The 70,537-nt window shown below is 53.9% G+C and overlaps 1 protein-coding gene across 4 annotated transcripts; it reads right to left on the reverse strand.

Annotated features, from left to right (window-relative positions):
- Positions 1-260: 260 nt before the first annotated feature.
- Positions 261-44,870, reverse strand: LOC105464290 (KIAA0930 ortholog). 4 transcript variants are annotated; one of them, XM_011712031.2, is made up of 10 exons: positions 44,546-44,870; positions 15,377-15,528; positions 9,287-9,406; positions 9,125-9,202; positions 8,691-8,792; positions 7,318-7,458; positions 6,457-6,651; positions 3,329-3,491; positions 1,290-1,448; positions 261-738 (listed from the first exon to the last, which is right to left on the reverse strand). In XM_011712031.2, the coding sequence occupies exons 1-10, from the start codon at positions 44,745-44,747 to the stop codon at positions 698-700; spliced, it is 1,353 nt and encodes a 450-aa protein (XP_011710333.2). In that variant the 5' UTR covers positions 44,748-44,870; the 3' UTR covers positions 261-697. The 4 variants fall into 4 exon arrangements, with proteins under 4 accessions (XP_011710333.2, XP_070936834.1, XP_011710332.1 ...); XM_071080733.1 differs by lacking the exon at positions 44,546-44,870 and adding an exon at positions 17,953-17,980; XM_011712030.2 differs by lacking the exon at positions 44,546-44,870 and adding an exon at positions 16,201-16,354.
- Between the last annotated feature and the right edge of the window lie 25,667 nt (positions 44,871-70,537).

A 70,537-nucleotide genomic window follows, 5' to 3' on the forward strand; every position in this document is an offset into this window, starting at 1 on the left:
ATGTCCCAGGTTGGAGGTGTGTGTGTTGGCGGTGTTCTTTGGCTGGAAGCAAAAGGCCGTTCTGGCGGGATCGGGGCCGTCTGCTCAGCTGGAGGCCTTTCTGGAACTGGGCGTGGGTGAGGTATTCCCAGCCCAGGGCAAAGCCATCAAACTTCTTGTATTCCCATCTCCTGTTAGAACAAAGTGGTAAACTGGGAAGGATGAGCTGGGACTGACGCGGGTGCTGAAGTTCATCCGCATGGCATTCCAGAATCTTCAACTGGCGTTCCTCAAGAAGGTGTGGACAGTCTGATGCGCTGAGTGCCCTGGCTGGGTGGTTCCGCCTGCTGCTGGGGGCATGAGAACATAGATGCGCCGGTCCGGCCCCGCTCTGGGCATCAGCTGCTCCTCCCGCTCTCTCTCATGGCCGCTCGGCAGCTCTAGTCCTGTTTGGGTGCAGAGGGCTCTCCAGAGATGGGTGGGGGGCGACGGGCGGGGGCACAGGGCGGAGCAGAGCCAGCAGGGGAGGGAAGAGGCACTTCAGTTTGGGCTGGTGTTCGTGGAGTCGGCCCTGGCCCCGGGAGTCGAGTGGCCTCGCCTGGCTGCGGCTCCAGCACTGGCGGGTCACAGGAGGCCCCGGTGGCGGTGGACAGGTAGGCACTTGGCAGCACTCCCAGGGCTGGGCCCGGCCGGGGCTCTGCACAGGCTCCGCACGTGGCTAGGTCATCAGGATGGGCTTCTGCCGAACTTCCAGGATGTCTAGGGCCGGCAGGAGGGAAGCAGGTGAAACAGTAACCCTCAACAGCAGTGAGTGCTAAGCAGTGCCACTTCTGAAGGAAGCCCGCCTCGGCCACTCACGCATCTCCTCTCCAGGCCTCACAGACTGCAGAGGAGACGTGTCTCCACCATCCCCACCCTGCAGACTGGGAAACGGGCCCGCAGCAACGGCACACCCTGCAGGGGCTCAGGTACAAGCTGGTGTGGGGGCCAGAGCCACGGCCTGTCACAGCTGCTGCAGGCCTGGGTCGGCGAGGTGGCCCAAGAGCCTCCAATCGCCTGTGAATCACACACACCCGGGCATGTGGCCACTCGAGGGGACAGCAGGTGTGCCAGAAAGGTGAGCAAAGGGAGGATTCTGGGAAAGCTACGGCTCCACCCAAAGTCTGAGACAAGGAGGCCAAGAGCCCTGCAAAGAAACCCACCGACAGGACGGGGCGGGACGACTCCGGGTGGCTCGCAAGCACCAAGGCCCTGGAGGTAGAGCTGGCTGTGAGGGCGGCAGCTTCCCTGTTAAAATCAGCCAGCGTTACCTGTTAAAATCCGATGCAGCGGCAAAGTGACGTAGGTTAAGTGTGCATAGAGAAGGAAGTTTCCATCTGCTCTGTTCAGCTTCAGCCAGGACCCAACCAGGGACCGTCCCGTGCCCGACAGGGACCGAGACCGCAGGTTGGTTGCATTGTGCAGATCGGCTGGAGGAGAGAAAGCCAGGTCAAGGCCCACAGCACGGGCTGCGGGGGGAAGAGCAGGACGCCAGCTCCCAGGCCAGGCTGAGGCCACGCTCTGCTGAGGCCGGGACGCTCCTTACCAACACCCCCACACCAGCACCCACGCACTCCAGAGCGGCCGCCTCCTCGCCCGTGACACCCCTCCCCCCTCCTCCAGCCAGACCCACGCCTCCACCTCCAGGAAGGCTTCTTTGGCCACCCCTCATCTCTCCCTTCTCTGTCTCGAGCTCAGTCTCCTCCAGGGGGGCTGGTACACAGAGCGTGTAATTCTCTGCTTCCGCGGGCCCTGTCCCTGGAACTAGGCACTGCCACCTGCAGAGCATGGGAGGGGCAAGCCTGGGCCGACCTGCACCGTTACCCAGTCCTGCGGTCCCGGCTGGGGGAACCTGCCCCAGAGAGGTAGACTAGGGCAGTGATCAATACTTCTCACTGACTCGGGAACGGGCCCAGGTGGGGAAGGGGCTGGCTCAAGTTCACACAAGAGCAGGTCGAGGCCAGTGCTGGAGTCCCTGACCCGGGCCTTGCATAGGCGGGGCCCCTGCCTCTTGGTTCCAGCAGTCAGGACAAAGGCTGCCACCTCTTCTGACCAATGCTGCAGCCCCAGCTCCCCGCTGGGGGAGGTGCTCAGTGGGAGTTATCAGCGAATCCTTCACTTCCTTATTTTTTTTTTTTTGGAGATAGTCTCACTCTTGTTGCCCAGCCTGGAGTGCAATGGTGCAATCTCGGCTCACTGCAACCTCTGCCTCCCGGGTTCAAGCAATTCTCCTGCCTCAGCCTCCAGAGTAGCTGGGATTACAGGCTCCTGCCACCATGCGGGGCTAATTTTTTGTGTTTTTAGTAGAGACGGGGTTTCACCATGCTGGCCAGGCTGGTCTCGAACTCCTGACCTTAAGTGATCCACCCACCTCGGCCTTGCTAAATGCTGGGATTACAGGTGTGAGCCACTGCGCCTGGCCAATCCTTCACTTCCATACACTCAACAGACAGGCACACAGTGCAGAGCCAGGTGCCCACTGGGTCCTGAGGATGACGGTGAGGAAGGCACGTGGTCCACGCCAGCAGAGCGTGGCAGAACCTCCCAACCTGTCTGTGATGGCCACCCCTGTCCTCAGGAGCCATTTCCCACAGGGTCTGCTGAGTGGCATTTTAAATATGCTAATCTGATTGTGTCACTCCCTTGCTTAAAACCCCCCCATGGCCTCCCTGGGGGCTCTGGGAACGACTCCTGGATTCTGGACAGTCACTGAGCGTGGACAGGGAGCAGGTGCAGGCGCTCAGGAGAGAGTGCAGACTGCCTGGGCAGGACTGCGGGGCACAGGAACACCCAGATACAGACACCCAGAGTCTGGGGGACAGGGGCACAGGAGGCTGGGGGGAGGCTGCACGAGGTGGCGACTCTCACCAAAGAGCACACGGTCCTGGGAGGCTGCACAGAGCTAGCAAGGCCGGGCCTCCCCCTGAGGGTGAGCTGACCCAAGGGAGGGGAGCCCTCCTCTCTCCCTCCACAGCCGGTGTGTGTGGAGCCATCAGATCACCCATCGGCCTTCTTAAGCAGGCTGAAAGGTCTTAGAAAGGTGGGGAATCCCCTGAAACTGACATACTGCTGCACATCTGGGCTCCAAGCACTCTGCCAAGGAGATGCCTGGGCCCACCAGGACGGGACCCCCGGAGGCAGCCATTTCTGTCCGTCCCCGGCTCTACCCTCAGCTCCTGGAGGCGTGGCTGGCACATGGCACCCACTCTCTAAGTGTTGCTGAATGAACAAATGAATGAATAAATAAATGGTCTGGATCAAGAGGAGACTGAAGGGTGCAGGGGCCCTAGGGCACGGAGTAGGGGGTCACCTCCGCCGTCGTCCTCCCGGAAGAACTCCTCGCTGTCGTTGGCCGAGTGAGACTTCTTCATCTCGGCGATCCGGTTCCGGGGCACCTTCCTCTTGAGGGATGGGGAGAAGAAGGCAGGCCGGTTGTTCCGCTCTGGGGTGGGGGGCGTGCTGAAGGAGGTCACCTGGGAACAAGGATCCAAAGTCACCAGAGCAGAATAGCCCCATACCCGGGGGTCCCAACGCCCCTCCTCTCCCGTCCTCAAACAACCTGACACAGCTCCCAGGGAAGAGGCCGCTCGGCCAAGAGGATCCAGCCCCAACTGGCCCGTGCTAGGTGGGGCCTAGAGACTGGAAGATGCGTTCCAGCCCAGGGGCCAGCAGGCCACCTGGCCACCAGTGCTGCCTGAGGAGCGACCAGGCTGCTGCCGCAAATGGCAGAAAGACCCCGTCCTCTGGGCCTCAGACACTGGTTAGGGGGATGTTCAAGCACAAATGAACAACAGTTGCTGACGCTGAGTGAGCACTGGCCCCACAGAGACCCACCGAGCCTCCCAGCTCCATGAGACAGGGGCTAGCGTCAGCCCATCTGACGGATGGGGAAACTAAGGCAGGGACTGAGACCTTGGCTTGCCTGTGGTCACCAAGCAGGACGGCAGCAGCCCTGTCTTCTGTCCTCCAGGGGACACGCTCCTTATCCTACTTCTCAGGGCTGAAGTGGCCCCATCCCTCTTGTTCCCAGCACCCCTCACAGGAGATGCTGTGCTAAGTGTCTCTAGGCCTCTGTCTCCTCCCCACTTCTAATCACGTTTGGTTCTGGTCACCAAACATTCACACCCACTCAGGGCCAGGCAGCCACAGCACTAAGGACAGATAGGCACATCGCAGGTCCCTGCCCTCAAGGAGCTCACAGTCTGCTGGGGTGACAGACTCAGAGAGTGACAACCATAGACAGCATGCTGGCTGTGGAGACAGAGAAAGAGAAGCACAGGATACATGAAGCACAGAGGCAAAAAGGATCCACAGCCTGGGAAATCAGGGAAGGCTTCCTGGAGGAGACGCCGCTGGAGCTGGGTCTTGAAGGACGAGTAGGAGTTCGCCAGGTGAAGAAGGGGGGGAAGGGCGTTCCAGCCAGAGGGAACTTGGCCCATCTCCTCCCTCCTCCCCATGCCAACAAGAATCTGAGGAGCAGGATGAGCTGGGACCGAGACTTCGGGAGCCCCGTCAGCCTCCTCGTCAAGGCTCCGACATCCACCAAAGTCCTGGCAGCTGCTGGGCTCCAGACGGTGTTCCCACAAGCCGGGGAAGGTTTTCAAAAGATAAAAGAAACAAACAGCACCAACCACAATACACAGAGTCAGCATGTGTCACGCACTGGCTCCAGACGACCCCGCAGGAGAAGGAGACAGGTAATAGCAGGCGCACAGGTGGCAGTCCCCAGGGGCCAGCCCCGCTGCTGACCCTGTGTGACCCTAGCACGTCCCTCCCCCTGAATCCCACGGCTGCCCAGTTGCTAAGGCACCAGGGACTTTCACACCCCTCACAACCACTCCCACTGGACAGATGGGAAAACCAAGGCTCAGGCAGGTCTAGTGAGCTATGGTCACTCAGCCCTCACGCTGTGGCTGGAGACGGCACCCACATTTGTCCAGCACAGAGATCGGGCCACATCTTCATAAGGACTTTCACACACACATTTTGTCAGAGTCCCAGGGGATAATTAAGGACCAGGAAGAAGAACCAGGCCCTTTATCTCAGAAAGGAACTCAGAAATATAAACCACCTCATTCCAAAGATGAGAGAGGCCGCTGCCTGCCGTTCTCACCCATCTTTGCAAAACATAGCACTTGCTGTCTTTGGATTGTAAAACACATTCATTACAGAAGATACTCCCCCCACCCCAACAAAAAAAGGTATACAGAAGAGAAAGAAAACCAACATCTGACCGCCTGGAGATAAGTATGGTTAAGATCTTTCTCGAATTAAAAGTATAACAAACACACACTCCCTCATCGCAGGCATGTCTGCAGTAAAGCATTGATTACATTCCCATGCGTCTGCTTTCCAAGTAGGTCAACAGCAACTACAGCGGCTGCCACCTGGGAATCCTCCTGAGGGCCAAGTCCCAGACTCCTCAGAGCCTCCCAAATACTGAAGGGGCAGGTATCCTCGTGCCCTGTTTCTAGATGAGAAAACTGAGGCTTGGAGAGCAAGAGACACACCCAAGGTTGTGAGAGCAGCAGAGCAGGATTCCGGCTGTGGGCGGCATCTCTCCTGGACAACGGCTGGGCAGGACTGCCCCGGACCTGTGCCACGGGCACCCCCCGCCCAGCACACCTGTCCTCTTCCAAGACCTACGGCTCTGGGCAGCCCCTCTGCAAGAACCAGGCAGAGCAAAGCAGCCAGTGGGCTGGAGGCCTTCTCCTGTCTGTGCCCCACTACAGGCTGCTGGGAGCAAAGCTGCTGCTGACCTCAGCCTCCCGCCCTGGGGAAGGAGGGTGGCCTCGAGACAGAGCAGGGGCCCAAGCCCAGTGCTATCCCAAGACAGCGTGCGACCTGGGGCAAGCTGGCAAGTCTGGTTTCCAGGTGTGCGAGGCAGGAACGCCTCTCCCGCAGCAGTGCTTCGTACAAACCGCGGGGCAGAGCTGGGTGGTCTAGGCCTCTGCATGCTCTGGCTGGCCCTCAGCCACCATCATTCCCATCTGACTCACCGGGGAAGGCTGGCCATGTACCCACGCTCACCCAGCAGGTCCACCCAGCAGGTTCACCCAGGCAGGCGCCAGGGCCGGGCCTGGGTCCCCAGCCAGTCTTTTCTGCCCACTGGCCCTGTGGACTCAGCCTGGCTTTGCGGCATCTCAGGGAGGCAGAAAGAGGCCTGGCCCAGCACCAGCCTGCGGTGTGACCTTGGCCAGGCACAGCCCTCCAGGTCTGCAAGGCAGGAACACCTCCCCCGCAGCAGCGCCTCCTACAAACCACTGAGCAAAGAGAAGGGCTGGGGGTCCAGCCTCCGCACGCTCGGCACCTCGGCCTGCACACTGGTGGGTGGGGATGATGACACCTTTGTCCCCGGGGGGCCGTGAGCACGGGGGAAGACAGTGGAAAGTGAACCCGAGGGACGGGAGCCCCAGCCCCCAGCCATGCAGCCCTTACCCGCTCGTGCATGGGCGAAGCTGGGCTGGAGTCCTCTTCAGTCCCACAGGGGGACGTGTCACCTGTGGACACTCGGCTGACCGCCATCTCGGCGTGGCCCTTGCCCTGGGGGCCCTTCATGCGCACAAACTCCATGTTGTTGTACTTGTAGAAGCCAAACGACATCTTCTGTGCCATGCGGGCGGCCACGCTCACCTGGGGGCCGGCGGGGCAGCCTGAGTCAGGGAGGTGGCGATGGCTCCATGGGGCCCCTCCCCGGGACATGAACAGCCAGGGTGACCATCCCTCAAGGAGCGGGGGCTGCCCAGGAGGGAGGGTCTGAGCCAGCAGGCGGGGCAGCTGGAATGGAACCACATCCCTGCCTGGTGCCCCTCCTGGCGCCCCTCCCACCGCCCCATGAACCACACGCCAAGCTGAGGACAGGGCGCCAGGCTGAGGACAGGGCGCCAGGCTGAGGACAGGGCGCCAGGCTGGCAGCAAGGCTGGCTGTAGATGGTGCCTGCTGGGGGACAGCAGCCTGCCCACATCTGCTTGCTTAGCTGGGGGCGACTCGGAGCGCTTCCAGGGCCAGTCGCAGGAAGCGAGTGACACTATCAGCCATCACTTCCCAGGGAACTAGAGACTGAGGAAGTCCCGCTCATTTCAGATGAAGGCAAGCGGCCCGCGTGGGCTGAGGCCGACCATGAAGAATGATGTGAAGAGGGCCAGGGAGCGCCTAGAAGGAGCCCGGGGGCTGCGGGTGCCCCTGGTGGCCGCTACCACGCAGAAGCAGGCTGGGAGGCCTCGTGGTGTGGACCAAGGTGGGCTGTAGAGCCGCCAACCCCGGGCCCGGGAGCGCCTGTGAGGCCACCCCGCACTCACCCGGTTGTCATACACCTTCTTGAGCGCCTCATAGCGGATGGAGCCCTGAAAGATGACCCCCTGGAACGTGTTGGTTTTGTCACTGGCCACCAGCTCCACACAGACCATCTCTCCTTCTCCCACAGTCATGTCGCTGAACACCTGGGGCAGGGCACAAAGAGACAAGGACATGACCATCGGCTCCCACCGCCCACACCACAGCCTGGCCCAACCGGCAGGGAGGGCTGCTCGGAAAACCCATTGTTCAGGGGACAGCTGGCTCTCTGTCACACACTCCTGTGGTCCCATGCCCTCCAAGGCCCATGGGACAGGAACAGCCTCACATTGGGGCAGGGGCTGAGCAGCAGAGGAGGACAGGGACCCTTACGGAGACGCTGGGACTGGCGGAAGACGCACGCCCTCATGACGGTTCACCAGGACCGTCAGCCACTGTCTGGGCCCCTCCACACCGCCTGGGGTGCCCAGCCCTGCCCGCCACATCTTTGAGGCTCCTGTGTAGCCAAAGGCTCAGTGGTGGTGGCAGGGTGACTGCCCACCTGGGGTGACAATATCAGACTAAGGTGCCACAGGCCCTATCCTGCCGCCTTAACGAGTCGTTGCTCCCAGGGTCTGGCGCACAGACTGAGCTCCGAGGACACAAAGACTTAGATGCAAATCTCAGCTCTGCCACGCAGGAGCTGCGTGTGCCTGGGGAGGGGACACGACCTCCCCGAGCCTGGGATCTTCCTGCGGACGCGCATGCCTTCCTTCTCAGTCCTCAGGACCCTAAGGGCCTCGGATGCGCACAAGGACCCCGACCAGGGCCTCAACAGAGGAGAGACACAGGTGGGCAGAGCAGGGAGTGAGGCGCGACCGGCTCCCTCCCCACCCTCCCAGCGCCCTGTGTTTCTCAGTGAGTCTCATTCTGCCCAGGCCCGTTTCCCAAACCTTAAAACAAAGGCTTGGCCCAGATAACTCCGGAAACCCCATCCCTCTTTGACATCCTAGGATTCCAAGTCAGTGCAGGCGTGGAGGTGCTTCTTTATAGTTTACTGGCACTAATAATGGCTCCTCCTGCCCGGGCAGCGCTGCTTGCGAGAGTTTATGAGGCATCCTCCCACTCAGGAGCCTTTTGGTCTTCAGCCCTGACAGTAAGTAGGACAGATGATCATGACACTGCTTTTACAGAGGAGGAAGCGGAGGCTGCGCCAGGGGAATTCACCTGCCCACAAGCAAACACCAGGAAGAGAGCGAGCCACGTCTGCCTCAGCTGGACTCTTCCCGGCTCCAAGCCACCCACGCCTTTCTGCAAGGCTAAGGCGGGGGGGAGAAGCGCCTGACACCCATATCCCGAGGAGGGGAAGCTAAGGAGAGGGGCCCTGCGTGGAGCTCACCTCCTCGAAGCTGTCAATCATGAAGAAGATGTTGGGGTAGCTGATCTTGGACTCTTCCCCTTTGCTGTCCATGGGGTGTTTACTCGGGGACGCGAACACTTGCTGGAAGAAAGCAGATGTGGAGGACAAGTGAGGCCCTGCCCCGCACACAGGCCCCGAGTCAGTCCAAGCCAGTAGAGAGAGGCCACCTGGCCCAGAGCCGGTCCAAAGCCATAGACCTCCCCGGAGATGTGAGGGATAAGCTGATTCTGTGCTCCTCGAATGGGATACAGGATCCCAGGAGCTCAGCGGATTTCTGGAGTCAGACCCCTCACCTCAGGGGCAGAGAAGTAAGCGGGAGGACTTGTCTCTCTCAAATGCTGGGCAGCCAGAGGTCTACCACGCGGGGGCTGAACTGGCAGTTGGGAGGCGGGGGCTCCCGCGCCAGGGCTCACCTGAGATTTCTTCTTATGGATGTGAATGTCCCCGCCATCGGCACGTGTGCACACCGCACAGGTCACCATGTAGTCCAGCTAGGAGAGAGCATGGTTCAGCATGCAGGGAGGGGTCAGCCACCCCTCGGGGCCAATCCGCAGCCCCAGCCATCCACCCCATACCTTCTGCAGGATGAGATTCAGGCAAACGCTCTCCTCCCAGTCGATGTCAGGGTCTCCCAGGCCTGGTAGCTTCTTGGAGTCCCGCCGGTACACCTCCACCTCCACCTCGGGCTCAGTCGCCTGCGAGGCCCACAGCAGAAGTGAGTGTCCAGGGCCCACTGTGGTCCAGGCGCTCTTCTTCGCCCTGACTACTATGCTGGGCAGGTATTACAACGGACAAGGACTCCACTTCTTTTTTGTCATTATTTTTTGTGACAGGGTCTCACACTGTTGCCCAGGCTGGAGGTGCAATCACAGCTCACTGTAGCCTCAACCTCTTGGGCTCAAATAATCCTCTCACCTCAGCCTCCCAAGCATCGGGGACCACAGGCACATGCTACCACACCCGGCTAATTTTTAAGATTTTTTTGTAGACATGGGGTTTCGCCATGTTGTCCAGGCTGGTCTCGAACCCCGGGGCTCAGGTGAGCCTCCTGCCTCGACCTCCCAAAGTGCAGGGATTACAGGTGTGAGCCACTGTGCCCGGCCAGAACTCCAATTCTTGTTCCCCAGTTCTCTAGTGATGGGAGATGGGACACGGGGGCCATCCATTCTCCTCGCTGAGCCTCAGTTTCTTCATCTGTACAATGGACTAAGGGCATCTTCCCCTCAAAGTTGTCACAATGATTTGAAGAGCTAATATTTGCTAAGTGGCACCAATGATAATAGTGATCCCTATTGAGCTCTTAGTGGATGGCGGGATCTGGGCCACACATTTCACAAATTATTAATCCTTTCACAGCAACCCTGCAAGGCAGGTATTAGCCCAGTTTTAACAGATCAGAGTCAAGTTTACTGAAGATCAAATAATAAACACAAATCAGAGAGAAAGCAAAGCATGTCTATACCTCTCCTAAGAGACTGGCTTTCAATTTCTTTTTTTTTTTTGAGACAGAATCTCGCTCTGTCACCCAGGCTAGAGTGCAGCACGATCTCGGCTCACCGCCTCCTGGATTCAAGTGATTCTCCTGCCTCAGCCTCCTGAGTAGCTGAGACTACAGGCACGCGCCACCACACCTGTCTAATTTTTGTATTTTTAGTAGAGATGGGGTTTCGCCATGTTGGTCAGGCTGGTCTCGAACTCCTGACCTCAGGTGATCCGCCTGCCTTGGCCTCCCAAAGTGCTGGGATTACAAGCATGAGCCACTGCACCCGGCCTCAATTACTTTTTTTTTTTTTTTTTTGAGACGGAGTCTTGCTCTGTGGTCCAGGCTGGAGTGCTGGAGTGCAGTGGTACAATCTCAGCTCACTGCAAGCTCCACCTCCAGGTTTCATGCCATTCTCCTGCCTCAGCCTCCCGAGTAGCTGGGGCTACAGGCGCCCGCCACCTCGCCCGGCTAAATTTTTTTTTTGTATTTTTAGTGGAGACGGGGTTTCACCATGTTAGCCAGGATGGTCTCGATCTCCTGACCTTGTGATCTGCCCGCCTCGGCCTCCCAAAGAGCTGGGATTACAGGTGTGAGCCACCACACCCGGCCTCTTTTAGTTTTTGAGATGGAGTCTCGCTCTGTCACCCAGGCTGGAGTACAGTGGAACGGTCTCAACTCACTGCAACCTCCACCTTCTGGGTTTGCGTGATTCTCCTGCCTCAGCCTAACAAGTAGCTGAGATTACAGGCATCTGCCACCACACCTGGCTGATTTTTTTTTTCTTGTATTTTTAGTAGAGACAGGGTTTCACCATGGTGGCCAGGCTGATCTCAAACTCCTGACCTCAAGTGATCTACCCGCCTCAGCCTCCCAAAGCGCAGGGATTACAGGCGTGAGCCACCATGCCCGGCCTGGCTTTCAATTTTGATGCAGCTGTGCTGACTGGGGGCCTCTGGTCCTGGTCGCTCTCACAGACTCGGGCTCCGAGGGGCTGGGCATTGCTGGGCTCCCTTGCGGGTGCACAGGCCTGCGCCCCCCGGGGCAGAGCTGGGATCTATGGAAAGAGATGCAGGAGGCCAGCCTTGCCTAGGAGTGAGAAAGAGACGTCTCCGGGTGGGGGGCCTCCCACTTCCACCGCCTGTGCGGCTCTGCAGTCACCCCGAGCCCCTGAGCTGAGGGTCCTAGGGCTCACAAGACTCTGCTGCTCCTCCTGGTCTCGCTTCATTGATCCGTTCATTTGATTTTGCTCAGCAAAGCATTATGGACTCAGTGAATGAAAGGCTCGTGGGCACGACTGTGGGCACAGCTGTTCAGGGCAGCCCACCGCACAGGCAGGCAAAAGAGCAGATTCCCCATCAGAAAGGTGCCCGTGTGTGCACCAAAGCCAGGCCTGAGAGAACACTGGGAGCTGCCTGGTACCCACTGACAGGAGGGTGGCCAGGCCACCACGGTACACTCCACAGGCATTATACTGCAGTGAGACCAGACAGAGTGCAACCACCTGTGTCAACAGGCATGCCTCACAAACATGACACAGAAAGAAAGAAGCCTGAAACAAAATATACTACTATACTGCCCGGTTCCAATGTACGAGCTGTGAGAACAGGCAGAACCCACCGAGGCCACACACATGAGCTGTGAGAACAGACAAAACCCACTGACTCCACACACACGAGCTGTGAGGACAGAACCTGCCCGACTCCACACACATGAGCTGTGAGAACAGACAGAACCCGCCAACTCCACACACATGAACTGTGAGGACAGACAAAACCCACTGACTCCACACACACGAGCTGTGAGGACAAAACCCACTGACTCCACACACACGGGCTGTGAGGACACAGAACCCACTGACTGCACAGGAGGGTGAGCCCTGGGGTGGGGTGAAGGGGCCTCAGTGTTCTGGTCACTCTGTATCTCGGGGCTGGTGAAACCAGGTGTTCAGTCTAAAAAATCAAGCTGTGTACACCTTTGTTTTTCCGTATAGATGTTATATTGAAAACAATCTACCAAAAAGGAAAAGGTGACACTGGGGTCAGGGCTTCACTGCTGGCAAGCTGTGTGACCCGGGGGAGCTTCCTCCCTGTCTCTGAGCTTTGGTTTTCTGAGTGGGTGTGAAGATGATCTGCACCTTAGGGTCCTGAGGTGTCCCGGGACCATGACACAGGGCTCGGGCCACCAGCGCAGAGCCAGCAGCACACAGTTAGGTCCCCCTCCTGCCAAAGGCACAATGGGCTGCCCAGGAACATGGAGCGTTTTGTTCAGGGCTGGAGCAAACAGAGGGCAGGAAATCCAGGACATCCCTCCCTAGGAAAGGCTGGACTGGGGATGTCCCTCGTGCCCTGGAGCACTGCGGGGTTCCCGGCATTCTGTCCCCCTGATACTGCAGCTCCTGCCAATCCACCCTCCCCTGCTAGGTGCAGGAGGCCCGGCCGGTTGCTATGGCGACCGGGTACCAGCGGGATGGGCATGGGGAGGGGGCGGGAAGCAGCCAGGCTGCCGCAGAGGACTTGCAGTGCGCAGGCGCCTCTGCAGGGCCCCCACCTCCATCCAGGGCTCAGGGCTTTTGCCAGGAGGGTCTCCCCGTTTCCCCATCAGCGCCTCCAGCCCGCCCCCTGCAGGCCACCCTCAGCACTGCAGCCCGGCAAGCTGGGAAAAATGCCAAGTTGGGGCAGCCCCAGGACTCCACCCCCCACCAGGCCCCGCAATCTCCATCGGCCAAGTCTGGCAGGTCCCATGTGGCACCCATCACACACCCTCCCACTCTGCACTCGCTGGTCCCTCCACGGGGCGTGTCAGCCCACTGCTGCCCGCTCTCTCTGTCCTACAATCTGCCCACCAGATGTCACCTTCTGCACTCTCCCCACCGCCCCGCTCCTCTTCCCACCATCACAGCACTGATGGCTCCGTACCACTGGCTACACTGTCTGTCTGTCCCAACAGACTGAGGCCAGATATGAGTCATTTCTGTGCTCCCAGCACTGAGTGTGGGGGGGCATCTGCACATGGTTCACAGTGGGTGTTACAACGGAATATTCTAGCATGTGAATAGCTGGACTGCCACCTGCTCCCGTGGGACTCAGGCTTCCCTGACCTCGACACCCCCAAATTTTCAGCAGAGCTTGGATGTGGTCCCATCCCCACTGCTCCAAATTCCTCAGGCCTGGATCTAGGGCTGTGCTTTCTCAGTGGAGGGCTCTCACCTTTAACTTCTCCTCCACCCAAGACGGACCCCTCATCTGATGTTCCTTTCTCCTCCCCCTACCCCAGCCTATCTGGGGTGCACACAACCCATCCTCCCACCTCCCTGTCTGCCCTCTTGACCAGAGTCGTGACCTCTCTGGAATCAAAATTCAAAGTACAGCTGACAGTATCTCAAATGCGCCAAGTCCTCGTTAGAGCCCCTGCTTGCAGCAGACTCTGCCTTGGGGAAAAGACCAACATTTGGGGGTGGGGGAAAGGTTCTCTGCAACCTGAACTCCAGCAGAAGCTGAGAGGCCGGAGTGGACGGAGACAGGGGCAGGGTCCACAGCCCTGGGACGACAGAGGGCCTGAGCCTCTGAGTTCCAGCTCCCATGGGTGAGAGCAGTGCCTCCCCCCAGAGCTGTGCTGAGGTTAGAGGAGCCTGTGCCCGCCATGAGGGTCACGGGCAGTGAGGATCCCGAGGCACCAGCCACCTCCCTGCCAAGGGCACTCATGTGGTCACGCCAACCCCAAACATCCCAGCCTCCCAGGTGTCCACAATGGGAGGGCCCTCACCTTTCAGGGCACCTGCCCTGATCCCCCTTTACCCCAGAGGAGATGACCTGGCAATGTCATATGGTAAACCAGGGGGAAGCAAGACTGGCCATGAAAGCTGGTCTCTCGACTGCACACCCAGACAGGGCGGGCGTGGCAGCAGGTTCTGAGGGGCCGTGAGCCAGCTCCAGAAGGTTCTTACTCAGGGATCCCATCACCAGTCAGTCCGTCCTCCTCTTCATCCCTCCCAGAAAGCATCCCCTGCCTGCCTGAGTGGCTCCAGTCCCTGCCCACCTGCCACTGAAACTGCTGTGCTAAGGCCGCCACCCCTCCCTGGTACCAAATCCAATGGGCCCTTCAGACACTGCACCCCACTGGCTGCCCCCACTTCTCCAGACTTCCCCTCCTGGGCTGCCCTCCCCTCCTGGGCTGCCCTCCCCTCTCCTGGCTCTTCCCCCACCTCTCTGGCCAGTTGCTCATGGTCTCTTGCTGGTCCCTCCAAAGTGGGGCTAGCTCAGGGCTCAGGGCCAGCATGAAGGCACCCAGGCCTGCCCACTTGCAGAAAATCCATCCCGCATGTGTTCAGGCTCAGAAAATGGGCCCAAGGCAAGGCCAGGCTCCAGGTAATCCCTACATTAGCCTCTGCCCGCAAACATGGCCCCAGAGTCACAGAGCCGGGCAGGCTGCAAGTTCCAGACCTGGCTCCACGGCCCTCTCATTTCTTGTTTTTAAAGGAAAACAAAAGCATGTCCATGTCTGGCATATGGGGTTGCTTAAACATTTTACAAACTGCAAAAGCCTGTGAAAAACAGAGAAGGAAGCATGCAAAATGTATTTTATTAGCTCCTCCCACACTTAGATTTAGTGGATGAAATATGTTAGGTGAATCACTTCGTCTCCGAGCCCTCCGTTTCCTCATCTGTGACAGGGATAAGAACACCCACCTTGTCGAGCTGTTGGGACTTCACAATGAGGCTGAGAAGAAGAGAGCTCAGCACTGTGTCCAGATGATGGCGAGGGCTCAATAAGTAGAAGGCACCGTCATCATCACCACCACTGAGCCACGTCACCCTGCCATGGCTGAGGGAGGGCTCTGGGCTCTGGAGCCCGACCTTTGCTCTACCATCTACTGACTAATTATAAGAGGCCAGCCGATCAGCTGTCTCTGAACCTGTTTCCTGAAAGCTACGATGGTGACAGCAATCACTGCCCTTCAGGGTCACAGTGAAGATGAATGACAATGTGCACAGACACTCAGCACATCCAGATTTGCACATGAGACTGTCTACACAGTTCCTGGAATACAGTAGGTGCTCAATAAATATCACTCACCCTCTTTGCTATGCATGAGCACTGAGGAAAGTCCACATGCACGCCGAGAGCAGACACCACAGGGATGCTTGGGGCACGGACGCAGGGGCAGGGGCCAGGGGTCACTCACCTTCCTCCCGTCTGCACCGCTTTCGCTGCCAGAGTACGCCAGCTTCCGGCGCACATAGAAAAGCATGTCGTCCTGCCGGGGAGCCCATTTCTCCATGAAGTAGGTGGAGAACATCCAAGTCCAGAAGACAATGCGGTCATCCTTGAAGCACCCTGCAGAGGGAGGCCAGACAGGAGTGAGGAAGGACGGCCACCCTGGCCCTTGCAGCATGGCCTTGGCCAAGCTGTGCCCATACCCCCACATTTCTGGCCAGAAATTTGCCAGGGCTCTGAGATGCGCTGCCCCTCCCTCACCACTCCCGACCCCCACCCATGGGGCATCCAGAGAGGCTGGAGGACACCCCCCGGAGGCCCAGTTCCTCCGCCCAGCAGCAGCCTGAGAGCCCGTGCTCCCAGCCCCACAGTTGAGCCCGACTCCAGCCTGGGGATGAATCAGCAGCTTCAGTGGAAAAGGAAAATCCCGAGGAGCCAGAAACGCCACTGGCTGGCGGCTGTCTGGGCTGGAAGCCGGGAAGGCTTGGCTGGGGGGGGCCTTTGGAGAGGCAGGGCTCTCACCAACATCTCTCACCCCCACCCACTCCCCGATGGCTGCGGCAATCCCAACGGGAACCCGACTTAAAGGGACAGCCGCCCTCCGAGGCTGCAGGCGGAACCGCGGGGAGACAGCACCTGCCCCACCCCTGCCCCGCGTCTGCACTGCTGGCCCTGAATGCTCGCCAGCTTCGTGCTCATCTGATGCTCATGGGGACGTCTCCTTGTATTACAGATGGTATTTCTTTATGATAAATATTTGCAATATTTTCTTGCAAAAGAGAAAAAGCCCACCGGCTTTGGTAGGGAAGACCTGGGTTTCCGTTCCAGTGCGGCTGCTGGTGACGGGACAATGGGCGGGGGCTCTGAGCCACAGGTTCCTTGGGGCACCTGCAGACAAACCGAGACCACGGGCACACAGTAGGATCAACATAGGTGGGTTTGTCCCCTCTCTAGATGGATTCAACACTTCGAAATATGCTGCCAAGCTCCCTCTTATCAACTCAGTAGATTAAACCAGGGCTGCTTTTGTTGTGTGTCTTCCTCACTGACCGGTGCGATCTAGCGCTGGTACTAGACGGCACTAGTCCAGCTGGAAGGAACTAATCCTGACACTTGGAGATGGGGAACCTGAGGGCCGGTGGTGCTGGGACCCTCTCTCGCCCTCACAGACAGACCAGTGGGCCGACCAGGACTCGGCCATCAGCCAAGTCAAACGCAGAACACCCCAGCCTTGGCTGATGTCAGCCACACCACGAACCAGAGAACCAGAGAACCAGAGAACCAGAGAACCAGAGAACCAGGACTCGAAGCCAGCCCCGGCCCCCGGCCCTCAGCCCAACAGTGTGTTACCCACCCACGCCCATGCCCTGCCTGGCTCTTGGGCTCTAGGGCAGTGAGGAGGAGGAAAAGAGAAGGAGGCTTCATTGGTGAGGGTCTGGGTCAGCAAGCCTTGTCAGCCTCCAGGGGTGAGGGTCAGGAGAGCCCACAGGACTGGCAAGACCTCCCAGGCTCACAGGACCTGGGGAACCACACATGCATGCTGTCTGCAGAGTCGCTTTGAAATTCCTGCCGCGTTTTTGCAACAGGCAATGCCCAACTCACCCTACTACAGACCCTTGCAAAATTAAGCAAAGGGCTATGATTATTCCTGGATAAAATTCAATTCTTTGTTACCTCCTCTTAACATTGTTTCACTTTTGGTTCCCTCTTAGAGCCCAACAGAATAAGAGAATAAATTTGGTCTTTAAGGCTCACGCCTATCATCCCAGTACTTTGGGAGGCTGGGGCAGGGGGGCGCGGATCACCTGAGGTCAGGAGTTCAAGGCCAGCCTGGCCAACATGGTGAAACCCCGTCTTTGCTAAAGATACAAAAATCAGCCGGGCATGGTGGTGGGTGCCTGTAATCCCAGCTTCTCAACATGCTGAGGCGGGAGGATCACTTGAACCCGGGAGGCAAGAGGTTGCAGTGAACCAAGATCACACCATTGCACTCCAGCTTCGGCAACAGAGCGAGACTCCATCTCAGAAAAAATAAACAAACAAACAAACCAATAAATAAGCCAAGTATGGTGATGGATGCCTGTAGTCCCAGCTACTCTAGAGGCTGAGGCAGGAGAATTGCTTGAACCCAGGAGGCAGAGGTTGCAGTGAACCGAGTTTGCACCATTGCACTCCAGCCTAGGCAACAAAGCAAGACTGTCTCAAAAAACAAACAAATCAACAACAACAACAACAAAAAACCAAAATCAAACCCCAAAAAAATAGCCCTTAGGAAAACTGCCAGATTCTCACAGAGTTAAACATATACTTACAAAACCAGCCACTAGCCACTCTTAGGACCTGCCCAAGAGAAATGAAGCACATGTCCACCGAGACTGGCACACAAATGTTCACAGCATCTTTGTTCATAACGGCCCCAAACTGGAGACCAGGAGAATGCACACGTGTCACGATAAAAACAAACTAGTGATCCACACCACACCGCGGATAAACCTCAAACTTGTCCCGCAGAGCAAAAGAAAGCAGGCGCAAAAAGCTATTTACTGTATGATCCCATCCACGTGATGTTTCGGAGAAGGCAGAACTGGAGTGACTTAAAGCAGATGGGTGGCCGCCCTCAAAGGTTCTGCGTCTTGATTGCGGCGTTGGTTTCACAGGTGTGTATGGCCATCAGCACTCATCACACTTGGCCGGGTGAGGTAGCTCACACCTGTAATTCCAGCACTTTGACAGGCCAAGGCGGAAGGATTGCTTTAGGCTAGGAGTTCAAGGTCAGCCTGGGCAACGTAGTGAGACCCTGTCTCTACAAAAAAATAAAAATTAGCTGGGCATGATGGCACGTGGCTGTGGTCTCGGCCACTACAGAGGCTGAGGTGGGAGAATCCCTTGAGCCCAGGAGTTCAAGGCTGCAGTGAGCTATGATCGAACCACTGCACTTCTACCTGGGGGACAGAATGAGACTCTGTCTCTAAAAGCGTATTAAAAAATAAAATTTAGGCCAGGCGCGGTGGCTCACACCTGTAATCCCAGCACTTTGGGAGGCCGTGGCAGGTGGATCACTTGAGGTCAAGAGTTCAAGACCAGCCTGAGCAACATGGTGAACCCCAATCTCTACTAAAAATACAAAACTTGGCTGGGCACGGTGGCTCAAGCCTATAATCCCAGCACTTTGGGAGGCCGAGACGGGAGGATCACAAGGTCAGGAGATCGAGACCATCCTGGCTAACACGGTGAAACCCCGTCTCTGCTAAAAAATAGAAAAAACTAGCCAGGCGAGGTGGAGGGCGCCTGTAGTCCCAGCTACTCGGGAGGCTGAGGCAGGAGAATGGTGGGAACCCGGGAGGCGGAGCTTGCAGTGAGCCGAGATCGCGCCACTGCACTCCAGCCTGGGCGACAGAGCGAGACTCCGTCTCAAAAAAAAAAAAAAAAATATACAAAACTTAGGCGGGTGTGGTAGTGCTCACCTGTAATCCCAGATACTCAGGAGGCTGAGGCACAAGAATCACTTGAACCCGGGAGGCGGAGGCTGCAGTGAGTCGAGATGGCACCACTGCACTCCAGCCTGGGTGACAGAGCGAGACCCTGTCTCAAAAAATTAATTAATTTACAAAACATAAAAACTTATCAAACTGTTCAGTCTACATATATGCAGTTTATTTTACATAAATTATATGCCAATAAAATTGTTAAGTCGTAGCTGATGCTGGCAAGGGTGCACTGAACTGGAACTCTCCGATATGCTAGAGAATAAAACGTGAGAAGCTAATGAGCACTTTCTCATTCCTATGCATCTACCTTATGGCGGAGTGCACAATTAAAGGCCTTTTGCACAAAAACATTTCATGTATTACTCATGAGAGAAAATAACAGCAGTAACCACGATGAAGACGATGAAAGGAAAGGACACAACATCCTGCAGTTTCTGGCATTTCCCCGAGGTAAAGCAAGCCGTATGTATTCACCCAAATCGTCACCCATCTTTTTAAAGGATGGCTATGAAGATGACATGCAGATGCACGGGAATATGTGTAATACGACGTTTAGCGGAAAAGCAGAACCCCAAGTTGCGGACACACTGATGACAACTCCATAAATGACATGGAAACACTAGAGGAAAACAGACCAGAACGGTAGGAGTGGATGAATTGAACAGAGTTGACGTTTTCCTTTTTTTTGTTGTTTTGACTTAATATTTTCAGTCATAAGAGATTACTTTTTCCCATGAATGTACAACTTTTAATATCATAGGACTCATTAAGAAAGGGAGCGGGGAGACTGGAGAGAGAAGAGATTCCCTCTCTTCAGAGGGAGGAAGGGAGGCAAACACAGACACACTCCACATCCAAGAGCCAGGAAAGGTCGGGACTGGAGGGATATCTGATTCCCGGAGGCACAGTACAATGTTAGGAGCTGCAGTCAAACACACGTGAGCTCAGGTCCTGACACTACCCCTCCCTACCCAGGTGGCCAGTTCATTCAACCAACCTGTCTGACCCTCAGTGACTCCACCTGTCAGATGGGCCTCTGACCTGCCACCCGCCCAGAATCCAAGGTGAGGACTTGGCTGGAAGTGAAAGCACTCTGCTGGCTGCTCAGCTCCAGCTGCTGCAACGTGGGCTGCTGGAGACCCTCTGCTCTGCTGCCCTGCATGTCAGAAACACTGACACCAAGCACAGCAGTGTGACCTGCCTGGATGACGTCAGTGGATCCCAAACCTTCCAGTGTCCTTTGGCCTCGCGGTGCAGTAACTGGCTGTGAATAAGCACACAAGGTACAGCTGGCCTGTGAAGTCACTGCTGACTCTTTCTCCCACAAGCAAACCCCTTCTCCCTTTACCCTTTCCCAGGGCCTGCCGAGCAAGAAATCCCCTGGGTCACAAGCCCTGGGAGCTTCTAGTCCAGCACAGAGCCTCCTCATCTCCAGACTTCCGTCTGTCCCTTCTCCCTGCTGTCTTGCCAGTCAGGGCTGCAGGTCCTCCCCACCCTCAAGCACAGTGGAGACTTATGGAAGCAGATGTGGCCCCCGAAAGCTGAGCCAGGCTCACTGTGGTAGCACCTCGGACAGCTCTGTGCCCGCGGGCCTGCCTTCCCTCCCCGGGTCCTATGGAGCCAGATTACTGTCCATTCTCCTCATCTGAGGCAACCGTGAACACTGAATATTAGTCAATACCAGCCCACTGGCTCCTAGGGGAAATACAAGGTTAGGGTCCTCTGATCACATTTTCAGCAACTGATCAATTCATAACCTTGCTTTATGTATGTTTCTCTTTCAAGACACCTTATTTGAGGCCAGATGCGGTGGCTCATGCCTGTAATCCCAGCACTTTGGAAGGCTAAGGCGGGCAGATTACTTGAGGTCAGGAGTTAAAGACCAGCCTGGCCAAAATCGCAAAACCCCATCTCTACTACAAATACAAAAATTAGCCAGGCGTGGTGGCGGGCGCCGTAATCCCGGCTATTTGGGAGGCTAAGGCAGGAGAATCGCTTGAACCTGGGAGGCGGAAGTTGCAGTGAGGTAAAATCACGCCACTGCACTCTAGCCCGGGAGATAGAATGAGACTCCGTTTAAAAAAAAAAAAAAAAAGACACCATATTTAATATATAGTTCATTCACTAACATTGAACTCACGCCCAGCAACAATCAATGTTGAACGAAGCTTCTCTAACACGTGTATTTTCTCCAAAGAGTACATCACAGCCATCTCGTGCCTGGGATTAGACAGCACCTCAGCCCAGGGCCATTTTAAATCACTGACAAAAAGCACAAAAAATGCAAAAGACATGGCACTAATTAGACGCAAAAAGGACACTACTTTGCAGTGTGAGGACCGACATACGAAGATGCAGCATCGCCTCGTCCGACCTCAGCTGGAAACGTGCGTCAGGTAAGGAATTTTTCGGCGCTCCACGAATGTCAGTCATTAACCTGAAAGTACCATGAGTACTGATTCTGGGGTCACAAATACATTTCAGTGAGTAGGTGGATCCGTGAATAATGGCAATGGCCTGGACCGGGAAAACTGATATTTGCTGGGAGTTCTGGCAATCCGGCTGCCTCCCCTGCCTCAAGCGAGTGACCTGCTTCTGTAAGTCAGTCACTTTCTTCCAACTCCAGAACTGGCAGAGCCCTTTCCAGGAGAGTGACTCCAGGGACGAGCAGGGAAGAGGGCGCGTGGGAAGTGAGCATTAAGCCTGGGCCGTCCACACCCCAGTGCAGTGTCCACCACCTCTGAGTTGCCACTAGTTCTCCTCCTAGTTCTGCACGACACCAGACGGGTGACATGCCAGCACCAACGGCTCAACAGTGCTAGTTTCAGGAGCGAGGAATGTGATGACAGCTCACATGTGCCCTGCACCCTACAGTTTGTTTACTTATTTATTCATTCATTTATTTTTGAGATGGAGTCTCGCTCTTGTCGCTCGGGCTGGAGTGCAATGGCACGATCTCAGCTCACTGCAACCCCGGCCTCCCAGGTTCAGGTGATTCTCCCACCTCCGCCTCCTGAGTAGGTGGATTACAGGCATGCGCCATCACACCCAGCTAATTTTTTTTATTTTAATTTAATTTTATTTTTTTGTTTCTTTTAGTAGAGAGAGGGTTTCACCATGTTGGCCAGGCTGGTCTCAAACTCCTGACCTCAGGTGATCCACCTGCCTCAGCCTCCCAAAGTGCTGGGATTACAGGCGTGAGCCACCACGCTCAGCCCACCCTACAGTTTATAAAACCCTTCCACCCATTGTCTTTTCAGATCCTCAGGGCAACTTTATGAGGTGGGGACAACCTCAGCTTAGTTTCAAACCTCAGTTTTCATTTTCAGCCAAAACTTGAGACTCCAGTGGCTAGATCAGGCATATTCAGGAACTGAGACTCGAACCCAGCCCCTGCAACAGAGCTCATATCCTTCTCCTGGATAAGCCCACATCCTTATCCTTATCCTTACCCTGGCCCTGCACGAGGATTCTCCCAGCTGTGTTGCAAATGCAGAAACTGAGGGAACCCAGGGGTCACCTGGTGAACAGCTAGGAAAGCAACTCAGGCTTTCAAACCTCCCCCCTCCCCCAACTTCTAAGTCCCCAGCGGAGTGGGCTCACAGGGGCCACTCTGAGCCCTGAAGCACCCCCAAGTCTTCCTGGGATAGCCTAAGAATGCCTGGAAGAACTTCGGACAAGAGCTTCATGCACGGGGGCTGTGGGATCCACTTCCCAGCCGAGTGCCAATGTAACATGATTTAATTATTTTCCACGGAGATGGTTCTTCAGATGCACACTGAAAAAGAAGGGAAACTTTTATCTTTTGAGGCCTTTCACATGAGTCCAATCACTATACGGGATGGGGGAAGGATTTGTCAGACTGGAGTTCAAGAGCAGACTTGATTCCCGTTCGTGATGCACTGCCCAAGTGGGTAAGTGACAACCTCTCCGACCCTCCGTTTCCTCATCAGTAAAATTAGAACAGCTGCCTCCTACGGTTACCATGGAGACCAAATGAGATCCTACACAGCACTCAGCAGCGCAACCCGCACTTAGAAACGATGAATGACAACTGCCACTCTGGTTACTATGATAACTTGGAATATTTCCCACCAACCAGACCCTGGGAATAATCACGAGTTCGACTTTAGGAGGCACTCCTTGAAACCCACCCTAACCCTTTTTTAGAAAAGGATTAAGCCATTAAACCACACAAGTTAAGCAAGTTATGGTAAAGCCCTAATTAAAATAGTTTACAGCGATTAAAAATGATGGTTCTGTTTTATAAAGAAAAATGTCCAAGAACTACTCCCCAAAAAAGTACATTAGCCCAGCAGGCCAAGAGGTTTTTTTTTTTTTTTTTTTTTTTTTTTTTTTTTTTGAGACGGAATCTATGTTACCCAGGCTGGAGTGCTGTCACGTGATCTTGGCTCACTGCAACCTCCATTTCCCCGGCTCAAGCCATCCTCCTGTTTCAGCCTCCTTAAGTAGTTGGAACCATAGACATGCACCACGACACTCAACTACTTTTTGTATTTTTGGTAGAGACAGGTTTCACCATGTTGCCCAGGCTGGTCTCTAGCGCCTGAGCTCAAGTGATCCGCCTGCCTCGGCCTCCCAAAGTGCTGGGATTGCAGGCATGAACCACTGCGCCCAGCCCAAGAAGTGATTTTGGGAAAGCAATTCTATCAGATCTTCAGGAAACAGACAGCTAGCTTCAGGGCTACTCACCCAACTTCAGAGCCTAAGAAACATGCCAACTCATTTTTACAAGGAGGCACAGTATTGATTTCAAAGACCACATACACAGAAAATTACAGGCTAATCTCACTTACGAATGTCAAGAAAAAAATCTTAAATATAGCATTTAAAAGAATCCAGCAACTTCTTAAAAATATATGCCATTAGCCAAGCAGGATTTAATTGGGAATAAAGAATGGTTTAGGCCGGGCGCGGTGGCTCAAGCCTGTAATCCCAGCACTTTGGGAGGCCGAGACGGGCGGATCACGAGGTCAGGAGATCGAGACCATCCTGGCTAACACAGTGACACCCCGTCTCTACTAAAAAAAAAATACAAAAAACTAGCCGGGCGAGGTGGCGGGCGCCTGTCGTCCCAACTACTTGGGAGGCTGAGGCAGGAGAATGGCGTGAACCCGGGAGGCGGAGCTTGCAGTGAGCTGAGATCCGGCCACTGCACTCCAGCCCGGGCGGCAGAGACTCCGTCTCAAAAAAAAAAAAAAAAAATGGTTTAGGCCAAGCTCGGTGGCTCACACTGTAATCCCAGCACTTTGGGATGCCGAGGCGGGCAGATGACCTGAGGTCAGGAGTTCGAGACCAGCCTGGCAAACACGGTGAAACTGTCTCTACTAAAAATACAAAAAAATTAGCCGGGTGTGGTGGCACGTGCCTATAATCCCAGCTACTCAGGATGTTAAGGCAGGAGAATTGCTTGAACCCAGGAGGTGAAGGTTGCAGTGATCAAGATCGGGCCACTCCAGTCTGGGTGACAGAGTGAGACTCAGTCTCAAAAAAAAAAAAAGTCCAATATTAGAAAATCTATTAATATATTCATATTTAGAGCTCAAAAGAGAAATAACAGAGGATTATCTCCATAGATGCTGGAAGAACATTCAATCAAATTCAACACCCATTCCTGATTTATATTTATTATTTTATTTTGGGACAGGGTCTATGTCGCCCAGGCTGGAGCACAGTGCTATGATCATGACACACTGCAGCCTCCACCCCCGGCCTCAAGCGATCCTCCCACCTTACTTTCCCAAGTAGCTGGGACTACAGGCGTGCAATACCACGCCCAGTTCTGTTTTGTATTCTTTGTAGAGGCAGAGTTTCACCATGTTGCCCAGGCTGGTCTTGAACTCCTGGGCTCAAGCGATCCTCCCACCTAGGCCTTCCTAAGTGCTGGGATTATAGGTGTGAACCACTGTGCCCAGCTCCCCCAGCCCCCCCACTTCTCACAAAACACTGCTTCCACCCTGTGCTACGCGTCACCATCCCGGCCCATATCACCATCACTGCCTGCTCACTGGTCTCTGCATTCCACCCTGCCCATTGTTAGAACACAAATCAGTTCTCATCACTGCACGGCTCAAGTTCCTCCACCAAGCTTATTTCCTGACCTGCCCCCAGGCTCTTCACTGAAATATCACCTCCTTCTCAGAGAGGCCTTCCCAAACCAACTGATTTAAAGTTGCAAATCCCATCCCCAATATGCCCTATCCCACTTCCAGCTTGATTTTTCTCCACAGCACTTGTCAATATCGAATATATATTTTGCCTATTTGTTCTGTTTACTTTCAGTCTTTCCCTAGTAAAGGAGTCGGCAAATTCCATGAAAGTCCAGAGAGAAAATATCTTCAGCTTTGCAGACCACAGGGTCCTGTCTCAACTACAAAATCAGCCATGGCAATACGTAAAGAAACGGACGTGGCTATGTTCCAACAAAAATTTCTTTACAGAAACAGGAAACAGTCCAGATTTGGGGTATAGTTTGCCAACACCGGCCCTACCAAAGCCGACGTATGTTTTCACACAGATGCCCTACCAGAACTTAAGCTCCATGAAGATACCATTATTTTTCACTCTTTGATCATTTTGTTCAATGCTATACACTTGGTTTCCAGAATGGCTTCTGGCATATAGGACATAATAAATATTTGCTAATTGAATAAATGAATTAAATGATTAATGAAAGCAAGGTGGTATCAGTACATGATAGAACAGATCAATGGAACAGAAAAGAAAGCAAAAACACAAAACTCAAACACACAATAACTGAGTTTTTGGGTTTGTTGTTATTGTAGTTTTTTGAGATGGAGTCTCACTCTTATTGCCCGGGCTGGGGTACAGTGGCACGATCTTGGCTCACAATCTTTGCCTCCCAGGTTCAAGCGATTCTCCTGTCTCAGTCTCCTGAGTAGCTGGGATTACAGGCATGTGCAACCATGCCCAGCTAATTTTTCTATTTTAGTAGAGACGGGGTATCACCATGGTGAGCAGACTGGTCTCGAACTCCTGACCTCAGGTGATCTGCCTGCCTCAGCCTCCCAAAGTGCTGGGATTATAGGCATAAGCCACTGCGCCTGGCCAAGAGTTTTTATGAAGACAGCACTTCAAATCAATAGGATGTAGATTCTTCTTCCACAGTTGGTCTTGGTACAAATGGTATGCTGAGGAAAAAGAATAAGGTTGGGTCCCTGCTCGAGCCAAAATAAATTCCAAAAAGATTAAAACTTTTAATGTTAAAAGTAAAACTATAAAAAAGAAAAACCATGAGAGGATTTTTTATTCCCTCAGAGAGGGAGAAGCCTTTCTAAGGAGAACATAAAAGCTATTAAGGAAAAGAATGATCAAACTACATAAACACTTAAAATGTCTCGAGACAGGGTCCCACTCTGTCACCTAGGCTGGAGTGCAGTGGCACAATCACTGCAACCTTGACCTCCCCAGGCTCAAGTGATCCTCCCACCTCAGCCTCCTGAGTGGCTGGGACTATTGGCACACGCCACCACACCCGGCTAATTTTTGTATTTTTTGTAGAGATGAGGTCTCACTATGTTGCCCAGGCTGGTCTCAAACTCCTGAGCTCAAGCAATCAGCTTGCCTTGGCCTCCCACAGTGCTGGAATTACAAGCATGCGCCACTGGGCTTGGCCAAAAATTAAAAATTTCTATAGGAAAAAAACCAGCAACCCCCACTACCACCATAAACAAAGCAAAGAACAAATACCACACTGGAAACATAGACGGAACTCTTTTTTTTTTTTTTTGAGACGCAGTTTCGCTCTTGTTGCCCAGGCTGGAGTGCAATGGCGTGATCTCGGCTCACCGCAACCTCCACCTCCCAGGTTCAAGCAATTCTCAGTAGCTGGAATTACAGGCATGCAGCACCACACTTGGCTAATTTTGCATTTTTAGTAGAGACGGGGGTTTCTCCATGTTGAGGCTGGTCTCGAACTCCTGACCTCAGGTGATCCACCCGCCTCGGCCTCCCAAAGTGCTGGGATTACAGGCGTGAGCCACCACACCCAGCCGGTGGAACTCTTAAACGAGGGCAATTTCCTTAACGAATACTAAATTGTATACAATGCATAAGAAAATAAAACGGCAAGGAAAGCAGAAGGAAATATAAGTGGTTTTAGAACACAAAAACACGCTCAACTTGACACAATTAGAGAGTAAATTAAAGCCTCAAGATTCTATTTTCCACCTATCAGATTTGCAAAGATCAAAATACCTGACAACACTTCAGGTCAAAGAGGATGTGGAGAAACAGGGACTTTATATCCTGCAGTAGGGACGTAAACTGCCAAAAATATCAGACGGTCAAAATCACAAACGCATTTTACCTCTGACCCAGCAATCTCACAAGGAGAATTTTTCCTTGTGGTCTCACTACCTACCACCTACGTAAAATTCTGTAAGTATTACAGCACTGTTGGCAAAATACTGGACTTGTCCTATCAATAGGGATAGTAACTAAATTAACTAACTATAAGACATTCACAGAACAGAATACTACACAGCAATTAAAAAAGATTGAAGCAACTCTATCTGTTCCAAAAAGGAAAATTCCCTAGGATAAATGAAGCGAAAAATGGAGAGCAGACCAATATTAGAGGTTTTTCCTATTAAAGCCAATCGTTTAAGATGACTCCCATGCTTGCTGGAGCCTGCGGAAGAGAAGGGAGGTGAGGAAGCCAGATTGTCAGGGTCCATCCTGGCTCCAGCGGTTCTGGTCATGTGACAGACAAATCCAAACCTCTTGGTGCCTGTTTCCTGACTTGTAAAATGGCAGTAACAATGGTATCTACCTCCTGGGTTGTTGAGAATTTAAGTTAGTCCATCCACGTGAAGCCTTTAAAATTGTGCTGGCACCGAGCCAGGACCTAGGATCAGCACCAGATAAGCACCCAGAGTCAGCACTGAGCCAGCACCCAGGATCAGCCCCACATAAGCACCCAGGGTCAGCACCAGATAAGCATCCAGGGTCACCACCGAGCCAGCACCCAGGATCAGCCCCACATAAGCACCCAGGGTCAGCACTGAGCCAGCACCCAGGATCAGCCCCACATAAGCACCCAGGGTCAGCACCAGATAAGCATCCAGGGTCACCACCGAGCCAGCACCCAGGATCAGCCCCACATAAGCACCCAGGGTCAGCACTGAGCCAGCACCCAGGATCAGCCCCACATAAGCACCCAGGGTCAGCACCAGATAAGCATCCAGGGTCACCACCGAGCCAGCACCCAGGATCAGCACCAGATAAGCATCCAGGGTCACCACCGAGCCAGCACCCAGGATCAGCACCAGATAAGCACCCAGGGTCACCACCGAGCCAGCACCCAGGGTGGGAAAGTATTATTACATCATTACTAGTATCCTCATGGCCTCTGGGGAGAGAAACTATAGAGGAGAAGAGAGACTCAGTATTTTCATTAAGAATCTTCTCATAACCTTTGTATTTTGTACCCTAAGCATGTTTACCTATTCAAAAAGTAAACAAAATTTTTTTAACAATGCAGTTACTTGGAAAAACGCTCATGGTGGAGGAAAAAAGCCGGACATAAAATTACACCTGAATACTTAAATGAAGGAAACTATTTTTAAAAATGTCTAGGAGGAAAGCCTGAAGGAATTACACGAACATGCCCACAGTGCAGGGTTAAGAGTGGTGCAGTGCACAGATCCTCATCCTGCAAACAAAACAAAAGACAAAAAAAAGTGAGGCCAGAGCCGGGCGCGGTGGCTCACGCCTGTAATCCCAGCACTTTGGGAGGCTGAGGCGTGCGGATCACGAGGTCAGGAGATCAAGACCATCCTGGCTAACACGATGAAACCTCGTCTCTAGTAAAAATATAAAAAAATTAGCTGGGCGTGGTGACGGGCGCCTGTAGTCCCAGCTACTCGCGAGGCTGAGGCAGGAGAATGGCGGGAATCTGGGAGGCGGAGCTTGCAATGAGCCGAGATCGTGCCATTGCACTCCAGCCTGGGCCACAAAGCGAGACTCCGTCTCAAAAATATAAAGAAATAAATAAAAAGTGAGGCCAGAATAACTTTGTCCTGTTTTACAAATATTCTGCGGCATGTTTACAAATACACCCAAGGGATTCCTGGGTGCCAGACACGGTGCTAAACACTGGAGCCTGACGCTCTTGATCTCACAACTGAAGCAGATTTTATTTTACAAATGAGGACGCGGCAGGAGGGAGAGACTGCCTGGCTCCCACGGCTGCTTGGAGCTGGTGCTTGAACCCACTCGTCCTCACATCAGTTAGTCTGGTCTCATGCAGTCCCGGCCCCGGCGAGCTTCGGCGGAAGCAGGACGTATTCATAAGTAACACAGTGAGGAGTGAGATGGTAGCTGTGGCAGGGGCCAGCAGGGGAAGGCGGTGGCTGGACAGGGAATTCCAGTCGGCTGGGGACTCCAGGAAAACTAGGAATCAAGCAGGCAAAGGTGGAGAGCAGTCAACACTCCCCTGCAGGGAAGACGAGGGAGCCCGGGATGGTGGAGCGGCCCTGAGGCCCAGGAAGCGGAGTGGGAAGCAGAGCTGCGGGGGCCGGGCCCTTTTCCCTGGGTCAGCGGTTCTGCGTTATCCCCAGAGGGCTGGGGACCCCTGAAGCGTTTGGTGGGGAGGGGGCTGAGAAGGTATCTCTGCGTGGGGCGGCCTGCAGATGCCGGGTGCCTGTCCCGGAACTGTCTGGGTCAAGGGCCTGGAGAAGGTCCTCTCCAGAGAACACGGGGCTCAGCAACAGACTCCACTTGGCCCTGGCCACAGTCCAAAGGTGGGGGTCAACTGGCCTCTTTGGGGAGAGTCCAGGCGGCCCTTGGCCCTCTGGAAGCCTCCGCACTCAGGCAGCCAGGGCCGGCTGAATGGGCTTCTGTGGCCCCTCAATAGGCCTTTCATCCACTCGTGCCTCGCAGAGCCTCTCCCAGAGCCTCTCTAGCTAAGGGCCTCCCTCCCTCGGGGCACAGCAAACAAAGGCACCGTCCAGGGAGGCCCCAGCTGCCGAGGCACTCGGAGGAGGAGAGCTGGACCACTGGGTCCCCACGTAAGCAGTGCCATGTCCTCTCCTCTGACCAAAGGGAAGCGTGGGCTCTCCACTGTGCGTGCCTAAAACCCCTGCCTAGTTCCACATCTTCCTCTGGAAGAAGTCCAGGCTCCCTTACCAGGCAAGCCAGGATCTCCAGGCAGCCCCCGCCCTCTGCCGTGTGGTCCCCAATGTTCCAGTCATCCTCGGCCCTTCTTCCCTGACCAAACACCCTGCATCCCCCGGGGAGGCCTTGCTCCCTCTCAGCAGGTCTCGACCACACCACAGGGCACAGGACACGGGCACGGCGCCCATTCCAACTTGGCCTGTGCAAGTCAGCTCAGTGGCCACCTCCACAGTCACCCCCTAGGGGTGCCTTCCTTACCACCCCACCCCAGCACCGGCCTTCCCTGACCCAGATAGGGCCCTTGCAAGGCATCCTGAGTGCTGCTTGTGCCACGCGCACCTGACCCCGTTGCCTCACTTGATCTTCACAAAGATCCTGACAGGTAAGAATAATTCCCTTCATTTACCTGATGAGGAACTTGGGACTCAAGGCCTGAGCACCTGGTCTGCAGTCGCTCCGCTGGCATGGGTCAGGGCCAGACCACAGTCCCACCTGCCTGCAGAGCCATGCTCCCGGCTCCACACTGCAGACTTGTCACACTGGTTCCTAACTACCTGTCCCGAGGGCTCCTCCCCACCCATACAAAGCCCCCTGCTGGCAGGGCGTCCGGGGCCCAGTGCAGGGCAGTATCCACCACAGGGAGCCAGTGAATGATGACAAACACAGGACATGCACAGGACATGCCGAGCCCCGTCCTCAGTGCACTCAGAGAACACGCGGCAGCCTCTCCACTCACCCCCAGCTGATGGCAGGCAGAACTTTATTCATCGGCCCGTCTTAGACTTGCACGACGTTGTGAAATACTCAAAGTGCTTTCACAATCCCCAGGCCACATCTGTGACCGCCTAATAGCAATTTTACAGTTAAGGAAACCAAGGTCTTTAAGTCTGGGTACCTGGCAAGCTTGTGGGAGCTGGGCTTCATATCCAGTTCCACCGGCCTGCTCTGCCCCAGGCACTGTGTGAGGTCCTGGGGGACAAAGGAGAATAAACCCTGACCTTAAGGCGCCTTGTATGGGGTGGAGGCTCCCGCTGGATTGGGGCTCCCATAAAGCGTCCTTTATCCTCCTCCAAGCAGCAATTTCCACAATCCCCCCCACCTCCTGTGACCACTGCACCTGCCACCCCCGCACCCCACAGCTGTTTCCAGTTTCAATATCTCCTAAGCACAATCATCAAGCCGAAACAGTGGCTCCAGATTCAAATTCCCGTCTTCTGTGAGATCATCCTCACGTGGGCCTTATCCAAGCTCCTAACTCACTGACTGCTCGACACAGAAAACCGCCTCCTACGCAACCGGCTGACCACTTCCTGAGTAACTTCTCAGGCCTCTCCCTGATCCTCAGGCAAAGGTGGCCCATCTCAGCCAGGAGCCCGCAGTGCCAGCTTCCCCGCCCTCTCCTCCACTGCCTGGGCTTGAGGTCACCCGGCCACCGCCCAGTCATCATTCCACCTCCTCCCACCTCCATGCCAGCTCTGTGGCACAAGGAAGTCCCAGAACCCTTGAACCTTGAGGCTGACCCACGCCCCCAGCTCATGATACCTGCGGAGACGCCAAACCCTGGCGGAGGAACTCAGGCCACGTGCTTCAGCCGCCTCCTCACTCCTCCACTCCCCACTCTGTGACCGGGCCCTGAGCCAGGAGCCAGGCACACACCTGGACCCATCTGCCCAGTGCCACCCGCCCCTGTGCCCAACACTCGGCCCATGGCAGGCACTCAGTGTGCAGGCCCACGTGTACTAGGTGCAAGGCGATGACACACCACACGGGAAAAGGACACAAGGCATCTTCTGGACCCTTCTGCGGCTCTGCCTTCCCAGGGGTCTCAGCCCCCTGCTCAATCTGATGCTCTCTGCAGGCAGCGTCCTCCTCAGAAATACCCACTCCCACACCAACCCGCATTCCTAGCCCTCCTCTACTCTGACTTCTGAGACTCCCTTCATTGTGAAAACCAGGGGGGTGGGCTCTGCCTCGTACACTATGCCAGGACAGGCCCACCCAGAAAAAAAGGGCATCAAGTGCCCTTCCCTGGAGAAAGGCAGGGCCAGCCTCGAATCCAGGAGAATTAGGTCCAACATCCCCTGCTGCTCTGGGACCCCGCAGAAGTGCTTTGGCCTGAGTCCCATTGTCTCCCTCCACCAACAGAGACAACACCCCTCTCGTCACTGGGCTGTCACTGGAATGAAATGCTGCCGATACAATGCTTGAGGAAATGAAATCCCCTCTGTAAAGGCGACGGAACTTGCTCTGGCTCCAAGTGTCCCTGGGAGAGAATGGGCCCCACTGAACTACAGGGAAGGATCCTGGACGCAGTGCCTTCTTGTCGCAGCCTGACAGAGATGACCTCATCCCTGCACCCTAAAGCAGCAGCAGCTCCGGCTGGGGATGGCTGGGGCTGATTCATCCGGGATTGCTGCAGGGAGAGCGCTCCTGGGAGCTGAGCAGCAGCTCACGAGCTCCCACTGTGTGCAGGGGCAGCTCCCTCCTCCCAGGGTCAGGATAAATCTGGAATCCTAGACCCCCACACCCCTGGTAGGCGCGCGGTCTCAGGGATGGCCCAGGTCAGCACCGGCCAATGGAGACAGTCCATGGGCCGGCAGGAGGGACCTGCAGACAGAGCTGGGGGTTTGGGGGAGGAAACCTACGACCCAAAGGGTGAAGTCACAGTTCACAGGGTTGTGGGATGACAGGGTTCCGATTTCCATTTTGTGGGGCCAGAGTGGGGTGTGATTCTTCTTGTCTTAATTCCTTCACTTCTGATGTCCCCGAACCCCAGCACACACAGCGTCCCCCTCCCTGAGCAGCTGGTCCTGCCTGTCCACAGTGCTTTTTACAAGTGGCTTGGTTTCAAGTGGTTAAGAGTGTGGACCAGTGAACATGTGTCCCAGGACCTTGGCTGTGAGCAGTGACCAGGTCCACCTTCTTCTCCCTACGTAATAAAAGGAAACTGAGGCACAGCTCTGCCACCTGTCACAGGCAGTCTCCATGACATGCTCTGAGGCTGTAGGTCTGACCCTCTCTCCCTCCCCAGGTAGAGACAGAGCAGTAAGCAGTCCTACTCTGCAACGGGGAACGGAGCCCAGAGGGCTACAGGGACTTCCCTGAAGCGGCTCCGCAAATCACTGTGCGAACCTTCGTTGCCCTTTTCCTGCCGCCTCTGCTCAGGCGGGGGCCCTGTGTGGGCAATGCCTCGCTCAAGGACCAGTTCCCCAACAAATGATCACCTCTTCACCCGAAAGATCCCTCTCCACCCACCCACCACCACACGCGCCCCTAGGCAGCTCCCCCGTCACTCCCAGGGGCCTGCGCCCAGGCATCCATCTACTCTGAGCTGGCGCAAGGGACGAAGAGCCGGAGCCCTGGAGGGGAGCTCAGGTGGGAGAGGGACAGGAGCCACACACGGGGGGCTATGTAGAGTCACAGCACCGGGGCAGGAATCAACAGGTGCCACCAAGAACAAGCGGAGCGGTGGCCGATTCCACCAATGGGTCAGGAGGAGGCCACAGAAGGGCCCTAGAGACGAGAGCTGAGGACCACCCCCCTCCGCCAACAACGGGGTGAGGAGGGTGATTCCAAGCAGCATGTGGAGGGGTCCTCGGGAAACCCCCTGCAACGTCTTATGGCTGCGGCACAGGGGTCAGCTGGGGCAGGTCACCAAGGGTCTTGGACTATATGCCTGGCAGACATAGGAAGCTGAGGCAGGAGAATCGCTTGAACCCAGGAGGCAGAGGTTGCAGTGAGCCGAGATTGCACCACTGCACTCCAGCCTGGGCAATAGAACAAGACTCCATCTCAAAAAAAAAAAAAGAAAAAAAAAAGAAAATACACAGGTTGAGCCCATTTCTTTGGATCTTCATTTCCTTATGAAGGCTCCTGTATCATGTAAAACTCATACTAAATTACACTTTTCTCTTGTCTGCCTTCTGTTATAGGAACCTCAGCCTTGAACCTAAGGTGGGAAGAAAGACATTTTTCATCTCCTACATTGGCAGTGGGGCCTGGAGATCCAAGGGATGTCTGGGCTGGTCCCAGCGATGTGTGTGAGCAGGATACAGAGGCAGGGGCGGGAAACCAGAGGCACGAACGATCAGCCTGCACCAGTCTGCCACCACCCTCTCCCCAGTGAGCGCCAGGCTCCCAGGAGTCAGATCAACCCTAGTTTAGCACTGCATTTCCAGGGCTCCAGACATCAAGAGGTTCTTAAAGGTGTGAACATGGGCCGGGTGCAGTGGCTCACGCCTGTAATCCAAACACTTTGGGAGGCCGAGGCAGGTGGATCACCTGAGGTCAGGAGTTCAAGACCAGCCTGGCCAACATGGCAAAATCCTGTCTCTACTAAAAATACAAAAAGTTAGCCAGGCGTGGTGGCGGGCGCCTGTAATCTCAGCTACTCAGGAGGCTGAGGCAGGAGAATCACTTGAACCCAGGGGGTGGAGGGTGCAGTGAGCCGAGACGGTGCCACTGCACTCCAGCCTGGGCGACAGTGACACAGTCAGGAACGGCCACGTGGGGACATACGGGACGATGCAAGTGGGGAGAGGAGACAGCCCAGGCACAGCCTGGACCTCAGCCATAGCTGGCTGAGGGGCAAGGGAGGGCTGACTCTTGGCCTGCGGCTGAGGCGTGCCGGGGAGAGCAGAAACGGGGCGGGCAGCGAGTCCCGTCTTGGTCAGGCTGAGCTGGAGGTGCCCGAGACACACATAGGTGAGAGCAAATGTCCGAGGGTCAGTTGGTGATAGGGTTCAGGCCACATTACGCCAAAAAACACGCTGGCATTTGAGAAAATAGCAGAAGCAGGAAGGTCTCTCTCACCCCCTCTGCCCTTCTCCCTGAAGCAGGTCATAAGACCCTCATGTGAGAGGCACCCTCTCTCTGTCTGGAGGAAGAGAGCATTCCCCATCTCTGAAGACACAGGGATTAGTTGAGAGAAGAATCTCAACAAACAGGCCTTGCTAAGTGCCCCCAGTTTATTACCACCATATCACTTTTTTTTTTTTTTTTTTTTTTTTTTGAGATGGTGTCTTGCTTTGTCGCCCAGGCTAGAGTGCAGTGGCGCCATCTCGGCTCACTGCAACCTCTGCCTTCCAGGTTCAAGCGATTCTCCTGCCTTAGCCTCCCGAGTAGCTGGGATTACAGGCACCTGCCACCACGCCCGGCTAATTTTTAGGTCACCTCGTGATCCACCCACCTCGGCCTCCCAAAGTGCTGGGATTACAGGCGTGAGCCACCTCGCCCAGCCCAGATCACACTTCTTTATCCAATCAGACTCCTCCATAATTACCCACTTCTTTATAAAACCTAGCACAGAAAATAAACAGGCTGAGGCTGGGCGCAGTGCCTCATACCTGTAATCCCAGCACTTTGGGAGACGGAGGCAGGTGGATCACCTGAGGTCAGGGATTTGAGACCGGCCTGACCAACATGGTGAAACCCTGTCTCTACTAAAAATACATAAAAATTAGCCAGGCATGGTGGTAGCCGTCTATAATCCCAGCTGCTCAGGAAGCTGAGGCAGGAGAATTGCTTGAACCCAGGATGGGCAGAGGTTGCAGTGAGCCGAGATTGCACCACTGCATTCCAGCCTGGGCAATAGAACAAGACTCCATCTCAAAAAAAAAAAAAAAAGAAAAGAAAAAAAGAAAAGAAAAGAAAGCAAACACACAGGTTGAGCCCATTTCTTTGGATCTTCATTTCCTTATGAAGGCTCCTGTATCATGTAAAACTCATACTAAATTACACTTTTCTCTTGTCTGCCTTTTGTTATAGGAACCTCAGCCCTGAACCTAAGGTGGGAAGAAAGACATTTTTCATCTCCTACATTGGCAGTGGGGCCTGGAGATCCGAGGGATGTCTGGGCTGGTCCCAGTGATGTGTGTGAGCAGGATACAGAGGCAGGGGCGGGAAACCAGAGGCACGAACGATCAGCCTGCACCAGCCTGCCACCACCCGCTCCCCAGTGAGCGCCAAGCTCCTAGGAGTCAGATCAACCCTAATTCAGCACTGCATTTTCAGGGCTCCAGAAATATGACCTCCATGAATGACACAATGGTGACTACGAATATATAAAAATGTACACTCAGACGGGGCAAAAACTGCAGAGAAGGTAAGAAGGGTCTTGATTGGCTGTTGTTGCCTATGAAGCAAGGTTTCAGAAAGAACTAGAAGGCAGAAGCCCAGTCCAGGGCCACCTCACCCCAGGTCCGCCTATCAATCTGAGGCTTGGTCCCCCCTCTGTAAACAGGACAACACCCCTCTTGCCTTCTGCTCAGCACTGCTCTGAGGACACACGAGGGTGTGCAGGGCAGCACTTCTCTATCATAATTACATGGATAATCCACACGCTTCATAACATGTGGACTTGTATTCTGCTCTTCTTTCTCTGCCATAAGTGTTGCTCCAAGTGTGAAAAGCATTTTTCAAGATTCAAAGGACATCCCAATACAAAGCATTTTTACATTAAAGATAACGGACACGTGGAGTGAGGGAACTTTGCCTGTCGTTCCTCACCTGCACCACGGGGCAACAGGCAGCACTGGTGAGATCCGGCAGCCAGCCCTCCCGATTCGTCACCCTGTTTGAGCCAGTCAGGGTCCACTGTGAGTCTCCCCTACCTGTCTGTGTCAGGGATAGGGCTAGGCTGGTTGAATTCTGGGACGTTCTCTCCATCCCAGCTCCCCCAGGACGGGCTGTGACCCAGAGGGCGTTCTACTGCCTGAGCCGAAACTGGGACACTGGGAGCAAACTGCCCCCCTACCTTGGGAGGATCGAGCTCATCAGGCACAGGAAGCCCGGAGTCAGATCTTCTCCCAGGAGGATGCCCATCCTGCAGAGTGGGCCGGGCAGGGACCGGCTCCAGGGGAGGCTGGCCCTCTGCCTCTCCATGTGGTGGGGCTGAGCCAGGGCTCTGTACTTGACCTCAGCCTCCGTCTCCCTGATGTGCAGAGTTCGGCTTTGACTCATGGGCACAGGTGTCTCTGGGGGTGAGGAAGGGACCCTGTGGAGCATTTATTTTCCCACCCACCCCCTGCCAGGTATCAAAGTTGACGACATTAAGGTTCGTGCTGTTGGGGCTTAGGCAGGTCCAAGGACAGGTGGCTGGAAGCAGGCCAAGTCAGGAGGGTGGAGGAAGGCATCACAGCCAGTCCCCTCCTGCTTCTGAGCCTCGGCGGCCCCATCTATCAAATGGGGGCAGGGGTGGTAAACAGCCCAGTGGCCACCAACCCCGGCTGACACAGCCAGACACGGAATGAATTACACCACAGGCTCCAGGATCCCCCGGAGGACTTTCATTCGGATGCCCAGGTCGGGGGAAGGAGTGGGCATTTTGTTTTCAAGTTCCCCAGGGTTCTGTGCTCTGGACACGGTGTGGCACAGAGTGGGTAGACTGAGGCAGGCGGGGTGTTCCAAGGAGTGGAGGCTGAGGTTCAAGTGGAACAAGTAAGCACAGGTGCTGGGTCGAGTTCCCCAGCACGGGCCACGCAGGGCATGCAGCCCCACTTCTGAGGGGTCGGTAGGCCTGGATGGGAAAGGTCCCCTTAGCACAGGAGCCGCAGCCATAAGGGCCCAGAGGCAGACATCACCTGGGACGTCTGGGAAATCACATCCAGTCAAAACACGCTTCAAAGTCAGCTGCAGAACAGCCCTGGTGCCCACCTGGGTGGCAGGACCTTCACCGGATTCTGACTTACCCGGGGACCTGGTGGCTGCTCTCAGGACGCTGGGAGGGTGGGCAGGACAGCCGGGTTTGGGTGATGGGCAGCGAGCTCTGCCCTCTTAGGAAGCTGAGTGCACCAGACCCAAGCTGCTGGAAATGACCGAGGGAAGGTCTACCCAACCCTCTGAGCCTCCGCTTCTTCCCTATAAGACACGGGCTAACTCCCACCTGACGGGGGTTATGAGATTAGATGACGTATTGTTTACAAATCCCGCTTGGCCCTGCCTAACCCAGCATTGCGTGCAGGAAGGATTGGAGGCCCAGAGGGACAAGGGCCTCCAGAGGACAGAAGAGCGGGGCTGGGGCTGCTGCTATGCACCAGGGCTTCCCCAGCCCCCACAGAACCCCTAGCGGGGAGAGCCTGGACTGGGGCTTGCAGAGCTCCTGTCTGTAGCAGTGACAGGGAGAGGCTGGTTGAATTCTGAGACGCAGGGGCCGTGGCACAAGCCAGGCACGTGTACTGACCCTGAGGGGCAAACGTCTCTGTTATCTCCGAGGCCCCGGCAAGCTGGGGCGGCCCGGAGTGAGGGGTGACCAGGAGTGGAAGGTCAGTGAGTGTGTGGGTGCAGTTGGGGAGCTAACCCGGCCTGTGCTCAGGGCTCAGCTCCCAGGCCTCACGGTCCTCCGATGGGGAAGAGGGCACCTCTGCTTCCTGCTCTGGGAAGACAAGCCTGAAACGCCAGGGGGAGAGCTCTCGGGGGAGAAGACGAGGTTGGAGGATCACAGACTGGCAAGGCATGGGCCCAAAGTCTAGTCGGAGGCTGGATCCTTTCTCAGCTCCTTGCATGCCCTCGGCAGAGACGCCCATCTCTACCTGCTGTGGCTCACCTTCCTTCCTAGTCCACAAGCTATCTGAAAGGGTTCTCCTTAAGCCCTGTAAACACCCATCTACCACCTATGGTCCTGCCCCTGCCCTTGGGGGTCAGACAGCAGCCTCCAAGAAATGGCCTCCCAGGTTGCCAGCTTAAAGACAGAATCCAAATACAGACACCTTTGCACGTAGAAAAAGCTTTGCTGCAAGTTATTTATAACAGTGAAAACTGGATCCCAGCTATGCTTCCAACCACATGAGACCAATTAAGTAAACCACGGCATGCCCACCCAACTCCGGAGCAGTCATTTACTGTTTAGAGTCAGAACATGGGAAATGTTTTAGGAACTTTAAATGAAAAAGCGTGATTAAGAAACCTGTATAGAGGATCAAGTACTCTTCTAAAAACCTCTGGAAAGACCAGCGGGCAGGACTTTGCAAAGTTAATAGTGTGTCTCTGGGTCACTGGAAATAGGAATAATTGTTTCCTCTTATTTTCCAGTTTCTGTAACGTGCATGTAACTTTTTTAATTAGAAAAAAATTTGGGAAATCTGAGGATGTTTAACAAGTCTCCTGCTCAGGGCTTCTTTACAGCAGCCTAGTGGTGCGGCCGATACGAGCCTCCCCAGCTCGATGGAGGAGGCAAAGAGACCCAGGACAGTGAGGGAACGGCTCATGCCGCGGAAGTTCTCTGCAGAAGGCTGGAAGCCAGGGGCGGGAATGACTCCCCAAGGCCCAGAGCAGGGCAGCACAGCATTCTCACCCGGGCCGGTGGTGCCCATGCGGCCACTGCAGAGACGTCCGTGCAGCTGTGGTCCTCGGCCTCTTTAAAGTGTGAGGTCCAGCGTCCTCAGGTTCCCCCCGAAAGGACACAGAGTCTCAGCCTCAGGAGAGGGCCTCCCGGGCTGCTCCAACCCCAGGAACGGCTAGAGGCCGGAACCCACAACCCTTAAAATAGGCCCAGGAACCGAAAGAGGCTCTGCTGCCATGCCACACGGCCACACTTCCTCCCCACTGTGCTGGCCCACAACCAGCTCTGACTGTCTTGGGGTTGGAGGGCCCCAAGGAGCCCAGGGAGACCTTCTGCATTGACTCAAAGCAGCCTGAGCATCAGGGTGCAAATACAACCCTAATTCCACGTGCAGGCACTGGGCCAGGTGCTTTGTATCCTGGATGACAACAGCAGCCTGGACTGCGCCCGACTCCACGCCAGGGGTTTGTGCTGAGCCTGTACCTGCCATGTCTCATTTACCCCGTCACTTCTCTCATACAATCCCCAAGTCCCTAGAGAGTCTGTGGTCTCCAGTCTACAGATGAGGACACTGAGGCCCGAGGGCTGGAGTGCTTAGCCAGGGCTCACAGTCTTCCTTTCCAGCAGCACCTCCCACGAAAGGCCCCCCAGCCCCCATCACTTATGCCCAGCTACACCTGGCCTAGCAAAGTGATGGGGGTTGGGGGAGGTGAAGGGGGCACAGCGCTCTTCCCCACTCACAGGCCCAGCACACGCAGGTGTTCAGCATAGAGGCAAGGCCGTCTCCCTCACTCCTCAGGCCCATTCCACGAACCCTTCCGGGACGGCTATTTGCATATGACGGGCCTCAGCTGGAATGGCAGCCTGCCACCTGCCAGCCACGTGGCTGTGGGTGCATCCCTCCCCGCTCTGAAGCTCAGCTTCCTCACCTGCAAAATGAGGTCAGGACAGAACCCACCTCTCCAGGAGCAGGGCTGAAGGCAACGCGGCAGGTGTCAGGCATCGGCTCGCGGCAGGCACCCAGCATCCTCTGCACTGGTGGCCCCTCCCGTGCAGCCGCTCCACAAATCACACCTGCAGGGCTCTCTGAGGCCAGAGCTGGGAAACACCAAGTTCTCAGCCAGGGAGTACTCCAGCCTCGACTTCCACAGCCCCGCTTAGAGCCAAGTGAGCTTCTGCTCCTCCATCCACACAAGCCTACCCAGCCTCAGCCCTGCTTGAAGACTGTGCTGTCCACAAACCCCTCCCATGGGCCATGCTGGTGGTTCCATTCTCTGCGGCCTCTGGCTAAGAGCTCACAGCTCCACTGGGGCCCTGCCTCCATCCACTGTGGCCAGGCTGCCACACAACCTGAAACACCAGACCCTCAGCACAGGTCTAGGTGGGCCTCACCTCTGCGCAGGGTCAAGCAATTAAGAGCTTGGGCTCAGCAAGATTCGGCCACTCTCTAGCCTTGCAGCTGGGGGCACATTACTTCCCCCCAACCTGTGTTCCCTCATCAGAAGAAACTTTGGAGTAATCCCATGGGATTACTCCAAAGACAAAAGGAAAGAATGAACATAAAACGCCCCTTCTCTGCAGCACTCCAGACACAGGGAGAATCCCCCAGGCCACCTAAAAGGGGGTTAGCCCCAAATGCCAGGCACAAATTGCTCCAAAAATGCTCAGCTGAGGCAGGGCGCAGAGACAAGCAGCCGGATGTGGGCCCCACCTGCTCACGGCACCTCTCAGGACTCACACCGGGTCTTGGGCCCAGGTTGCGTCCACATCGCCTGACCAACTGTCGGGTGGGCTGCCCCTGTTGAAAAGGGGCCTGCGTGCTTGAGCGGAGGTCCAGGGCCCAGGAGGAAGTGGCAGGGTTTGTCCCCCTTCGGTCCAAACGTCTGCATCGCACACCTGGGTCCTGAATCACCTGGCTTATCTGTGACCTGGAGTCACGAGCAGTGTCCTGTGGATGCAACACCAAAATCTTGCTCCGGGCAGCCGTAGCCCCGGCTGCTTCCAGCAGGGTTTGTACTTCAGCTAACAGTGACCTGTGCTTCTGGCTGTCTCCCCCATGGACTGTGCCCTCCCACAAGGCAGGAATCAGGGCCCAACACTCCTGCCCCCTCTCAGTACAGAGCAAGTGCTCAAGTCCCCTTCTACTGCAGAGGCTGCCACAGACAAGCCTCGAAAGCCAGGTGTGAATCTACAAGGTGCCTTTCATCACGAGAGCTGAGCGATGATCCCTGAGTGGGGAGGGCCAGGAGCTTTGTCCCATCTCATAGACACTGACTCCGAGAATGACAACCACTCAACCAAAGCCCAGCGTCTCCACCTGAGGCTCCCTTGACACCTTCAAAACAACCTCAGAGGACACGGCAGGATTCTGAATAACCCAAGCTTTCGCTAAACAACAACAACAACCTGGGAGATTTAAATTCACTCATACATCTAACAGGCTCCCAGAGACGTGAAGCGGAGATGATCAAACACAACCCTACCCCCACAACTTGCGCGTGTTGATGATTCCGAGGACGCAGAAGTGCTCCGGGGCTGGTGGTCTGGCTCCTCTCAGGACTCACACCTGAGAGGTGAGAGGTGCGCTCTGTTCCACTCTGGGCATCAAGTTCCTAGTAAGCTCATCCCTCACTGAACATCATGATAATCTCTCATCTGAAAAATACGACCTTTTTTTTTTTTTTTTGAAACAGTCTCACTCTGTCTCCCAGGTTGGAGTGCAGCGGTGCGATCTCGGCTCACTGCAACCTCCGCCTCCTGGGTTCACGCCATTCTCCTGCCTCAGCCTCCTGAATAGCTGGGACTATAGGTGCCCGCCACCATGCCAGGCTGATTTTTTTTGTTGTTGTATTTTTAGTAGAGGTGGGGTTTCACCATGTTAGCCAGGCTGGTCTCGAACTCCTGACCTCATGATCCACCCGCCTCGGCCTCCCAAAGTGTTGGGATTACAGGCGTGAGCCACCGTGCCCGGCCAAAAATGAGCCCTTCTAAGAAGTTAAGATTCCCATCTCTGTGGCCCTCCACGCCCTTCATCTGCCAGTCCAGATAATAATTTTCTCACTTGTTCACTATGTGTTTACTGGGCACCTGCTCCGTATGTGCCCCATGCTGGGCACCAAAACGAATCAGACTGGGTAATGCCTTTGAGGGCCTCACGTGCTAACTGGGAAGACAGCACACAGACCATGACAAGGCCACAGTCGTCCTGATTGTCCCGACAAACACGTCCCTGGCACAGAGAGAACACAGGCAGCACAGGACTGTGGCCTGGGAGTTGGAAAGGGTTCCCGGAGAGGCAGCATTGGAGCTGAGACTTAAAGGAAAACTTGTGGGGCACATGAGTAGGGGCGGCTTTCCCCGCAGAGAAAACAGCAGGTGTAAAGTGCAGTGCTTCAGAGCCCTGCAGGGACTGAGTTCAGCAGTAGGGGAAGAAGGGAGACCTCGCACGTGTGGGAGGCCTGGAGGCCGGGAGAGGAGCCCTCAGACTCTTCATTGCTGATATGGAGATAATACTGCTCCCTGGCAAAGTCAATATTGTATCAGGATTAAATTTGCAGCATGAGGAAAGCACCCGGCACATAGTAAGCGCTCAGTAAATGCTAGGTGCCATTTTCACCGTTCACTGTTCTGGGAATGGCCCTGCAGCCTCCTTGAGGGAGGGGCTGTCTACAAGAGGAGAGAAGGTGCTCACAAGTAAAGGTGGTCAGAGGACAGTAGGTGTGTGTGGACAGGGGAGTGGGGAGGGACTGCTTGCAGCTGCTGAGCAAACAGGGCCAAGTGGCCTGCAGCAGATGGTCCCTCAGACGCATCCCAGCTCAGATATTCGGTGCCAGGTGACAGGTGGGCCTGCCAGGGTGGCACACAGTAGGTGCTCAATGAATGTTTGCAGAATGAATTAATGAGAGTGCTCCAATTTCTGCTCATAAGTAAATCTTGACACCTTTCAGAAAGAAACCACTGAAACCTTGTCAACCATTGAAGTTCTTCTTGTCCGTTTCACTTCATAAGCACCCCCCACCCCCACCCCTCCATAAGGAAAGCTCCCCCTAGGCAGGCTAGGCTGGGGCCTGCTCACTGGGAAGCCTCTCATGCTAAGCCTGCCTCCTACAAAAGGGATTCAAATTTACTTCCTCTCCCCACTCCAGCCTCCAGGGTGTGGCCTGCTGAGGGGCTCTGAATGCCTGGGACTGCCATGTCCCGGAGGCTGTGTGACCTTAGGGGGATGCATTTGTTCTCTGGGACTCAGTTTCCCCAACGGTGAATGAAGGGGCCACGGGGTGAATCTGGAAGGCTGACATTCCCTACTCAGCAGTGCTGTCACCCCCTCAGAAATCCCCAGCCTAGCCTGGGGGTGGGGTGGGGGGTGGCTGACAATGTGGTATGAAGTCATTCCCAGCACGGAGGAGGGAGGGGTCTTTTCCATGGAGAAAATGACGAACCTGAGACGACAAAAGAGGGGGCTTCTCCTGGGCTTGAGTCTGGGCACGATCTATCAGTAATGGATTACCTCACTGGCTGGGAGACCCCACCCACACCTGCAGTCCCAGGCCCTTCCAAACAATACGAGGCACCCCCACCCCACGCCCCCCAGCAGATCCATGACTTAAGCCCAGAATCACACCGAGAGGCAGCAGGCCTTGCCCCTCAGCCAAGCGGGCGGGTTCGGGGGGCCACTGCCCAACAGGTCCTTGGATACAGCTAAGGGATGAGAGGGGCCGGCGGGTGCGGAAAGACAAAGGCTTCGGGAAGCAGGAGACAGTGGCCAGGGCACGTTCGCAGGGAGGTCCACCCAGAGCCCACGAGGGCCCGGCCCTGCAGCGCTGGGCTACGGGTGTACCCAGATCCCACGCCCACACTCCCTTCCGCCGTGCTGAAGGCCCGGGGCGGGCTTCCTGGAGAAGGAAGAAGACCCGCAGAGGCACGAAGAGGAAGGAGGGAGATGACAGAGACACCCGGACGGACTGACAGGGGGAAACGCCGAATGAGACCCGGGCACAGGGGTGCGGGGCGCTGGTCCGACAGAAAGCAGAGACAGACCCAGACGCAGGGCGGGGGGCGCATGGGGGAAGACAGGGCACCCGGGTAGACCCAGAGACCACGACACCCGCGCAGAGACAGAGACGCGCGGGGCGCACAGAGACACGGACGCGCAGAGGCGGCCCCGGAGACGCTCACCTCCCCCGGCCCGACCTCGCCCCCAGGCCCCACTCACCGAGGCCGCAGACCTCGCGGCGCAGGCTAAGGCGGCCGCGCTCCTCCGCTATGGCACGGAGCATGTGCTGCAGCGAGCGCTCCTCGGCCTCGGCGCCGCCCGCAGGCTCGGGGGCGGCGGGGAGGGCGGGCGGCCCGGCCCGGAGCCCCGCGGGCGCGGACGCCGAGGCGCAGGCCCGGCCCGGCGGCCGCGCGGAGGCCATGCCGGGCCCCGGTTCATCGCCTGCGCCGCGCCCGCAGGGGCCCCCGGCGCGCCCCGCCGCCCCCGCCCCGGCGCAACCCGCCACGAGCACCAGGGAAGCCACAATCCGCCTCTGTGCGCGTCGCCGTCGCCGCCGCCACTCGCCAAGCCCAACACCGGCGAGCGAACCTCCGCGCCGCCGCCGCCCGCGCGCCCCCGGCTCCGCTCGCCCCGCCCCGGCCCGGCCCCGACCTGGCCCCGCCTCAGCCCCGCCCCAGCCCCGCCCCTGTCCCCTCCCGCCCCGCCTCTGAACGGCACGAACCCGCCCCCGGCTCCCTGGCCCCGCCCCCCGTCCTCCCTGGCCCCGCCCACTTCCAACGGCCGGTCTCCGCCGATCTTCGTATGCTCGCGACTCCCTCCTTCAAACCGCTCGCGGGGTCCCGCCTCCACACACGGTCCTAAACGCCCCGCCAGCAGGATCACGCCTCTGAGCCCCTTCCGCCGCCCCTTCAGGGCCCCTGTCCCCTCCCCCGCTGCTGCCCCACGGGATGTGTACTTTGTCACCCGCCCTGTGCGTTGCCACCTCCACCGAGTCCCCTCTACTGACTTCTGGGAACTTCCCACCTGGTTTCTGCTGGGAATTTCTTCCGCAGAACCCCTCAAGAGGTCACCTGCCCCCAGAAGGTGGTCTCCTGGGGGACACCGTGGCAAAGCCCTTCCAGCCCCCTTCCTCTGCACCTGGCACAGTGCAGTGTTGCGCCTCCACTTCCTCGGCTGCACCATGGGGGACCTTTCCCTGCCTTGCCTCCCCAACATGGGGGAGTGTTGATGAAGTGGGAGGTATGAGGTTAGCTGGGCGTGTCACCCTGATGAAGCCAGGTCTGGCCAGCATCCCTCCGTGTGCTGGTTGTGACTGATACAGGAAGACCCTGGAGAAGCAGCCAGTGGCCTCCCCAAACCTCATGCCTGGTGGTCCATTTCCAAGAACAGGGGAGATGGAGAGACCAGCATTGATTTCCAGGTCTCCCCAAAGCTAAATCTACGCCGCTTCGCACATTCACAGCCTCTGTGCAGACCCCCAGACCCATCAAGGCCCCCCTTCCCTCTGTCTAGAGTCCTCTTCTCCCCATTCCTGTGTAACTTGCTTCCTCATTTCCTTTGCGGCCGGAGTGTCACCTCCTCAAAGAATCTCCCCTGACCGCCTTCCCTCCCTCTCTCTTCCCTCAGTCTGTTTCTCCTTCACAGGGTGACACTTGCCTCCTCCCGACACATTGGATACCTGTGGGTTCTGCTTATTGTCTTCTCCACCGAGGGAGGGGCCTATCTACTACACGGCTGTAATCCCAGTACCCTGGGCATTGCCTGGCACACATGAGACACCCAATAAATAAATACAGGCTGCAGGCAGGGCACAGTGGCTCATGCCTGTAATCCCAGCACTTTGGGAGGCTGAGGTAGGCGAACTGCCTGAGTTACAGAACAGCCTGGCTAAAATGGTGAAACCCCATCTTTACTAAAAATACAAAAATTAACCGGACGTGGTGGCACACATCTGTAATCCCAGCTACTCTGGAGGCTGAGGCAGGAGAATTGCTTGAACCCGGGAGGTGGAGGCTGCAGTGAGCCAAGATCCTGCCACTGCACTCTAGGCTGGGAGACAGAGCAAGACCCTGTCTCAAAAAAAAAAGAAGGAAGGAAGGAAGAAAAAAAAATGGAGGCTGCACAAAAGAAGAATGACAGAGAGGTCTGACAGGAACACAGGGGTCTTCCTGGGAGGCACGGCAGGAAGGAGCCGTGGCGTTGGGCAGAGCCCCGGAAGGGAAATGGGATCTGGATCCTGCTTCAGGCCTCTGCCCCAGTTTTGTGCCACTGGTCCCTGAACTCTTCAGAGCAGAGCCACGTCTGACCCCTCTGTGTCCCCAGTGCCAGGTCCAGGAGGGCTCTGTAGAAAGGTGAGCAGTGAGGGAATGAATGAAGTACGTGACCAGCCTCGGGTGTATTTCTCTTCTCCAGTGGGCCTGCATCCCTGTCTGTAAAATGAGGACACTGGCATGAGGGCTGAGGCTTCTGGTTCTGCGTCTGGAGAGCTGGGGTTTGGGCTGGTGGATGTGAGAACTGGGGATGGTGGATCAGACAGCATGAGTGCGCCCTCGAAAGCCGTCAAGTCCAACAGTCACATCCCTCTTTGTCTCCCCAGACCCCAGAGCACCCCCTGCCTGTTCCCACTGCCATGCCTTTGCCCACAGTGTTCCCTTGGCCTGAAATCCTTTCTGCTCCATAACTATAGTTGCCTTTGGGGCCCACATTGCCTGGTTTGGCTTGGCCAATGCATTGGGTTCTTATTTGCTTCACCCCACCCTCCTGCACATAGTTGCCTCCATGGATTCTGTGTCATACGACCAGCATTGAACCAATTCATTCCACTTCCCTGGCACCCAGCCCAGGACTGGTGCCAGAAAAACATCTGTTGAATGAATAAACAAACATTGCTTGGGCTCCTTCCTGTGTTTCAATAATACTCTAGGTATTACCTATACACACACATACAAAAATTTTTTGAGACAGAGTTTCGCTCTTGTTGCCCAGGCTGGTGTACAATGGTGCGATCTCGGCTCACTGCAACCTCCACTTCCTGGGTTCAAGCGATTCTCTTGCCTCAGCCTCCCAAGTAGCTGGGATTACAGGTATGCGCCACCACGCCCAGCTAATTTCGTATCACTGCAACCTCCAACTCCCCAGCTCAAGCCATCCTCCCACCTCAGCCTCCTGAGTAGCTGGGACTATCGGTGCGCACCACCACACCCGGCTATTTTTTGTACTTTGGTAGAGAGGGGGTTTCACCATGTTGGCCAGGCTGGTTTCGAACTCCTGACCTCAAGTGATCCGCCTACTTCGGCCTCCCAAAGTGCCGGGATTACAGGCGTGAGCTGCCACAGGGGGCCTAAGAGTACAGACATTGAGATAAGGAGATCATCCTGAGTTATCCAAGTGGGCCCAATCTCATCACATAAATTCTTAAAAGGCCAGGCATGGTGGCTCACGCCTGTAATCCCAGCACTTTGGGAGGCCAGGGCGGGTGGATCACCTGAGGTCGGGAGTTCGGGACTAGCCTGACCAACATAGAGAAACCCCATCGCTACTAAAAAAAATACAAAATTAGCTGGGCATGGTGGTGCATGACTGTAATGCTACTTGGGAGGCTGAGGCAGGAGAATCGCCTGAACCCAGGGGGCAGAGGTTGCGGTGAGCCGAGATCGCGCCATTGCACTCCAGCCTGGGCAACAAGAGCAAAACTCCGTCTCAAAAAAAAAGAAAAAAAAATTCTTAAAATCGGGGAGCATTTCCTGGCTGTGGTCAAAAAGAGATGTGACAACACAAGAACGGTCAGGTAAATGCAATGTCGCTGTCACTGAAGGGGGAGGAAGGGACCATAAGACAAGGCATGCAGGCAACTTCTGGAAGCTGGAAGAGGCAAGGAAACAGATTCTCCTATAGATGCCTCCAGACACAACACAGCCCTGCCTGCACTTTGACTTTAGCTCAGCGAGACCCCGGTTGGACTTCTAACCTACAGAACTGGAGGTGCGTTAAGGCAATACCATTGTGGTAACTATTACAGCAGCGATACCAATACATGGGCAAACCTGAGGTGAGGGGCATTGTGCCAGCTCTCCACCTAAGCGCTTCTATCCCTGAGGGTTATTTTGCAAACACTTATAACAACAATCAAGCAAAGGTTAGCAGAAAGGAAAAACAACCACAATTCAATGGCTTTAATAGGTCAGTTGCTTCATTTTTCAGTGTTCCTGTCTGGGGTTTGCCTAATGCCATTCCTCTACACTATTGTAACAGCAGTGTTCGATAGCACACCTTTTATATCTCCAAATGCTCGGGGCTGATCTTTTTCAAAGAGCCAGACAGTGTTAAGAACAAAAGCTTTTTTTTTTTTTTTTTTTAGAGTCTTGCTCTGTTACCCAGGCTGGAGTGCAGTGATGCAATTTCAGCTTACTGCAACCTCCACCTCCCAGGCTCAAGCGAGTCTCCTTCCTCAGCCTCCCAAGTAGCTGGGATTACAGGTGCCCACCATGACGTCGGGCTAATTTTTGTATTTTTAGTGGAGATGGGGTTTCACCAAGTTGAAAGATGGGGTTTCACCATGTTGAGGCTGGTCTTTAACTCCTAGCCTCAAGTGATATGCCTGCCTGGGTCTCCCAAAGTGCTGGGATTATAAGTGTGAGCCGCCGTGCTCTGCCACAAAAGCTTCTTTAGAACTCTTCTCCTAAGTGACTGACAGGCCCAGAGACTTGCCAGTTCAGCTTCGAGGCCCTGGCCACCACTGTCTTCTGTCCAGGCCTCAGTTCACGTCATGGTCTGTATAGGAGGTGGTGGGACTGGCTGATCTCTGAGATTGCTCCTGGCCTTAACGTTCTGCAAGACTGTTATTAAACTCCAGTTGTTCATCTAATTTATACCTAACGTGACCAATTCCCAGTCACGTTAGGTATAAACAGCTCCAATCTCAGGTCCATGAGCTCGTGTTCCGAGGGCCACATTCCAGGGCTCTCCCATCCACCCCTGGAAATCTTAACATACTTGCCGTGGTCCTGTGAGTATGTGTGTCAGCAGCTTCCGGCCAGACTTTTCCCCGTGACTTATGGTTCTCCTTTGCTGGGAATCCCTGCTTCGCATCTGGAAAACATGAAACCCAGCCATCCCCAGGCCTAGACTGCAGCAGCCCCTCCAACACGGGCCTTCTCTCACCTGCTACAAAGATAGAGGCACCACTTGAAAAGGTTCAGTTGCCTCCCTTCCTCCTTTCTGCACCATTGCACTACCCCAACACCCCCACCTAACCTAACTCCACACAAAATATTTTCTCACTCTCAGCTGTTGTCAGAAATTCTACCATGAGCACTCTGGTTTTGTTTTGTTTTGTTTTGTTTTGTTTTTTAACAGATCCCTCCTAAAATTCCCCTGGAGGGAGTAGCCTTAAAATTATTATTAGGCATGACACCTTGGTGAGAATAAAAGATTCAGAAGACACTTTGAAAGAGGAAGCACCTGATGGGACTGGGGGTCGGGAGATACATACTACTATTTCCTGAGGCCCTGCCGTATGCCCGGAGCTTCACGGATGTGGACAACTAGAACCCCTGAGCCCCAGAAGGCAGCCAGTGTTTTTTCTTCATGTGTTAGGGGAGGCAAGCAAAACCCCGAGAGGTTGAGTCATGCTCAAAATCACACAGCAGGCCGGGGCGGGGTGGCACATGCCTGTAATTCCAGCCCTTGGGGTCTGAGGCAGGCAGATCACCTGAGATCAGGGATTCAAGACCAGCCTGACCAGCATGGTGAAACCCCGTCTCTGGGCTGGGCGCGGTGGCTCATGCCTGTAATCCCAGCACTTTAGGAGGCCGAGGCGGGTGGATCACCTGAGGTCAGGAGTTTGAGACCAGCCTGGCCAACACGACGAAACGCTGTCTCTACTAAAAATACAAAAAGGTTAGTTAAACGTGGTAGTGGGCACCTGTAATCCCAGTTACTCAGGAGGCTGAGACAGAAGAAACACTTGAACCCAGGAGGCAGAGGCTGCAGTGAGCTGAAATCATACCGCTGCACTTCAAACGGGTGTCTAAAAAATAAAATAAAATAAAATAAAATAAAATAAATCACACAACAAATCAGAACTGAGCCAGGATTCCAACCCTCCTGTAGCCACGAAGGCAGAGATATCAGTGCACACTCTGGTATTAACTCATCCCTTTTCTGGTTTAAGGTGGGAAGGTCCACTGGAGAGCAGACTGTGGAATGCTAAGTTGTTGTTGTTGTTGTTTTGAAACAGGGTCTCACTGTGTCACCCAGGCTGGAGTGCAGTGACGTGATCACAGCTCACCACATCCTCCATCTCCCTGGCTCGGCTTATCCCCCTGCCTCAGCCTCCCAAGTAGCTGGGAGTACAGGCATGTGACACCATGCCTGGCTAATTTTTTTTTTTTTTTTTTTTTTTTTTTTTGTATTTTTATAGAGATCAGGTTCTGCCATGTTACCCAGGCTGGTCTTGAACTCCTGACCTCAAGCGATCTGTCTATCTCCATCTTCCAAAGTGCTGGGATTGATTACAGGGGTCCAGCCCTAGAATGCTGTCAGTTTTTTCTTTTCTTTTGTTCTGTTTTGTTTTTTGAGACAGAGTTTCGCTCTTGTTGCCCAGGCTGGAGGGCAATGGCGCAATCTTGGCTCGCTGCAACCTCCGCCTCCCGGGTTCAAGCGATTCTCCTGTCTCAGTCTCCCAAGTAGCTGGGATTACAGATGTGTGCCATCCCACTCAGCTAATTTTTTGTGTGTTTTTAGTAGAGACGGGATTTCAACATGTTGGACTGGCTGGTCTCGAACTCCTGACCTCAAGTGATACACCTGCCTCCCTCTCCCAAAGTGCTGAGATTAATTACAGGCGTGAGCCACCGCACCCAGCCCTGGAATACTGTTTTGAAGGGAGAAAGCCTATGTCATGCAATGCAGGACAGCTTCATTGCTGGGAAGTGGAGTGGAGATGCAGGGTGCTCCAGGGCAGGGATGTCACAAGGAGAGAAACTGGATCATCGGGGCACTTGAGACCAGCATAGCCTGAAGCAGACAGATCCCTTCTGCTCTAAAGCCCTCGATCCTCCATCTGTCAATGAGAAGGAGGCTAACCTAGATGTCCCCTTGGGCCTTTCCAGCCCTGACATCATGCGAGAACAGGTAGGGTGGGCCAGGGCAGGGAGAGCTGGAGAGCCTGTTCCCCTTTTCCTGTCCCCTGAGGCTCCAGCTCAGAAGCTGTTCCCCTTGTCCATGAACACACAGCCTTGGCACCCTCTGCCTCCTGCCTGGTCATGGCTGTGATCCAGGTGAACCCGACCCACCTCTCTCTGGACAGAACCTTCTGACCTCTGCTAACACAGGTCTGTCGCATCCTCCCCGCCCCCACAGCTTTGGTGTGCAGAGCCAGGTGGGACTGGGCAATAGATCTGGTCACGGTCTCTATTTGGTCATCTCAGAATCAGCCGCCTTGGAGGCATCCGTGTGCCCTCTGCCCCTGCTGACGCTGTGTTATTGGTTAGACTCATAGGGCTGGAGTTCACAGAATTTTGAGGGGCGATGAACATTGTGTTAATAATTAACATTGTGTACTACTGCAAAATGCAAAAATAAAACGGCAAAATTAAAATTAATAGACGTTTCATTAAATACCTAGAAGATGGAAGGTTATGCCATCTTTTCGACTTGGTATTTATAAAAGTCTTACCACATTTGAAAACTCTTTGTGGGTTAGATTTTCTCATGTAGCAAGAATTCTGAGAGTGCCAGATGGTCGGTGAGAAATCAGAGACTGAAAGTTACTGGTATTTTAGTTTATTTGGCAAACATGGATTCAGGACTTACCTCTGCTGGGCGTGGTGTTATATGAATTTACATATGTCAACACACTGGATTCTATGACTAAAGAGCCATCATTATTCCTGTTTTATGCATGAGGAAACCGAGGCATAGAGGGGTTATGTATCTTCTCCAAGATTAGCAAAGGCAGAGTCATGTAGCCAAGAAAATTCAAAGGCAAAATTATAGAAATCTTTTCAGAATTTTTTAGGGGAAACATTTTGATAAGGGTGCATTCATGTTGGAGATGATATAGGCTGAGCCTCTAAAAGCTGGAGTGACTCAGGCCAACAAGTGCCTGGAAATGGCTCTGTCCTCCAGCCCACATGGGGCCTATACATGGAAGGTAACTGTTGATGAAGGAAGAAAAATTAGGCTGGGTGCAGTGACTCACGCCTGGAATCCCAGCTCCTTGGGAGGCTGAGGGGGAGCGGATCACCTGAGGTCAGGAGTTCAAGACCAGACCGGCCAACATGGTGAAACCCTGTCACTACTAAAAATACAAAAATTATCCAGGTGTGGTGGTGGGTGCTTGTAATCCCAGCTGCTTGGGAGGCTGAAGCACGGGAATCGCCTGAACCTGGAAGGCAGAGGTTGCAGTGAGCCAAGATGGCGCCATTGCACTCCAGCCTGGGGCGACAGAGTGAGATTCCGTCTAAAAAATAAATAAATAAAAAGAAAGAAGAAAAATTAACAACTCATTGCTCACTTGGAGGGAGAGCATGGAGAAGGGAGAAGACAGCACTTCTTAATAACACTCAGTGCTATGCCGAGGTCTCTGTATCCCCCTATAACCCCCCTAAATTAGTTGCAGGATTGTACTGGGTATTTTTGGGTTTTGTTTTTGTTCTAGACGGAGTCTCACTCTGTTGCCCAGGCTAGAGTGCAATGGTGCGATCTCGGCTCACTGCAACCTCTGCTTCTCAGAGTTCAAGCGATTCTCCTGCCTCAGCCTCCCGTGTAGCTGGGACTACAGGCACCCGCCACCATGCCCGGCTAATTTTTTGTATTTTTAGTAGAGACAAGGTTTCACCATGTTAGCCAGGATGGTCTCAATTTCCTGACCTCGTGATATGCCCACCTTGGCCTCCCAAAGTGTTGGGATTATAGGCGTGAGCTACTGCACCCGGCCTTGTTTTTGTTTTTGAGACAGTGTCTCACTCTGTCGCCCATGCTGGAGAGAAGGCCACAGCTCACTGCAACCTCTGCCCTCCAGGCACGACTGATCCTCCCACCTCAGCCCCTCGAGGAGCTGGGACAACTGCTCATACCCCTGAGCCGGGCAGATTTTTGTACTTTTAGTAGAGACAAGGTCTCACCATGTTGTCCAGGCTGGTCTCAAACTCCTGGGCTCAAGCAATCTGCCTGCGTCAGCCTCCAAAGTGCTGGGATGACAGGCGTGAGCCACTGCACGTGGCCTGGATTGTACTGTTATCATCCCCATTTTATAGGTAAGAACACTGAGGCTCACCTTTTGACAACATTTTGCAGGGAGCGGAGATGCTGAGTGGCTTACTCAAGGCCACGGAGCCAGGGGGTTGTGCCTGTGGTGAGCGCTGAGAAGAAGGCAGTGACTGTACTTGTATATCTGGCCTCACTTCAGTTGTATTGATGTATTTAGCACCTACTTAGTGAAGAGCCCACAGCTGTTCCCACTCAGTGCTGCCTTTTCCTACAAGGGCAATGGAGCAGTGGTGCATCATGGGAGTAGCAGATAAGGGCTGGATGGGAAAGTATGGGCACATTTGGAAGCCCAGGCCCTTGTATAGACCTTCAATCCTGGGAATCACAACAAAGGAGTATTTATGGTGCTTCAGAAACATGCGCTGAGGCTGGGCACAGTGGCTCACGTTTGTAATCCCAGCACTTTGGGAGGCTGAGGCAGTGGATCAACTGAGGTCAGGAGTTCAAGACCAGCCTGGCCAACATAGTGAAACCCCATCTCTACTAAAAATACAAAAATTAGCCGGGTATAGGGGTGCACACCTGTAGTCCCAGCTGCTCGGGAGGCTGAGGCAGGAGAATTACTTGAACCTGGGAGGCGGAGGTTGCAGTGAGCCGAGATGGCTCCACTGCACTCCAGCCTGGGCAACAGAGTGAGACTCCGCCTCAAAAAAAAAAAAAAAAAATTAGAAACGTGAGCTGGGTGGGTGTCAGTTTCCTGTGGCTGCCGTAACCAGTCACTACAAACTGCTGGCTTAAGCCAACAGACATTTATTCTCTCACGGTTCTAGAAGCCAGAAGTCAGAAACCAAGGCATCCATGGGGCTGCGCTGCCTCCAGAGGCTCCAGGAGAGGAGGCTTCCTGCCTCTTGCAGCTTCTGGTGGCTGCAGGCACTCCTTGGCTTGGGGCTGCACCACTCCAATTTCTGCCTCTATCTCTTCACGTGGACTCCTCCTCTGTGTCACTGCGACTCAGTCTTCCCCTGCTGCTCTTAAAAGTTCAGGCTCGGCCAGGTGTGGTGGCTCGCACCTGTGATCCTAACACTTTGGGAGACCAAGGTGGGTGGATCACTTGAGGTCAGGAGTTTGAAACCAGCTTGGCCATCATGGGGACACCCCGTCTCTACTGAAAATACAAAAAATTAGTTGGGTATGGTGGTACACGCCTGTAATCCCAGCTTCTCAGGAGGTTGAGGCAGAAAAATCGCTTGAACCTGGGAGGCAGAGGTTGTAGTGAGCCGAGATCTTGCCAACGCACTCCAGCCTGGGTGACAGAGTGAGACTCCTTCTCAAAAAAAAAAAAAAAAAAGAAAAGAAAAGTTCAGGCTCACAACTGTACAGGCTCACAGCTGTACTTCCAGCACTTTAGGAGGCCACGGCAGGCAGATCACCTGAGGTCAGGAGTTCGAGACCAGCCTGGCCAACATGGTGAAACACTGTCTCTACTAAAAATAAAAAAAATTAGCCAGGCGTGGTGGCAGACACCTGTAATCCCAGCTGTTCAGGAGGCTGAGGCAGGAGAATTGTTTGAACCCAGGAGGTGGGGGTTACAGTGAGCTGAGACTGCACCACTGTACTCCAACCTGGGCAACAAAGATTCTGTCTCAAAAAAAAAAAAAAATTCACTTGACACTGAAGTGAACCACCCTGAATTCAGGATGCTGTCACCTCAAGAGCCTGAGCTTAATCACATCTGCAAAGATTTTCTTTCCAAATAAGTCACTTGCATTCACAGGTAGACATCTCATTTTGCAGGGAGCGGGGGACAAACTTCAACTCACTGTAGCAGCCTTCCACCACTTTTGCTGGTACAGCATCCGTTCTATCCTCTTCTCCATGACGGGATTTTTCCTCTGGTACCCACCCTGTCCCCATTTCAGTTCATGAGAGATGAGCCAAGTCTGGCCCACTAAGAGGAAAGCTGCCAGCCGCCATCTTGGTGGGATGACCCTGGCTGGCTAAGAATGGAGCCCACCCAGAGGAGAACAGGGCTGAGATGGAAAGGGAAGCCCAGTCTTCCTTTTCCTGCTGAAGCCAGCTGAGAGGGGTTTCTGGCCCTTACTCATTGTTAAGTTTTGAAGGAAAGGCAAGGGTTAAAGGAAGACGCACGCAGAGGGAGACAGAGAGAGGTGGGGGGTGGGGAGCAGCTCTACAGCAAACACAGGCATTTATGTTCAGCATCTTAGTGGCCTTACTGCAACTTGAACCTGGGAGGTAGAGGTTGCAGTGAGCCAAGATTGCGCCACTGCACTCCATCCTGGGCAACAAAGCGAGACTCTGTCTCAAAAAAAAAAAAAAAAAGTTAATAACATCCCATGATGAGGCAGTTTGGCCCTTGTTTCCACAGAATGTGACTGCCATGCTCCTTCAGCTGGATCTCTGCCCAGCCGGGTATGATAAGAAAGTCAGGCAGTTGGGGAGGATGTTTCTCATGGCCCGAACCACTGTGGAATATTTTACTTTGACCAGGGTCTGTGAAATGGCGGGGAGCTTACAAAATGGTGCAGTTTGGGCCGGGCACGGTGGCTCACACCTGTAATCCCAGCACTTTGGGAGGCCAAGGCGGGCGGAGCACCTGAGGTGAGTTTGGGACCAGCCTGGCCAACATGGTAAAACCCCATCTCTACTAAAATACAAAAATTAGCCAGGCGTGGTGGCGCATGCCTGTAATCCCAACTACTCAGGAGACTGAGGCTGGAGAATCACTTGAACCAAGGAGGCGGAGGTTGCAGTGAGCAGAGATTACACCATTGCACTCCAGCCTGAGCGACAGAGCGAGACTCTGTGTTAAAAAATAATAGTAATAATAAAATGATACAGTTAACACTCATCAGTGGGTTATGACTGAAACAGAAACCACCATGAGCTCTCACTTAGCAAAGGGGTGAGTCCCAATGGCACGGTGACTGCTGGGCCCTCCCTACCAGAGATGAACGTGAGACAGGCAGTACAGGTTGAGCCCTGGTAGGGCCCTAGGAGGTCTCTGGTCCAGCCTGTCCATTTCACATTGAAGGGACAGAAGCCAGAGAGGCAGGGACCAGCCTGAGGTCACACATGTGCTGCCGTCAGCCTAGAATGCCCATTCACCCTCACTCTCAGCTCAGGCCTCTCACGTGGGCTCTCTCCGAGAGTGGGCTGGCTGTCAGCAGGCACTGTCTTCCTGCTGAAGCCCGATGTGTCCTGTCTGCACTGCCCATAAAAGCCCTGCTGATTCTGCTGCCACTGCTTCCAGACATCTTCTTCCCGTCTGGCCATGCTGTTCTGTTCACAAAGTGCACCCATCCATGCCTCATCGTGGCATAGAGCTTGGGCCCTTCATCCTAAGTAGAAGTCTGTAGACAGAATTCAGGAGATCTGTGAACTTGGGTGGGAAGAAAACAACACCTTTATTTTTACTAATGTTGAACTGAAATTTGGCATGCCTTTCATTATGATTGTAGGCTACAGACCACAGATACACTGGTAGTATCTGTGACTTTGTCACCAGAGTCCACACAGGGCCTGACAAGAGGGTGAGTCAGATATGGTTCCTGCCTTCCCAGAGCTGCCCTGAGTTTGCAGGGGTTTGCAGGAGGGGCCAGGAGACCTGGACTGGAGCCGTTGCTGTGGGAGTAAAGAAGGGGAAGAGACCAAGTCCAGAGGTAATGAAGCGGTCACAGAGGCAGGCCTTGGCGGCCTGTGTGACATGCAGCCAGCACTGCACTGCCTCTCACCCTGAGCCCTCTCCCCTCCCTGGTGTTTTAGTCTGTTTTGTGCTGCTATAACAGAATACTGGGTAATTTATAAAGAAGAGAAATTTGTTTCTCACAGTCCTACAGGCTGGGAAGTCCAAAACCAAGGCGCCAGCATCTGGTGGGGGCCTTCTTGCTGCGTCCTCACATGGCAGAAGGTAGAAGGGCAAAAGAGCATTCAAGTGTGCAAGAGAAAGAAGGCCAAGTTTATCCTTTATAAGGATGCCACTCCAACAGTAACAAACCCACTCCCACTCCGAAATAATGACATTAATACATTCGTGAGGGAAGAGACACCATGACCCAATCACCTCTTGAAGGCCCCACCTCTCAACACTGTTGCACTGGGGATTAAGTGTCCAGCACAAGACACATTCAAACCGTAACACCCAGCTTTTAGGACCCATGAATCAGCCCCTCCAGCCTTCTTCAGAGTCAGGTCCTTGGGGGTCCATCCTGGGCCCCGCTCCTCCCTCCCACGGCACCAACCTCCATCACACACCAAACACTCCCCACATCTGCTTGACCGTCAGCCCTCACCTTCTCCTGTGCCCAGCTGGAAGTTCAAGAAGACATAGAAATGCCTGAAGGGACACCTCAATGTGTCCCCCAGATCTCATCCTCTTGCAGGCTCTCCCTCTCGATTTCATTCCAGACGCCCCCTCCCTTGCTCTCAGCTCTCATCCATCTGGTGATTTCATCTTCTAAGTACTCTCAGGTCCATCTGCTTCACACCATCCCCACAGTCACAAGTTCTTCTGCTTGAACTCTTTTAACAGCGTATTTGTTTTCTATTCCTGCATAACAAATTATCACAAACCAAGTGCTTTGTCAGCTCACAGTGTTATTGGTTGGTAGTTCAGTCTCACCATAACTGGGTTCTCTGCTCAGGGCATCCCAAGGCTAAAATCCTGGTATCAGCCAAGACTGAGGTCTTACCTGAGACTTGGAGCCCTTTTTCCAGATCATGTAGTTGTTGGCAGAACTCATTTCCTTGCAGCTAGAGAACTCACGGAGGCTTCCTTGACTTTTTCTTTTTTTCCTTTTTTTTTAGACAGGATCTCACTCTGTTGTCCAGGCTGGAGTGCAGTGGTGCGATCTCAACTCACTGTAGCTTCAACCTCCTGGGCTCAAGCGATCCCCCCACCTCAGCCTTCCAACTAGCTGGGACTACAAGTGCACACCACCATGCCCAGCTAATTTTCGTATCTTTGTTTTGCTAAACATGGTGGCTTGCTATGTTGGTGAGGCTGGTCTTGAACTCCTGGGCTCAAGCAATCCATCCACCTCGGCCTCCCAAAGTGCTAGGATTACAGGTGTGAGCCACTGTGCTTGGCCTTTCTTTTTATTTATTTATTTATTTATTTATTATTTTTTAAAAATAGAAACAAGGTCTCACTATGTTGCCCAGGCTGGTCTCAAACTCCTGGGTTCAAGTGATCCTCTTGGCTCTGCCTCTCAAAGTGCTGGAATTACAGGCATGAGACTGCCCAGTCCCTTGGGGTGTGTGTGTGTGTGCATTTGAGATGGAGTCCCTCTCTGTTACCCAGGCTAGAGTCCAATGGCATGATCTCGGCTTACTGCAATCTCTACCGCCCGGGTTCAAGCGATTCTCCTGCCTCAGCCTCCCAAGTAGCTGGGATTACAGGTGCCCATGACCATGCCAGGCTAATTTTTTTGTATTTTTAGTAGAGATGGGGTTTTACCATATTGGCCAGGCTGGTCTCGAACTCCTGACCTCAGGTGTTCCGCATGCCTCGGCCTCTCAAAGTGCTGGGATTGCAGGTGTGAGCCACCACGCCCAACTGAACTTTTTTAAATGGACATTTTTTTCTCTATAACTACCATACCATCATCACACCTAATGAAACTAACACTAATCCTCTAGTTCCTTCTTCAGGCCAGCAGAAGCACATCTGTCTGACTTACCCTGTCTTTAAGAGTTCCCTTTTGGCCGGGCACAGTGTCTCACGCCTGTAATCCCAGCACTTTGGGAGGCTGAGGCAGGTGGATCACCAGGTCAGGAGATGGAGACCATCCTGACTAACACGGTGAAATCCCGTCTCTACTAAAAATACAAAAAATTACCCAGGTGTGGTGGTGGGCAACTGTAGTCCCAGCTACTTGGGAGGCTGAAGCAGGAGAATAGCGTGAACCTGGGAGGCGGAGCTTGCAGTGAGCCGAGATCACACCACTGCACTCCAACCTGGGCAACAGAGTGAGACTCCATCTCACAAAAAAAAGGAGTCCCCTTTCAAGAGATCACCTGGTTAGGTGAGGCCCACCTAGGACAATCTCCTTTTTGATCACTTCAACTGTTAGGGACCTGAATCACACTTGCAAGTTTCTCTTTTGCCAAATAATGTAACACAATGACAGGAGTGATATTCCATCATATCTACAAGTCTCACCCACACTCTAGCGGAGAAGATGACACAAGGACATGATCACCGGTGGTCATTTTAGAATTCACCTACCACAAACATCCTCTTCGTGGGGCGATATGGCTGGGATGTTTGTCCGCTCCAAATCTCATGTTGAAATGTGACTACTAATGTCGGAGGTGGGGCCTGGTTGGGGGTGTTTGGGTCATGGGGGTGGACCCCTCATGAATGGCTTGTGTCCTCATCATGGTAATAAGTGGCAATGAGTTCATGCAAGATCTGGTTGTTTAAAAGCATGTGGCATGCCAGGCGTGGTGGTTCATGCCTGTAATCCCGGCACTTTTGGAGGGTGAGGTGGGCAGATCACCTGAGGTCAGGAGTTCGAGACCAGCCTGGCCAACATAGTGAAACCCTGTCTCTACTGAAAATACAAAAATCAGCCGGGTGTGGTGGTGGGCACCTGTAGTCCCAGCTACTCAGGAGGCTGAGGCAGGATAATCGCTTGAACCTGGGAGGCGGAGGTTGCAGTGAGCCGAGATCACGCCACTGCACTCCAGCCTGGGTGACAAGAGGGAGACTCTGTCGCAAAAAAAAAAAAAAAAAGCCTGTGGCACCTTCCACCCCTCTTGCTGTCTTGTTGTGTGATGCACTTGCTCCCCCTTCACCTTCTACCAGGATTGGAAGCTTCCTGAGGCCTCATTGAGGCTGACCAGATGCTCGTGCCATGCTTCTACAGCCTGCAGAATCATGAGCTAAAATAAACCTCTTTTCCTTATAAATTACTCAGTCTCAGGTATTTCTTTATAGCAATGCAAAATGGACTAACACTTGGGGTCTCCCAACCTAGGAGGCCTGGCCCCTCCAACCCACCTTCTGCCCAAAAACCAGGGAGATCTATCTGTCTGTCTGTATATCATTGACCTATCTTTTCTTCTTTGTTATTAATTTTTTCTTTTTAAAAAGAAATATTTCAAATAAATCCAAAAGTAGAGTGAAGTATATAATAGACAATTTTTATATCCATCCCCTAGATTTTTTTTTTTTTTTTTTGAGACAGAGTCTCGCTCTGTTGCCCAGGCTGGAGTGCAGTTTGCCGGATCTCAGCTCACTGAAAGCTCTGCCTCCCGGGTTTACACCATTCTCCTGCCTCAGCCTCCCGAGTAGCTGGGACTACAGGCGCCCGCCACCTCACCCGGCTAGTTTTTTGTATTTTTTAGTAGAGACAGAGTTTCACCGTGTTAGCCAGGATGGTCTCGATCTCCTGACCTCATGATCCGCCTGTCTTGGCCTCCCAAAGTGCTGGAATAAGAGGCTTGAGCCACTGCACCCGGCCCATCCCCTAGATTTAACAGTGATTAATATCTTGCCATATTTTCTCCATTTGTCTTGTTAAAAATATTTTTGTTTGTTTGTTTGCTTGTTTTTGAAACAGTCTTGCTCTGTCACCGAGGCTGGAGTGCAGTGGTGTGATCTTGGCTCACTGCAACTTCTGCTCCCTGAGTTCAAGCGATTCTCCTGCCTCAGCCTCCTGAGTAACTGGGACTACAGGAGCACGCCACCACATCCGGCTAATTTTTTGTATTTTCAGTAGAGACAGGGTTTCACCATGTTGGTCAGGCTGGTCTTGAACTCTTGACCTCAGGTGATCCACCTGCCTTGACCTCCCAAAGTGCTGGGATTACAGGTGTGAGCCACCAAGCGCAGCCTGTCTTGTTAAAAATATTTTTTTTTTTTTTTTTTTTTTTCTGGAGACGGAGTCTCGCTCTGTCGCCCAGGCTGGAGTGCAGTGGCCGGATCTCGGCTCACTGCAAGCTCCGTCTCCCGGGTTCACGCCATTCTCCTGCCTCAGCCTTCCCGAGTAGCTGGGACTACAGGCGCCCACCACCTCGCCCGGCTAGTTTTTTGTATTTTTTAGTAGAGACGGGGTTTCACTGTGTTAGCCAGGATGGTCTCGATCTCCTGACCTCGTGATCCGCCCATCTCGGCCTCCCAAAGTGCTGGGATTACAGGCTTGAGCCACCGCGCCCGGCTAAAAATATTTTAAAGTTAATTTTAGATATGATGCTCATTCACACCCAAATGCTTCAGTAAATGCATTTACTTTTTTCAGGGGACATTTTTCTCCATAACTGCAATACCATCATGACAATGAATGAAACTACCAATAATCTTCTAGTTCCTTCTAAATCCCTGTCACATTCAAATTTCCCTTATTGTCTCTATAACATTCTTTTTTTGTTTTTGTTTGTTTGTTTGTTTGAGATGGAGATTCGCCCTATTGCCCAGGCTGGAATGTAGTGGCAGAATCTCAGCTCACTGCAACCTCCACCTCCCAGTTTCCAACCATTCTCCTGTCTCAGCCTCCCGAGTAGCTGGGATTACAGGCACTCACCACCACACCCGGCTAATTTTTGTCTTTTTAGTAGACACGGGGTTTCGCCATGTTGGCCAGGCTGCTCTCAAACTCCTGACCTCAGGTGATTTGCCCGCCTTGGCCTCCCAAAGTGCTGGGATAATAGGTGTGAGCCACGTCACCCAGTCTCTATAACATCCTTTATAGCTGGGTGTTGAATCAAGGTTAGGGTGATCTTTCTGGAATCCGAACTTGAACATGTCACTTTCCTGCTTAGCAATTTGTGGTTTCCCTCGCCCTGGGATACAGGCCAAGCCCCAGCCTGAAAGGGGCAGGACCCCCAGGCTCCTGGGCCCCTGTCCCTCACTCCTGCCCTCCTTCCTCTTAGCCTTTTGGCTTCTCAACAGGCCATCAGCCTTCCAGACACGAGACCTTCTTTGCTGTTTGCTCCTCCTGGAATGTTCTTTGCACCTTCTCATCCTCCCATCCAGTTCAGCCATCATTTCCCCAGGGAGGCCCCCGGGAGACCCTGAATGAGACCCCACTCCTGTCTTATCTGACTCCTTAGAACCCTGTTCCTGCCCTGAACCCCCTCCTTCCCCTCACAGCACCCACGTTGATTCGTATGACCCATTCTTGGGTGTGACCACTCGGCTACTCTCTCACTCTCCCGTAGCCTGCAGCCCCAGTAGTGGGGTGTGTCTGCTCACCAATATATTCCTACACTTGGCCCAGAGCTGACACATAGTAGGTGTTCCATGAACCTACGCTGAGTCAGCAAATGCATGAGTGAGCCAGGATGAGGAGGAGAACCGTGTCACTGCACCACTGTCTGAGGGCTTTGCAAGCCCCTGCTGGCAAGAGGGAAGACAATGACAGAACAGCATGGCCCCCGGGGGGACAGGGCCAGCTGTGGGAGAACTGCTGCCCTGGTGGGTATCAGGGGAGACAGTAACTATGGGATCCCTGAGGTCACAGCCCAGCATTTCCCTCCAGGACACCTGGCTTTCCTGGCTGCTGTGGGCCATGGACAGAAATGACAGGACGGGAGTGACAGAGAGCACTGTCACACTGTCTTTTTTTTTTTTTTTTTTTTTTTTTGAGACAGAGTCTCGCTCTGTCACCCAGGCTGGAGTGCAGTGGCCAGATCTTGGCTCACTGCAAGCTCCGCCTCCCAGGTTTACGCCATTCTCCTGCCTCAGCCTCCTGAGTAGCTGGGACTACAGGCGCCCGCCACCTCGCCCAGCTAGTTTTTTTGTATTTTTTAGTAGAGACGGGGTTTCACTGTGTTAGCCAGGATGGTCTCGATCTCCTGACCTCAGGTGATCCTCCCACCTCGGCTTCCCAAAGTGCTGGGATTACAGGCTTGAGCCACTGCGCCCGGCCCCAAAGCCCCTCTTCCTATAGCCCCCACTTCCCCTGGTGCTGCCCCCACCTTTGCCCTTCCTCCCTCTATCCTAGACCTGGTGATTCCCAGGCAGCTTCAGTCAGCACCTACAAGGGAGGACGAGCACATTCTTGCTGCTTCTTTTTGTTTTGTTTTGTTTTTTGAGACAGGGTCTCACTCTATTGCCCAGGCTGAAGTGCAATGGCGTGATCACGGCTCACTGCAGCCTCAACCTGCCAGGCTCAAGCAATCCTCCCAGCTCAGCTTCCCAAGTAGCTGGAACCACAGTCACGTGCCACCATGCCTGGCTAATTTTTGTATTTTTTTGTGGAGATGGGGTCTTGCTTTGTTGCCCAGGCTGGTCTTGAACTCCTGGGCTCAAGTGATTCACCTGCCTTGGCCTCCCAAAGTGCTGGGATTATAGGCCTGAGCCACCTTGCTCGGCTACATTCTTGCTTCTTAAAGAGACAGTGCTCTTAAGTGCTCTTAAAGAGACAGTCAAGACCAGCCTGGCCAACATAGTGAAACCCTGTCTCTACTAAAAATACAAAAGTTAGCCGGGTGTGGTGGCAGGCCCCTGTAATCCTACCTACTTGGGAGGTTGAGGCAGAGGAATCGCTCTGGCTGAGCCTGAGGCTTTTGTGAGCCTCAGAGAGGAGGAAGTTCACACTGACTGGTCCATGGGAGGACACGGGTGGGCCCAGAAAAGGCAACACAAGTTCGCACTCCAGTCCACAGCACTGGCAGCCTGGCCCTCAGCCTTCAGGGCCTCCCTGGCCGGAAGGTGGGTCTCACTGGGGACTCACCTCCTTCTGTCCAGAAACCTGTCTGCCTCCTGCTGCCATTCATGGCGCCCAGACTGTAGGTACCAAGGGGGGGCGTCTGCAGGCCAGTGCCAGGCTGCCCTCAGTTCCTCCTCAGCTTCACTTCTATGCTCATCAGTGCCCCAAATCTGGAGGGGGCTGAGACAGCAGGGGGCTGGCATGTCAGCACTGCCCCGAATGTGGGCACACCTGGCTGGGCTGTGACGGCACCCAGGCTCGGCCCCAACTTTGCCCCAAGATCAGAGCAGGCGCCGACAGCAAGGAGAAGCCAGGCAGTGGGAGCAGGCATTTCCAAGCCTGTGAGGGCAGGGGGGCTTTCCAGGGTCCCCAAGAGTGCAGGGATGCCTGGGTCCGCAGCCACAGTCAGGGCTGGTGCAGCTACGCGGGAAGTGGGGCAGGGCTCCAGCCCACTCCATGGAGCGGGAGGCCCGGGTCTGCAGCTGCAGTTTGGGCGGCTGCAGCTGTGCACAGGACAGGGCAGGGCTCCAGCCCGCTCCATGGAGCGGGAGGCCAGGGTCTGCAACTGCGGTTTGGGCGGCTGCAGCTGCACCTGGGAGGGTTCCCACCTGCTCCTGGGCTCCAAGAGGACAGGGATAATTGGGTCCGCAGCCGTGTCTTGGGCAGCTGCAGCAGCACCCAGGGAGCTGCTGTCCCAACTCAGAATGGGAGGGGCTCCTGCCTGTCCCCAGCTCCTGCCAGTTCCATGGAACATGCAGCCCCAGCCATGCCTCCCTGCTGTAGCTGGTGTGACGGCAGCAGCCACTCCAGATGGCCTACCACTGCCATCACTGAGACAGGTGTGTGTACAGAGGTCCGTTTTATTCAGGCTGGTGAAGGAAGGCTTCTCAGTGGAGGTGGCCCTTGGGCTTCCTCCAGATGCTCTGGAGTCCTCAGTGTCTGACTCTGGCAAGTCTTTCTGAAGAACAAGCAAAGCTCTTTCTCTTGCCCCCACCAAAACATTTCCAAGGGACTCTTCAGAAGATAGTCAATCTGCACAGCTTGGCCGGGCGTGGTGGCTCAAGCCTGTAATCCCAGCACTTTGGGAGGCCGAGACGGGCGGATCACGAGGTCAGGAGATCGAGACCATCCTGGCTAACACGGTGAAACTCCATCTCTACTTAAAAAAATACAAAAAACTAGCCGGGTGTGGTGGCAGGCGCCTGTAGTCCCAGCTACTCGGGAGGCTGAGGCAGGAGAATGGTGTGAACCTGGGAGGTGGAGCTTGCAGTGAGCTGAGATCCGGCCACTGCACTCCAGCCTGGGCGACAGAGCGAGACTCCGTCTAAAAAAAAAAAAAAAAATCTGCACAGCTCCGCTGGGGCCTGGGTGGTGGGGGCAGAGATCTTATCCAACTTCACAAGTGAGATTCTGCAGGGTCTAGTGACTCACTGGAGGTCACTCAGCTGATAAGAAGAGGAACCGGAACTTAAACCTCAGGGCTTCCACCCAGGGCTCCTTCTTCTGCTCCACAAACTCAGCCCAAGCCTTGAGAGCAGCAAATGCGTCAAGGGCCAGGACTGTAGCCTGGAGCCGCCCCACGAGGGTGTGGGAACTGAGGGAGTGGTGGCGTGGTGCAAGTGGAGGAGGGAAGCCCCTATTTTTCCGGAATCCCACACCCTGGGATCCCGGGGCAAGGCTGGCCAGGGCTGACCTTCCTTCTCACTGTAGCATTTGCTCACAGGGCCAAGGATTGCTCTGATGACGGACTGCAGGCAGAGTGAGTGGCCAGCAGGAGCCACGTGCTTCCGGGGCCTCCTGCGGCCACCCCTGCCTCCGCACTCCCTCTACAGTCCACCTCGACACAGCAGCCCAGGCCACAGTCAGATCATGCCATTCCTGTTCTCATCTCACACAGAGTAAAACCTCAGTTCTCATCTCCGCCTGCAAGTCCCTGTATGATCCAGTGCCTGCTGATCTCACCAAGCTCTCCTGGAACCAAATCAGCAGAACAATGCCATGGCAGGGGCCTCCCTCTCAGAGGAGGAGGCATTGACAGGAGATCATCTCAGGGCAGACGGTTCTAGACCAGGACAGAGCTGTAACTGAGACCTGAGGCAGCAGGTGCCTAGCCAGGGGCCAGCAAGGAGGTCTGAGTGCTGGAGGTCAATGTTAGAAAACAGTTGGGGCCCAGACCAGGCAGCCCATGAATGAGTTTTTCTTTGGTCCACAGTATATTACAAAATGGACCCACACACATATAGCTAAATGATTTTTTTTTTTTTTTTTTGGACAGAGTCTCTTGCTCTGTTGCCCAGGCTGGAGTGGAATGGTGCGACCTCGGCTCACTGCGACCTCGGCTCACTGCAACCTCTGCCTTTTGGGTTGAAGTGATTCCCCTGCCTCAGCCTCCTGAGTAGCTGGGACTAAAGGCCCCCTGCCACCACACCTGGCTCATTTTTGTATTTTTAGTAGAGACAGGGTTTCACCACGTTGGCCAAGCTGGTCTTGAACTCTCGACCTCAAGTGATCCACCTGTCTTGGCCTCCCAAAGTGTTGGGATTACAGGCATGAGCCACCGTGCCTGACCAAATTAACTGATTTTTGACCAAAGTGATGAAGCAATTCAGTGGGGAAAGAAAAGTGTTTCCACAAAGAGTGTTGGATCAACTGGATGTCCATATTAAAAAAAAAAAAAAAGAACTTCTGCACTTACCTCATACTACATACAAAAATTAATTTGGGGCCAGGCGCAGTGGCTCATGCTTGTAATCCCAACACTTTGGGAGGCTGAGGCAGGTGGATCACGAGTCAGGAGTTTGAGAATAGCCTGACCAACATGGTGAAACCCTATCTTTACTAAACATACAAAAATTAGCCGGGTGTGGTGGTGCTCACCTGTAATCCCAGCTACTCAGGGGGTTGAGGCAGGAGAATGGCTTGAACGCGGGAGGTGGAGGTTGCAGTGAGCCGAGATCACACCACTGTACTCCAACCTGGGTGACAGAGCAATACTCCGTCTCAAAATAAATAAATAAATAAATCTGAAGGAGTCTAGAAAATGGATCACAGACCTAAATGGAAGAATTAAAACTGTGAAACTTTTACATGAAAATGGCAGAAAATCTTAGTAACCTTCAGTTAGACAGAAGTTTCTGAAATAGCACACAAAAAGCATAAACTATAAAAGGAATAATTGATAAATCCAAATTAAAAATTGTTGGTTTTTGCAAAGCATACATCCAACAAAGGACTTGTAACTAGAACAGTTTCTCAGCCTTTTTCCATTCCCTTCCTCATCCAAGGAATATTTTTAGACAATCCTTCCCAATCACCCCCATGAAAATTGAATACACAGGCACCCGTTTATGTATTGGAGCTTATTGTGCTTTGTACATAAAGAGCACAGTTTTTTTCATTTCACAAGAACCAATTTTTTCCCATTGGGGGCAATTTTGCCTCCACTGAAAATGCATCATCAGGCCAGGCGCAGTGGTACATGCCTGTTGTAATCCCAGCAGTTTTGGAGGCAGAAGCAGGCAGATCACTTGAGCCCAGGAGTTCAAGACCAATCTGGGCAACGTGGCGAAATCCCGTATCTACAAAAAAGTACAAAAACTAGCCGGGTGTGGTGGTGCATGCCTATGGCCCCAGCTACCCAGGAGGCTGTGATAGGAAGATCACCTGAGTCCCGAAGGTCGAGGTTGCAATGAGCCACTGCACTCTAGCCTGGGCAACAGAATGAGACCCTGTCAAAAAGAAGAGGAGGAGGAGGAGGAGGAGGAGGAGGAGGAGGAGGAGGAAGAAGAAGAAGAAAAGAGGAGGAAGAAGAAATATGATCTAGAATATAAAAAGAACTCTTACTAGTAAACAACGACAACTCTTTTTTTTTTTTTTTTTTTTTTTTAGTGGGCAAAAGATTTGAATAAACTTTTCACCAAATAAGGTAAACAGATGACAGACATGAAAAGAAGTTCAGAACCATGAGTTCCGGCCGGGCTCAGTGGTTCACACCTGTAATCCTAGCACTTTGGGAGGCCGATGACGGGGGGTCACGAGGTCAGGAGTTTAAGACCAGCCCAGCCAACATGGTGAAACCCCGTCTTTACTAAAAATACAAAAATTAGCCTGGCGTGATGGTGCACGCCTGTAATCCCAGCTGCTCGGGAGGTTGAGGCAGGAGAATCGCTTGAACCCAGGAGGCAGAGGTTGCTGAGAGTCAAGATCACGCCACTGCACTCCAGCCTGGGTGACAGAACAAGACTGTTTCAACAACAACAACAACAAACCATGAGTCCCAGTTGGGTGTGGTAGCTCACGCCTGTAATCTCAGCAGTTTCGGAGGCTGAGGTGGGTGGATCACCTGAGTTCAGGAGTTCAAGACCAGCCCGGCCAACATGGAGAAATCCCGTGTCTACTAAAAATACAAAATTAGCTGGGTGTGGTGGTGCATGCCTATAATCCCAGCTACTCAGGAGGCTGAGGCAGGAGAATCGCTTGAACCTGGGAGACGGAGGTTGCGGTGAGCCAAGATCGTGCCATTGCACTCCAGCCTGGGCAACAAGAACGATACTCCGTCTCAAAAAAAAAAAGAGTCACTAGGGAATGAGATGTTACAATAAGACACCACTATACACATACTAGAACGGCCAAAATGAAGAAGACTGAACATACCAAGTGTTGGCGAGGATGTGGAGGAACTGGAATTCTCACGCGCTGCTGGTGGGAATGTAAATGGACATCCACTGAAAAACAATTTGGCAGTTTCCTTAAAAAGTTGAACACATACCTGCCACATGGCCCAGCCATTGTGCTCTTAGGTATTTACCCAACTGAAACGAGAGCACATGTCCACATGGAGACTTGAACAGGAAGGTTCATAGCAGCTTTAGAGCTAACTTTTTTTTTTTTTTTTTTTGAGACGGAGTCTCGCTCTGTCACCCAGGCTGGAGTGCAGTGGTACAATCTCGGCTCACCAAGCTCCGTCTCCCGGGTTCACGCCATTCTCCTGCTTCAGCCTCCCGAGTAGCTGGGACTACAGGTGCCTGCCACCACGCCTGGCTAATTTTTTATATTTTTAGTAGAGATGGGGTTTCACCGTGTTAGCCAGGATGGTCTCGATCTCTCGACCTCATGATCCACTCGCCTCAGCCTCCCAAAGTGCTGGGATTACAGGTGTGAGCCACCGCGCCTGGCCTAGAGCTAACATTTTAAAAGTGCTCATCAACAGGTGAATGGATCAGCTAACTGCATATCCAGTTGCATATCCTACAATTGAATACTACTCGGCAATAAAAAGGAATGAACTATTAATGTCATCTAAGAAAATGGATGAACCTCAAAATAGTTATACTGAGTGAAAGAAGCCAGGCCAAAAAAGAACACGTTATGATTCCACTTACATGAAATTCTGAAAATTGCAATCTCATCTATAATGGCAGAAGCAGACCAGTGGTTGCTTGGGGGTGGGACGGGAGTAGGGTGGAGGAGAGGGGAGGGGGGATGAAGAGGGAATGGATTACAAAGGGACAGGGGCACAATTTTTTTTTTCTTTTTCTTTCTTTTCTTTCTTTTTTTTTTTTTTTTTTTTGAGCCTGTCACCCAGGCTGGAGTGCAGTGGTACGATATCGGCTCACTGCAACCTCTGCCTCCTGGATTCAAGTGATTCTCCTGCCTCAGTCTCCCAAGTAGCTGGGACTACAGGTACATACCATCACACCAGCTAATTTTTGTATTTTTAGTAGAGACGGGGTTTCGCTATGTTGGCCAGGCTGGTTTCAAACTCCTGACCTCAGGTGATCCACCTGCCTCAGCCTCCCAAAGTGCTGGGATTACAGGCATGAGCCACCGCACCCAGCCAGGGGCACACTTTTGGGAGTGATGGAAATGGTCATTATCTTACTGTGGTGATGGATTCACAGAATATACATCTATATGTCAAAACTCATCAAATTGTATACTTCAAATATGTGTGACTTATTTTATTATTTTATTTTGAGACAAGGTCTTGCTTTGCCATCCAGGCTGGAGTGCAGTGGCACTATCACAGCTCACTGTAGCCTTGAACTCCAGGGCTCAAGCAATCTTCCTGCCTTAGCCTCCTCAGTAGGTGGGATTACAGGCACGCACCACCACACCCAGCTAATCTTTTATTTTTATAGAGATGAGGTCTCACTATGTTGCCCAGGCTGGTCTTTTTTTTTTTTTTTTTTTGAGACGGAGTCCCGCTGTGTCGCCCAGGGTGGAGTGCAGTGGCCAGATCTCAGCTCACTGCAAGCTCCGCCTCCCGGGTTTTTACGCCATTCTCCTGCCTCAGCCTCCCGAGTAGCCGGGACTACAGGCG

This window comes from Macaca nemestrina, chromosome 15 (assembly GCF_043159975.1).
Source record: "Macaca nemestrina isolate mMacNem1 chromosome 15, mMacNem.hap1, whole genome shotgun sequence".
Lineage (NCBI taxonomy): Eukaryota > Metazoa > Chordata > Mammalia > Primates > Cercopithecidae > Macaca > Macaca nemestrina.

Bases quoted from the DNA above. Each gene is read 5' to 3' on its own strand.
- LOC105464290 (XM_011712031.2), bottom strand. From the start codon at position 44,747: ATGGCCTCCGCGCGGCCGCCGGGCCGGGCCTGCGCCTCGGCGTCCGCG. The intron at 7,459-8,690 runs GTGAGCTCCACG...GCCCTGCCCCAG, and splicing joins TGATTGACAGCTTCGAGGAG to GTGTTCAGCGACATGACTGT. The intron at 3,492-6,456 runs GTAAGGGCTGCA...CCTTGTTCCCAG, and splicing joins CTTCGCCCATGCACGAGCGG to GTGACCTCCTTCAGCACGCC.